We start from the raw sequence: 71,833 nt of genomic DNA on the forward strand, positions 1-71,833 counted from the left end.
GGCAAGTGGGCTGCAGAACAAAGGCATCTTCACATCAATCAAAAAGAGATGCTAGCTGTACAAAATGCCCTAATAGCTTTCAAGGACCTTCTGCATCCAGGACAACTATTACTAAAGACAGACAACACCACAGTTATGTGGTACATAAACAAGCAAGGGGGCACTCATTCATATCCCCTCTGCAGACAAGCCATGACCTTGTGGAACACAGCTCTAACCTATCAAGTTCATCTGCAAGCACAATTCCTGCCAGGAGAGAAAAATACTCTGGCAGACGACTTAAGCAGAAACATCATGGATCCGCACGAGTGGAAATTAAAGCCACAAATATTCAGCATGATTACACAAACATGGTGGAGCCCGGACATAGATCTGTTTGCCTCCCCAATGAATTGCCAGCTAAAGAAATTCTGCACAAGGACTTGCCACACACAAGCATGGAAAGTGGATCTGTTTGCCTCCCCAATGAATTGCCAGCTAAAGAAATTCTGCACAAGGACTTGCCACACACAAGCATGGAAAGTGGATGCTCTCTCATTCAGCTGGAAAAACCTACAAGTATATGCCTTCCCACCACTGCCTCTCATTTCAAAGGTACTCCCAAACGCCAAACAAGAAAAGCCAAAAATGATCCTGATTGCCCCAGACTGGTCACGCCAGCACTGGTACCCAATCTTAAAGAACGTAGCACAAGGCCCACCATGGATTTTACCTCAAATTCCGCACCTTCTGACTCAGCAAAACAGATACTTCACAGCCAGCTCAAATCTTTAAACCTGGCTGCATAGCAGATTCCTTAGTCAAGCAGACCACACCTCTCTCTAAAGCTGTTATGGATGTCATTTTGGAGGCCAGGAGGCCTAGCACCAGGAAATCCTACTCAGAAAAGTGGACGAGATTCTGTGCCTGGAACCAGGCTCTAAGCTTTGACCCTCTTGTCCCAAATATTCCTCAGATACTACAATATTTAACTGAGATGCTGGACAAAGGCCTATCTTTTTCATCCATTAAGATTCATGCCTCTGCCATGTCTGCTCATTACAACACAGATCCACCAATTTTCTCCCATCCTTTGCTAAAACAGTACCTCAGAGGGGCTAAAAACATAAGACCGCCCCGTAGAGCACTAACTCCAACTTGAGACCTCAACTTTGTCTTGGAGAAATTAACTTTACCTCCTTTTGAACCAGCCAATCCAGGAGAATTAAAATATGTCATGGAAAACTGCTCTGCTTCTGGCAATAACCTCAGCACGAAGAGTATCAGAGTTACAGGCACTGATGGCAGTGGAACCTTTCATCATTTTTCATCAAGACAGGGTGTCTTTAAGAACATACCCTACTTTTATGCCAAAGGTGGTATCAAGTGTGGCTCTAAACCAAACTATTCACTTGCCAACATTTTATCCAAATCCCCAGAATAAAGGGGAGAGACTTCTGCATTCCTTGGACATACACAAGACAGTTGCGCTTCTACTTGGACAAAAAAGCTTTCAGGAAAATTGAGCAATTGTTTGTAGCATATGCTGCAGGGTCACAGGGGAAATGCCATTTCAAAACAAACTATCTCAAAATGGATAGGGCATTGTATACATTTCTGCTACACACAACATGGAAAAGCTGTACCTAGCAACATTAGGTCTCATTCCACCAGGGCTACAGCCACTTCAACTGCCTACCTCAGAGTAGTACCTACCAAGGATATTTTGGAAGCTGCAACTTGGAGTTCAGTGCATAACTTTACCAAGCATTACCACCTGCTTCTTTACTCTAAATCCAGAGCTGGCTTTGCCACTGCAGTGCTGCAGGGTCTTAGAGCCACCCCTAATGCTTTATAGAACCAGCCACCCAACCTCAGCTTTGGGATTCAACCCAAGTGTAATGACTGCAGCAGTGAAACACGATGAACATAGTACAGTTTTATACCTACCATAAATGTTGTTGTTAGAGTGTATTCACTGCTGCAGTCCAGGTTACCCACCCTCCATCCCCACTTCCTTACCTGGGACTTATCTATCCCTCACTACCTATGCAACCTATGTGGTGTATTTGCTTATAACTGAAGGTATTGTTTATTTTTTATGTATGCTTTTTAGCAATGTGTTTTGCCTACTTTTTTGGGGGCACCTGACATCTGGGGCAAGAAAAACTGAAGAAAATGGTGTCGGCTGCTCCTAATATATCCCTGGCGCACTGACGTCAGGAAAGAAGCAACAGTAACTAATGCTGGACCAAGACTTTGGAACTCTAGCCGGCTGCGGGACCGCCTGACGGCAGGATAACCCAAGTGTAATGACTGCAGCAGTGATTACACTCTTAACATCTACATTTATGATAGGTACAAAACTGTACTTTATTTGTTTCATGTTCAGAAGTAAAGTTGGAGAAACCAGTTACCAAAGTAACTTTATCCAGAGAGTTGGCTGACTAATTCTTTTATTTATAACAAATTGGGCATGGTCTTATCAAAACCGTTGTGAGCTCATTCAACTAGATCCATAGCAACTTTTTCAGCTTTCCAATCTAAAGCACCCATGGATGACGTGCTGCAGCAACTTGAGCCACTTCCCCACCTTTGTTACTCATTACAAATTGGATCTGGTCTCAAGAGGCAGAGCATCATTTGGTGCTCAGGAATATCTTTCCTAGAGTCCATCTGCGATTTTTGGTAGTTGGGGACTCTGTCCCATAAGTTGAGGACAGAATGAAAACTGAGAACATCCGATAATGAAGTTATGTACTCACGATAAAGTTCCATTTGTGTTCATTTTCATTCTTCAACTCTCCACTCCAGCCCCCATCCTTTGAAAACTACTGGAAGAGTGAGTGGTTAGATATTGAACTCCAGATATAGTCTCTTCACTGTATGTCTGCGAATATTTCTTCCTGCTAAAGTCAGCAAACAAGATGCGAGGTACTTGGGGTTGTGCATTGTAAGGGAGAAGCTTGAGAATTCTTGGTTGCCATGAGCTTTAGCAACGACAGAGTAGGATCTGAGGGATCAGATCCTAACCCGGAAGAGTTGAAGAATGAAAATGGGCAACCCAGACGGAACATTATGGTGAGTGCATAATTTTTTTCCCAGCATGCATGGAGGAAGCTGGATGTAGCCGAGCCCCATAGAAAGAAAGCTAGACAAGGTTCTCAGAACTCCCGCGGACAGGTCCCACTGGAATAGGGACCACTTGCAGACAATGTTTTGACTGCCACAAAAAGACTGATCCTAGGGGATACTTTGGCAGTCCCCCCTCTTTGCATTGGGAATGGAATTGTGGATCCCCGAAGGATGCAAGTGCATGCCTTAAATAACGTATTTATCAGAGCCATATATTACTTGATGTGTATGATCAGATTTCATAAGAAGCTAGTTGGCAAATTCTTCACATGGAGTCCTTGAGAAAGTGGTCACCTAACGATGCCCTTAAATAGTTGGAGTCACATGAATGCCGTTGCCAGACTCTCCACATGATACTGCAGATGGAGCAGTGGGTAGCAGGGTCAGGAAATGACTAGCCTGGTTGAGGCTAGCAGGATATGCAAAACGCTTCAGAGTGACCTTTGTAATCCCCCCTGTGGTGATTTTACATTTAGACTGGCATACTGGTTGGAAGTAAGTGAGCACAAAGGAAGTAAGTGAGCACAAAGGGAATATGTTGGTGTAACGTTAAGTCATGCAGGCACTGTATTTCAGGAATTAAAAGAATGCAGAGAGTATCCATTATGAGTACATTGGCAGAGAGGACCCCATGGACATGGTGATTTGTCCATTGGCCAGTACCATATTGGCATGTGTCCACAGAGCCAGAGTTTGTGGCCTTTGCCTTGGAAGCCGGTAACAAAATTTCCTAATCGCAACCTGACTTTTCCCATACGGAGACAGTCAAATGCCAGTTTGTGTATCCTTAAGTGTGGCTGGTGTTAACACAAGACAGATCAAGGAAGTGTTATCTAGAGGCTACCAGTGCCATTGCTACCCTCTGAAACAAAAGAAGGTGGTAGTTCAAGTTTTTGATCTTGCTACCAAAAAAAAAATTCAGTCCAGAAAGGATCCAGATTTCACTCAAGGTTGTTCTTGGTTCCAGTTAAGACAAAAGGGCCTTGGGCCCATTCTGGACCTCATTTGATTAAATCACTTTGTTCAAAAAACTCCTTTGTGTAGTCAAGGAGCAGACAGTCCTCCCTTGCCTTCAAGAAGGTGATTGGATATACAGCTTTTGCATGTCCAGGATGTTTACCTTTTATGTAAAAGTGGATAAGACATCCCAGAAATTCCTGGGTTCACCACAACCTCAGGGGTGTTTTACCAAATGCATGGCTCCATTAGTGGCTTATCTTTCAGTTGCGAGTAAAAATATTTCCTCATTTGGATGAATGGCTCATAGCCACGATTTCAAGAAGCCACGTAGGTCTGTCCCTGGTAATCTCTGTAAAACTTCAAACATCTCAGCTGGATCCACTTCAGCAACTTTCATTGGATGCTACCTGGAAACTACATACAACAATGATAGCAAGTTTTTCTGTCAAAAACTTCCTGTCAAAATTCTAGCCTGTCAGAGTGCACCCACATCAGCTATGTTTTATGAGGGTTTTAAGATTAATGGCTGCCATAATCCTGATGGTACCTCTTACAATATATTGCATTAGAATTTTTTAATGGAATCTACAAGTTCACTGGTCATAAATGCAGGAAATAGATTTGACTGTCCACTTCACATATGAATCACCTTCATTGGTGGCTTCAACCAGTTTACCTGTTATGATGACGTTCTTCCTCCTTCCTATTCCAGTTGCCACAGACATCACGGATGCATATTAATTGTGGTGTGGATGTGGGGACATTGTCTGGAGTAAACAGCTTGGGAAGTGTGGATTCAGCAGGAGGCCCAACTGCACATTGTCCTGGAGAATGAGGGCTGTCCTGATGAATGCATTTTTAGGGTAGTTTTCCCCAGGGTGCAATAGTCATGCACTCCAGCATGGCTGTGATGAGTATATTAACAAGCAAGGAAGAACCTGGTCCTACTCCCTCTGCTGAGAAGCAGTGACTGCATGAAAATGGACTAGGAACACTTTCTAATTGCATACATACCAAGTCAAGTTAACTCTTTAGTAGACAAGTTGAGCAGATGTCTTTTAATGCCTCATGAGTGGTCTCCAAGAATATCTACATTAAGGTTGCTTTTACATTGCTGGGGGAAGCCTTGCTGTGATTTTTGACTCCCTTCAACACCAAATGTAGCAACTTTCCTCTAGTCCCTCCTCTTAGACTGCCAGAGTCTTTCTTGTCTACCCTTGGCCTTGGGTCTACTTTGTGTGTTCTCTGCTTTACCCCTTATAACGTTCATCTAGAGAGCCAGACTCTGCAGAGCCAGTGGCTTTCTTCCTGCCCCATTTTCTGGATCTGACAAGTTTGGTTTCACCTGCTACAGCTTTGATAGATTTCTCCTTCTAGACCATTATCTAAAGCAACTGTCCCACCTGTCTGGCAAGCTTCACTTGGACATATCCTCCTCCAGATTAAAAGCATAGTTTCTCCACTTCCAGTAATGGCCATGGACCCCACATTACCCTCATAGGGTGATTCAGTTATTGTTAGAATGGAAAGTCCTTCCACAAAAGTGTATAAAGACAATTGGTTTAAGTTTACAACATGGGCAACCAGACCAGGACTAGATCCATTTTCAGTTCTCTGTTTCTTTGATTTGTTTGATAAGGTCTCCAGTTTCTGTAAAATAAAAGTTGATCTTGTAGCCATTGCAGCATATCAGCAACCAGTCATCTGTGGCAAACCTGCCTGAATTTTGAAGAGAAGTATCCAAGCACCTAATCCATCTGTGGAACCCCTTGTTTTGCACCAGAGAGAGAACTTCAATCTCCTTACAACCTGCTGCTAAAGCTGATCTTAAGTACCTTCCCTAAAAGGTGTTATTTTTAGTTGCCGTTACCTCAGCTGAGAGTTTTCAAGCTATGTTCTGTTTTTCTCAGTCACCATACCTGGTTTTCCACAAAGACAGTGGTGCTTAGAACTGACCCAATATTCATGCTCAAAATAGCATCAGATCTAAAACTGGAGCAAACCGTTAAGTTCCAGTATTTTACCTATGTACCCTTAACAGGTGTGAGTTCAAACTGTGCATAGTGTTTAGTCATTTGAACAGCTTTCTGTCTAGACAGTTTAAAAGGTGAGAAAATGTAATCAATTTCTCTCGTTCTTAATAGACTAGGTAACAGGGGGACAAAGTAAACATTGTATGAGTGGCTGTTCCTGGTATATTACACTTTGCTTTTCTTTTAGGAGCAAAATGTTGTGGTTCAAATGAGAAACTTTTTCAAGGTTGGTATCAACTTCTAACAGCATTCTTAAAGAATCTGTGCGGATGACATTTGTACAGCAGCAACTTTGAGTTCTTTGCATACATTTTCCAAGACTTATAAGCTCAATGTCATCAAGATCTAGGGCAAACTGTGGTGACACCATCTTGCCGGAGAATTTTATTTTGAGGCCACCAGTCTTCTGCTGGAGAGTTGGTCCACCTATTGCAGTATAAGGACTGGCTCAACAGAGGTAAAGTTTTATATACTTGGTCTGTTGTCCATCTACTGTAGTACTGTCAACCACCTATCTGCCAGCTAAGTTGTCACCTATGCATCAACATGGTGATTATAGGTTCATAGGGAAGTACTAGGCTATCTGCCCAAGGACATATGTAAGCCTAGCCAGAATGTGTTGGCTTTAACTGCCCCCTTAGATTAGTTCCCTGTGCCTCTGTCCAGCGGAGCCACTGCAGTGATCCCCAGGGTAAATTTTCTGTTTCCCATCCACTCGTCAAGGTTTCTCGAGTGTTAGTGTGGGGTTCTGCCCAATGTAGATTGGAATCCTGTTCCAAAGCATGGGGAGTCTCTGGGACAGGAATCTATCCCTCCAGCAAGTCCTTTGTATCGTTATGGTGAGGTTTAGATCCCTAGAACGTGTGGCTCTCTGGGATTTTTTTTAGGTGGAGCATGTCCATCAATTCTGGGTTGGACATGGCCTTGTATGTCAGGCAGAGATCACTTCTGAATAGGCGGTAAGCAACAGAGTACAGCTGGAGTTTCTTCAGTCGGGTTGCATAGGGCATCTGTTTGAGGCCAGTAATCCTCTTGGGTGAGGTACTTCTGTGGTCTTTCCAGTTGTTGCAGGTGTTTTGTAAGGTACATCCCAAATGGGGCGTTTTACTTTGATGGGTCTGATGCGTTAGTAGAGGGGCACAATAACCTCTTGTTCTAGATGCAAAGCCTTTTGTGATTAGGTGGGCCACATAGAATGATAATCATATTGCCAAGGTGGTTAGAAAATCCTAGGAGAGATTACGATCTGCTTGGGTCCCCAGATCCCTTATTTCATTTTCTGTATTTAGGGGACTACCACATATGTGGTAGTTCGCGGGTACTTTGTTTTTTCCAGATGGGATGACTGTGCACATTTTGGCATTTAGCTTGAGGCCATGATTTTGACACCAGGTATCTGTCTCAGTGAGACCCTTTTGGAGGATGTCTGTATCAGCTGGAGAGTCAGTTATGGCCCCCAGTTTGCTGTCTGAGCTTGGTCAGCCATAGTCCTCCTGTGCTTGCCTGTACCTCTGAGAAGTATATACCGAACAGGAGGGGTCCCTGTACTGAGCCCTGGGGACCGCCACTTCTAATTGGTTTAGAGTTGGACCTATAGCCTACAACTCTCACCATGTGGGTTCTATCGTTGAGCCAGTTGGCAACCCATCTCATGATGTAGGGGTTTATGTTCAGGCTGGTGAGCTTGTCTATAATACCAGAATGGGGAATGGTGGCAAAAGTCTTTGCAAGGTCTAGGTAGGCTGTGTGGACCTCCTTTCCCTCGTCTAATGCCTTGGTAACTGTCTCAAAGAAGTCCACCAGGTTTAGGAGGCATGATCTGCCCTTAACAAAGCTAAACTGGGTAGGGTCCAGTGTTTGGAGGTTCCCAATGTCTCTGTTAATGAGTTCCATAATGATGCGCTCCATAGCCTTACAAACTGGGCTAGTCAGGCTTATAGGGTGATAGTTCCTGGGGTCCGTTGTGGCTCCACCTTTGTGGAGCGGGATAACTTGCTGTGTGCCACTCTGTGGGTACGTAGCCTGTAGAGAGGCTGAGTTTGAACAGTGTGTTTAGGTGAGGGGTTAGTTCATTTTGGAGTTAGCGTAAGACACAGCCTGGGACAAGGTCTGGTCCCATTGAAGCTGTGTTTTTGGCTTTGGATTGGGCTGTTTTAACCTGTGTCAGTGATTGCTGGGGCTCTACATTCTTCCGGTATGGTTATGGGCCCTTCAGGGGGTTGGGGGTGGGGTGAAGTTTGCACTAAACCTGTCTACCAGAATGTTGGCAATATCAGTTGGTTCAGTGTATTTTGTGCAATTCTGCACTAACTTAGAGCAGATCTGAGAGTTTCCACTTAGGTTCTTGACATAGCTAAAGAACGCTTTGTGGTTATCTTTGGAGTCCTTGACAATTTTTCTTTAGAAGCATGCCTTGGATAATTTTATGCGGGATCGTAGTTTCTTGCTAATACTGATCAGGGATGTTTTTCCTTCTTGGGATTTTACTCTTCTGTACTAATTTCCTCCTCCTGTTGTATAGCTTGTTTATGGCAGGGGTCCACCAGACTGGTTTCCTTTTCTTGGAGGGGAGTGAGTCTTTGTTTTCCTTGGTATAAGCATGATCCATGCATTCTTGCAGGTGTTCATAGAGTGCCTTTGTAACGGATTCAGCAGCTTGGACAGTGTTGTCCTTTAGCATGGGGGCTGTGAACCTTTCCACCTCTGTCTTAAGTAACGTGAAGTTTTTCACGGTGGTTTCCTTGATTGGGGGTTAGGGCGGAATGTGGATATCCTGAGTGATTCGTTTGTGGTCTGATCTAACCAGCGAGGGGTTGACCTCCAATGTAGAACACTGGTCGCCCACGGTGTTGACCAGGTCCAATATGTTGTCACTTCTGGTGGGGGTGTTGACCAGTTGATCCAAGGTGTTAGAGTTTATAAATTCTATGAAGTGTTGGACAAGGGAGTTAGTACTTGATTAGTTCTCCCAGTTAATGTTTGGGTAATTAAAATCACCCAATATTAGGGCATTTGATAGGACCTTCATATTTTCCAGTGTCTCCAGAAATGCAGAATGGGGGTCCTGGGTCATGGTGGGTGATCTGTAGCAAGTTACAATTTGAATTTCAGTTTTGCCTGTTAATTGCACATAGATGATCTCTGAGGCATTGTGCTGCGCCACTAACCTGGAGGTGCGGGTATCAGTGATGAACATGGATACACCCCGGCCTTTTGTGTTTCGGTCCGGGTTTTGTGGCTGAAAAGTATGGTATGAGTTATAGCCTGGTAGTGCTGGGGTGCTGTCTGGAGCCTTAAAACCAGGTTTCTGTTACCGCACAGATATCTGTCCTCCATACTGAGGAGTACCTCGAGTGCATGCATTTTGAGGTGGCGTTGAGTAGCATTACCCTTAGGTTTTGGTTATTTGTGCTGTTTACGGTGGTGGGTTTGTCTTTTGAGCCTTGCCTAAAAAAGGCGCTATTAGCCAGAGGTTGACCAGTACTACCTTCCTGAAAAAGAATTACTTCCTTTACTGTAACAGTACAGCAGCAGAACTTTCTATAGAAGGAAGCAGTGCATCCCAGGCGAATGGGAGACACTCAAGCGTGAAGATTGTAAAAGTTGCTGAGGAAAGCACTCGAGGTGACCAGTCCGAGCTATTACAATCTACAGATAACAGATTAGGTAGGTATGTAGATGTTCTTCATCTCACATTGCTGCAGTCCTAAAAATTGGGTAGTCCGCTGTCCTCGGTCGGCCCGAATATCAAAGTATAAGGCTGACGTCGGTCAGGGCGCATTTGACTGACGTCAGTACGTCAGGGTACAAATGCGCATGACCGGCGTCATATCCTCAGTCTTTTTTGCCGCATGGTCCGATGTAGAAGCAGTGTTGCAAGTGCCGGTTGGCGTTCTGAGATTTTTCGATTTAGAAGTTTCAGACCGAGTTCAAAGTTGGCTAAGTACCCCGTTGGGGAATATTTTAGTTTTTTCTTGCCTCAGTCATTTACCGGATGTCAGAAAAAGTTAATAATTGCATTTCTTGTGGGAAACAGATACCGCATAAAGATTATCATACTTTGTGTATTCCTTGCTTAGGGCCTGAGCACGACGTTGTTGGCTGTTGCTCTTGTGCTAGATTTAATAAACGCACTATAAAGAGAAGGTTGGATTGTGCGAGGTTAGTCTTTGGGAAGCGGTGTAACTATAAAATGCCGTCGGTTGCTCCGACGCCCGCTTCTTCAAAGAAGCGCAAGGACAAGGCAGTTAAGCCTCGGCTAGAAGAACCGTCTGTACCAGACGCCGGTTCTTTAGAGGTGTCGGTGGTGCCGGTGGCTCCACCGGAGGTTTCTTTGTGTTCCCAGGGGGAGACCTTGTTATTGCAAGATGTGGCCTCTCAGGAGACTAGTCAGGCTGAGGGGGCTTCTCATGTTACTATACTCCCTCCCTTCCTAAGGTGGCTAGGCCCTCTCCTTCTGTTTCCAAGGCTTCCCCCAGGGGCAGGCCAGGTTTAGCTTCAGTTAGTGTTACCCCTAGCTCTTCAGGTACGGGGCCCAAGAAACATATGCTTAAAATGGCAGAAGATTTGATTACTTTGATTAGGGGTTCTATGCCCCCTCCTGATAAGAGGCCTAGGGTGGAGCCTGAGCTGGGGGTTTTGAGCAGGCTTCAGATGTTTCAGAGTCTTCGGCTGAAGACTTGCAGGAGTACTCTCCTTATTCTGATGTGGATGATTCTACTCCTTCTGCTACTCCTCCTGAGGATTTTTCTTTTTCAGAAACTCTTCATTCCATGAGGGAGCATTTTAAGTGGGAAGGTCAGGACTTCTCTGATTCCAGAAAAAGGCTTAGGGAATTTCTGTTGTTACCCCAGCATAGGCCTTTGGCTATACCTCCTGTTTTGGCTGTAGTGGAAGATGTTTTATGGAAGCTTCTCTTAATCCTGATTCTTTGCCTCCTGCTCCTGTTAAGCGGATAGGTATTACAGGGTGCCTGAAGCTCATAAGTATCTTTTTAAGAGTCCTAGGGCAGACCCAGAAACTGTCAGCCATGGGCCTAAAGGTGTTAAGGCTTCTGTTGTTAAGAATCCGGTTCCTGCAGACAAGGAGGCTAGGGCCTTGGATAGATGGGGCAAGAAAGTCTATACTTCTTCCACTCTTGCTATGAGGGCTCTGAATTGCCAGTTTCACATGTTGAAATACCAAAATTATCTCCTTTCACAATTGAAATCTAAGGTTGATGCTCTGGCTGTAGGTATTGATTGTAAGGAGTTGCAAGATTTAGTGCATGTTTCTGAACAGGTGGGTAAGCATTCTTTGCAATGTGGTTTTGATGCTGTACAGGCCTCGTCTAGGGTGGCTGCCACTGGGTCAGTTCTTCGCAGGCACGCCTGGCTGAGGATCAGAATTTGTCTGAACATGTTAAAACAAGGATTTTAGATGCTCCTTTACAATCTGACGTGTTGTTTGGTCCTCCTGTTGAGACAGTTTTAAAGAAAATGGAAGACAAGGCTAAGTCTATGCAGACTGTTAAAGATTTTTTGCAAGTCCAGCCTCCAAAGTTTAGTAGAAATTGGCCTACTAAAGGGTGGACGTATCCTTCTTATGATTCACAGTCTAGGGGTAGATCTAGACGTGGTAAGGGCAGAGCTCAGGGCTCTTTCAGGCCTAGAACAGGGAGTTCTCCTGCACAGGCTTTGGGTGAGGGCAGGGGTCAGTCCTTTCGTAGCAGACCCAATGACCTACCTTTTCAGCTGCCAGAGCCTGCTCATCTGGCAGCACCTTTGGGAAGGTTGGCACTTTTCAAAGAAAATTGGAGTTTAATTACCCAGGACAGATGGGTATTGGATATCATACACCACGGCTACAGGTTTTATTTCCATACCTTGCCTCCTTTCAAAGGCATGCCAGACGTTCCTCCTCAACAAAGAATAGAGGCTCACAAGCAGGTTTCTCTGTTGCTCCGACTAGGGGCCATACAGCCGGTCCCTCTGCCAGAAGTGGGCCTAGGATTTTATTCTCGCCTGTTCCTAGTACCAAAGAAGGGGAACACGTGGAGACCAATTTTGGATTTATCTATCCTCAACACTTATCTGGACATTCCCAAGTTCAAGATGTTGACGTTGCAGCAGCTTTTACCTCTGCTGGGTAAAGATCATTGGATGGTAACTTTGGATCTCAAGGAGGCTTACCTTCATGTTTCTATCAGACTAAGTTGCAGAAAGTATCTGCGTTTTCGAGCTGGGACTTCTCACTATCAGTTATCTGCATTGCCCTTTGGCTTATCTACTGCGCCCAGAGTGTTCATGAAAGTTCTGGCTCCAGTGGTAGCTTTCTTCAGACTAAAAGGAATACAGATCTATCCTTATTTGGACGACTGCCTAATTCTGGCTCAAGGAAGAGAAGAGCTTCTTCATCATTTGGAATATGTGATAGCAGTGCTAAGATGCCTAGGGTATTCTGTGAACTAAATAGTCCAGTCTAGTACCCTCTCAAGACATGTGCTTTCTGGGTGTGAGACTGAATACAGCATCCCAGATGGCCTTTTTAACCCCGGACAAACAAAAGAGTCTATCCCTTTACTTCCATCAACTATCTCATCAGTCCGGGCTGACTGCAAGGACAGTCCTTCAAGCCTTAGGGTTCATGGCATCTTGTATTCTGGTACTTCCCAATGCCAAACTGCATATGAGGAAGCTACAATGGTATCTCAAAAATGTATGGACACAGCACTGCCAGGATCTGGACACTGTCATTCAAATAATACCTTGCATTCAAAAGGAATTTTTGTGGTGGGCTCAGGAATGTCACCTACACAAGGGACTCTCTGTGACCCGGCCAGAGGCGAGTCAGATTTTAACGACAGATGCCTCAGACAAAGCTTGGGGAGCTCATCTAAATGGAAAGTGGATACAAAACAAGTGGCCTGTCAGACTACAACATCTACATATCAACATGAAGGAGATGTTAGCAGTCCAGTTTGCATTACTTGCTTTCAAGGAATTACTTCTTCCAGGGCAGGTGTTGATTCTAACAGACAACACAACTGTCATGTGGTACATCAACAAGCAAGGGGGAACACATTCTTATCCTCTATGCAGGCAAGCAATGATTTTGTGGGAGACTGCTCTCAGTTTACAGCTCAATCTTCAGGCAAGGTTTCTGCCAGGAGCACAGAACTCCTTAGCAGATGTGTTGAGCAGACGAATTATGGATCCCCACGAGTGGAAATTGGATCCTCATGTATTTCAGAAATTGACAGTGTCATGGGGAACTCCAGACATAGATCTGTTCGCTTCTCCACTAAACCATCAGCTGCCAAGGTTTTGCACAAAAAGGTTTCATCCCATAGCTTGGAGAGTGGATGCTCTTTCTTTCAATTGGAGCAATCTTCATGTGTATGCCTTTCCACCTCTGCCTCTCCTCCTAAAGGTACTTCTAAAGGACAGACAGGACAAGCCGAGGATGATTTTAATAGCTCCAGATTGGCCTCGACAACACTGGTACCCGTTACTGAGGAGTCTGGTACGGAAGTCTCCTTGGCCTTTGCCTTCGATTCCACACCTGTTGTCGCAGGAGGACAGCCATTTGCTAAATGTCAAGCTTCACTCTCTGCACCTAACAGCCTGGCATATTCTGTTTTGAACCATGGTGGGTCTCCACTTCCTCAGCAAGTTTTAAATGTTATTTTTGAAGCTAGGAGGCCTAGTACAAGGAAAGTGTACGCTGACAAATGGAAGAGATTTTTGTTTTGGAGTGCAGCAAAAGATTTTGATGTTTCTGAGCCTAATTTGTGTGTGGCTCTTCAATATCTTACTGAGTTACTAGACAAAGGTTTGTCTTTCTCTTAAAGTTCATGCTGCAGCAATTTCAGCTCACTATGATTGCAACCCACCATTGATGTCCTTCATGGATGCATCTGCAGTCATAACAAGTGGGTTGTCCTGTCGTCAGGCAGCCCTTCAGTCGGCCGGATTCCAAAGTCCGGGTCCGGCTTCGGCTGATGTCGCACTCCACCCGACGTCATCTCTGTTGGTCTTCGGGTATAAAGGCATCAGCCGACGCCATTTTCCCCAGTCTTTCTTGCCACGTGGCCCGAAGCAGAAGCTGTTCGCAAGTGCCGGCCGGTCGGATCCAGAGATTACTTCTACCGAATACTACTTCGAAGACTTCTAAAGCTAAGTACGCCGTTGGGGACTCTTTCTTGCCTCAGCCGATGTCAGAAAAAGTTAACAATTGTTTAAACTGTGGGAAACAAATACCTCATAAAGATTTCCACTCTTACTGTCTGCCTTGTTTAGGCCCAGCCCACGACGTAGCAGCCTGTTCGGCCTGTGCTTCTTTCAACCGACTAACGCTTAGGCGTCGGTCGGAGTTTGCAGAACAGTTTTCGGTTCTGATTTTGCGTACATTATGCCGCCGGATCCTCCGACAACCCAATCTACCAAAACGCAAAGATAAAGACCGACACCGCGGTCCGCGGTTTCGGCGAAACCATGGTCAAGCAAATCAAGAGTGTCTCGGTTTCGCCGAAACCGAAAACTGAACAAAGTACAGCTGAACCTATTCCTACAACTGAGGCCCCTGCTACAACTCTTGAATCGACCTCAGAAAGTTTACCCACTACGGTGGTTGACTTATCAGACACCATCCCCTTGGATGTCTCTACCCCAGCACGTGGTGCTGCTAGGCCTCCAGCAGCCATGTCCATTAAGGCCTTTGCCAGGGCTAAAGCAGCCAAGACTACTAAAACAGTGCCTGTTAAACCCCCCTCATCCAGGCCCTCTTCTAGTTCTCAAATGCTTACTTTGGCAGAAGATTTAATTTCTTTAATTAGAGGATCTCAATCTCACCCAGACAGGGCCTCTCAGCCCCCAGAGAAGAGACCTAGGGCAGAGCCCCCCGAGCCAGTGTCCTCTGATGATTCTGCTGATGAATCAGACATAACTGACCAGCCAGAGGCTCCCTTCTCCAATTTTGAAGATTCTGATGCTGAAGAATCCATTCCAGCTGCTTCCCCACCAGAAGAATTCTCCTTTGGGGAAACCTTGCATGCCATGAGAGAACAGTTCCAATGGCAGCAACAGGATTTTTCAGACTCCAGAAAAAGACTTAGGACTTTTCTGCACCTCCCACAGCACAGGCCCTTAGCTATACCTCCTGTTCTCTCTGTGGTGGATGATGCTTTCAATGATGTTTGCTCCCAGATTCTTTACCCCAGCCCCTGCCAAACCAGACAGATTTTACAGGGTGCCAGATACTCATCACCACCTTTACAAGGCTCCACTTGCAGACCCAGAAACTATATCCCAGGGTCCCAAGGCAGTAGCAACCATAGCTAAAACCCTATTCCTTCTGAAAGGGAAGCAAGGTCATTAGACAGATGGGGTAAAAGGTCTACACTTCAGCTACTCTCTCAGCTAGAGCTTTAAACTGTCAGTTTCACATGATACAATACCAAGAGTTTATGCTTGATCAGTTAACTAAAAACTAACCACTGATGAATCTCTTGATAAGAAATATGTATTAGAGATGGTAAATAACATACAACAGGTTAGCAACCATTCCTTAAAATGTGGCTATGATGCACTGGAGGCTTCATTTAGATCAGCCATGACAGGCACAGTGATAAGAAGGCATGCATGGCTAAAGGAACAAGCTTTACCGGATCATGTTAAAGCTAAGTTGCTAGATGCACCTATGGACAAGACAAGTTTGTTTGGTACACCTGCCCAGCAGGTTATGAAGAAAATGGAAGAAAAGGCAAAATCTGTTCAAACTGTTAAAGATTTCTTGCAGGTTCAACCCCCAAGGTTTAGCAGGAACTGGCCTGCCAAAAATTGGTCCTTTCCTGACTCCACAAAATTTCAAAGGGGCAGGAATAGACGTTCCAGAGGCAGAAACCAATCCAGAGGAGGTGCCTACAGAGGAAGACAGTGGCAAGGTAACAACAGAGGCACTGCCACTACATCAACACAACCACAGTGACTTAACCCTAAATCCGCCTACCAGGGAACAAATAGCAGCTCCTCTAGGCGGAAAGTTAACCTTATTTTCAAAGAACTGGCACTACATAACAAAGGACAAGTGGATTTTACAAACCATAGATCAAGGTTACCGGTTTCACTTCCACACTTTACCAGTCAAAAGAGGAATGCCAAATCTACCTCCAAATCAAAAAACAGAGGCTCTACGCCAGATAATGGAGTTAGCAAACATGAGAGCTGTGGAAAGAGTGCCAACAGCAGAGCAAGGAAAGGAGTTCTACTCCAGACTATTCCTAGTTCCAAGAAAGGAAAAAAGTTGGAGACCAATTCTCTACCTGTCCACCTTAAATACATACATCATTGTCCCAAAATTCAAAATGCTGACCCTACAGCAACTTCTTCCCATGCTGGGCAAGGAGTCTTGGCTGGTAACTCTAGATCTCAAGGAGGCATACCTGCACGCCCCATTTGACCAATCTGCAGAAGATACCTCAGATTTCTTGCAGGATCAGAGCACTATCAATTCTCAGCATTGCCTTTGGCTTATCTACTGCCCAGAGTATTCACAAAATGCCTGGCATCAGTAATCGCCCATTGCAGACTTCAGGGAATTCAAATTTACCCATACCTGGACGACTGCCTGCTACAAGGGGACAACAAAAGCAAGCTGACAACAGATTTACAAAGGGTCATTTACTTGCTACAAGCACTGGGATACACAGTCAATTTACAAAAGTCAAGGCTGATACCTTCCCAAACAAGGACTTTCTTGGGCTGAATTGGACACAGTAAAACAAATGGCATTCCTGACTACAGAAAAACAAAAAGAACTTCCTCTTTACTTCTTGGCACTAACAAAACTGAACAAGTTAACAGCAAGAAAAGTACTGCAGGCCTTGGGCTTCATGGCATCATGCATAATCTTGGTTCCATTTGCCAGACTACATATGAGAAAACTACAGTGGTACCTAAAGAATTTATGGTCCCAACACAGACACAGTCTAGAAACAGAAATCCCACTAATTCCATGCTTAAAACAGGAGTTCCTATGGTGGGCTCAGGCATGCCAGTCAAACCCAGGCCTACCCTTTCGCAGATGTCAAGCAAGCCAGACCATCACAACAGACGCCTCAGACCTAGGATGGGGGGCCCACATGCTGGACAAATGCGTGCAAGGATTGTGGACACAGGATCAACTTCAACTGCACATCAACCTGAAAGAAATGCTGGCAGTAAAACTGGCTATCCAAAAGTTCAAACCATTTCTCAAAGAGGGCCAGTTGATGATAAGGACAGACAACACCACAGTCATGTGGTACATCAACAAACAGGGAGGCACTCATTCATACCCCCTATGCATAATGACCTTGGAGCTGTGGACCCTGGCACTCAGCTACAACATCCAGTTACAGGCAATATTTGTACCAGGGAAAGACAATACCCTAGCAGACATATTAAGCAGAACCACTTCGATGCCCACGAATGGAAGCTTCACCCGACATCTTCAAGACCATCTCAAAGAAATGGGGAATGCCACAGATAGACCTATTCACATCACCTCTCAATCACCAGCTCAAAAATTCTGCACAAGGACATTCCACCCATTAGCATGGAAAGTGGATTCGCTCCCTTCAACTGGAAAGGCCTAACAGCATATGCATTCCCGCCTCTTCCTTTGATACACAAGGTACTACTGAAAATCAAGGAAGAACGCCCAAGGATAATCCTGATAGCTCCAAACTGGCCAAGACAACACTGGTACCCACTACTGAGGAGCATGTCTCGAACAATATGTGGACAATTCCCTGATGCCTTTGATGTTAACGCAGAACAACTACAGCATCATACATCCAAACCTAAAACCTTGCAACTGACTGCATGGAACATCACATAACAGCGCTATTCCAGAACTTTCGCTAAGAGTTAAAGACATTATTCTTGAAGCACGCTGACCTTCAACAAGAAGGAACTATGCTGGAAAATGGAAAAGGTTTGTCATCTGGAGTAATGGAAGAGGAAAAGATGTGTCAAACATAGATATGCCTAACATTCTGGAGTATCTGGCGAACTTCTTCATTCAGGCCAGTCCTACTCCTCCATCAAGATACATGCATCAGCTTTTTCAGCAGAATACAGCTTTGATACACCTGTTTTTACACATCCTTTGCTCAGGCAGTTCCTCAGAGGAATCAAGAATGTAAAACCTCCAAGGAAACCACCATTACCAGCTTGGGATTTAAACTTTGTGCTAGAAAAAGTTGACACTATCACCCTTTGAACCAGCAGCAACAGCAGACCTACAACACCTGTCATGGAAAACTGCTTTCCTACTGGCAATTACTTCAGCAAGGAGGGTTTCAGAACTACAGGCCTTAATGGCAGTGCAACCCTTCCTAATCTTCCACCAAGATAGAGTGTCCATGAGGACTAATCCTACATTTATGCCCAAGGTGGTATCCAGAGTGTCTTTAAACCAGGCAATCCACCTACCTACCTTCTTTCCCAACCCACAAAACAGAGGGAAAGAATACTGCATACCTTGGATGTACATAGACAGCTACGCTACTACTTGGACAGAACAAAAATAGCAGAAAGACTGACCAACTTTTGTAGCCTATGCAACAGGAAGGAAGGAAAAGCTATTTCCAAACAGACAATCTCCAAATGGATAGGAAATTGCATACGATTCTGTTACTCCTTCCATGGAAAACCAATTCCACAGAACATAAGACCTCATTCTACAAGGGCAACAGCCACTACCACAGCCTTCTTACGAGGAGTGGCAACCAAAGACATTATTGAGGCGGCTACTTGGACCTCCGTGCATACATTTGCCAAGCATTATAATTTGCCTCTATATTCCAGATCCCGAGCAGGGTTTGCCACTGCTGTACTGCAAGGGATCCTAAACACACCATAATCTACTTTTATCCTCCTCCCTAGTTGGCTATGGTATTCTACCCACTTGTTATGACTGCAGATGCATCCATGAAGGACATAGTACAGTTTTGTACCTACCATAAATGTAGATGTCCGAACTGGATAGCATCTGCAGTCAGGATTACCTCCCTCCTTCCCCTCTGTGGTACTCCTAGGTGTTTACCCTTCTAATAGCTAGCTGTTGGGGAGTCTTTATGGTGTATTTGTTTGTGTATATGTACATACATGCTTATTGTTGTGTTTACCTCTATCTATTTGGAAACATTGGCATCTATCCAAATTTTAGCCTGCAAGAGGGCTACTGGCATCTGGGGCAAGAAACACTGAGGAAAATGGCGTCGGCTGATGCCTTTATACCCGAAGACCAACAGAGATGACGTCGGGTGGAGTGCGACATCAGCCGAAGCCGGACCCGGACTTTGGAATCCGGCCGACTGAAGGGCTGCCTGACGACAGGACAACCCACTTGTTATGACTGCAGATGCTATCCAGTTCGGACATCTACATTTATGGTAGGTACAAAACTGTACTTTTTCTCATCCTTTGTTCAAGCAATTTCTTAGAGGGGCAAAGAATATAAGACCCCCACGAAGAGCTCCTACTCCTGCTTGGGATCTCAATTTTGTGTTGGAGAAACTCACTCTACAACCTTTTGAGCCTGCAGCTACTGCCGAGTTGAAATATTTATCGTGGAAGACTGCTTTTTTGTTGGCCATTACCTCTGCAAGAAGGGTTTCTGAATTACAGGCCCTTATGGCGGTTGAGCCTTTCTTGATTTTCCATAAGGATAGGGTATCATTACGTACTAATCCTTCCTTTATGCCTAAGGTGGTTTCTAGTGTGGCTTTAAACCAAACTATTCATTTGCCTACTTTTTATGCAAATCCCCAAAATAAAGGGGAAAAGATTTTGCACACTTTAGATGTCCACAGGCAGTTGCGTTATTATTTGGACAGAACTAAAGGTTTCAGGCAGTCTCAGCAGTTGTTTGTTTCTTTTGCTTTGAGTTCTCAGGGCAAGCCTGTATCAAAACAGACTATTTCTAAGTGGATTGGGTTTTGCATTGCTTTCTGTTATTCCCATCATGGCAAGGAGATTCCAGCTGGGATTAGGCCTCATTCCACTAGGGCTACTGCCACTTTAACAGCTTTTTTGAGGGGAGTGGCAACCAAGGATATTTTGGAGGCAGCTACTTGGAGTTCTGTGCATACTTTCTCTAAGCATTATCACCTGCCACTTTACTCTAAGTCCAGGGCTGGTTTTGCCACTGCTGTTTTGCAGGGCATTTTGGCAGCTCCTGCTTCCTTGTAGTTAGCCATCCTCCCTTATCTCTGCTTTGGGATTCTACCCAATTGTTAGGACTGCAGCAATGTGAGATGAAGAACATAGTACAGTTTTGTACCTACCATAAATGTAGATGTTCGAAGATCCACATTGCTGCAGTCCAATTTACTCCCTCCTTCCCTCTGTTGTTAGAGGTGGTTGTGTGGGTTGGGTTGTACATTTTGTGTATATTGTATATATTGTACATATAGTTAGTGCACGGGTGGTTGGTTGGTTGTTTGCTGTCTTTTGGTTTTGACCTTTCTTTAGGGTCTTCTGACATCTGGGGCAAGAAAAGACTGAGGATATGACGCCGGTCATGCATTTGTACCCTGGCGCTGGCGCCAGTCAAATGCCCTGACCGACGCCAGCCTTATACTTTGATATTCGGCACCGAGGACAGCGGACTACCCAATTGTTAGGACTGCAGCAATGTGGATCTTCGAACATCTACATTTATGGTAGGTACAAAACTGTACTTTATGGTGGATGCAGAGCTTTACTTTCTAAACCTGATTGTTACAGTTGCCTTTTATATGAATTGTAATGAATGTTTTATTTATGGTCTGATTTATATCTAGTTGCATTAGTTTGGCATCTTGCTTTTTAAGGCAGAAGGTATAGATTTAAATTTGCAATGTTTTTAATCTTTTGGCAGCTGTTTTCAATCTGTGGATTCCATTCTGGTTTTACAGTAAAGCAGTCTCACTTGGATTAAGAGTTGGCTGGATGAGAACAGATAATGTTATTGCAGTCTGTCTTTTCTGTTCATGTTTTAGTTTGATATGTTCTTTGAAGAAACTAGAATTTATTGCAAGACTAATTACTTGCAGTATTTACCCATTATCCCACAGTTGTACTTTTTTATTAATTGTTTACTTTCTCTCAGTCAGGCTGTTGTGAAAGACTCAAGGTGTAGATTTAAATTTGCACTGTTTGTAATCTTTAGACAGCTGTTTACTGTCTTTGGGTATCATTCCAGTGTACAGTAAAACAGCCTCACTTAGATTAAGAACTGGTTTTACTAGTTATTTTCTTTGTGAGAGCAGATTGTATTGTCTTTTGTGAAGAAACTAATTTATTGAAAAACTGACTAATCATTTCCAGTATGTTGCCCATTCTATTGGTTTGTAATGAGTGCATTTTTATCCATGGCTTTTCTGGCTAGTTATGTCATTTGATATTCTGTGAAAGACAATGTGGGATGATTTGAAATTTGCACTGTTTGTAGTCTGTTGAAAACTGTTTTCTGTCTTTAGGTTCCATTCCAGTGCAAAAGTAAATAATGTCACTTAGATTAAGAGCTGCCTTTAATGGTCAGTTGTTTTCTTTGTGCGAGAACACATCAACTAGAGTTCACTGTTAAACTGACTAATCATTTCCAATAGGTTCCCCATTCAGCTGGATTGTAATGAGTGCATTTTTATTCATGACTTTTCTGGCTAGTTAGATACTGCAGTGGTGGTGCTGCGGTAGCATTGTTGCCTCACAGATAGATGTTGCCCGTTCGGTTCTCAGTTTGAGCTTCTTCTGTGTAGCGACATGCGTGAACGGGCTTCCTTCGTTGAAGGTTGTGCGTTAGGCCTGGTAAGCCAGTACGTAAAAATCTACTGCCAGTCATTAGCAGACCGGAGTTCCGCTGTGGCGACCCCTAACCAGGAAAAGCCGAAAGACACAAATAAACTTTTCTGGCTAGTTACTTCGTTCAGCATTGTGCTGTATAATGCAATGCGCAATGATTTAAGTTTGCACTGTTCGTAATCAGTTGACAGCTGTTTTTGTCTTTGGGTTCCATTCCAGCGCTATAGTAAAGCAAGCTTGCTTAGATTAAGAGCTGTCTTTAATAGTCAGCTGTTTCCTTTATGTGAGAACAGATGTTTTCTTCTGTGAAGAAGCTAAAATTAATTGAAAAACTGATTGATTTTCCAGTACATTGCCCATTCTACTGGTTTGTAATGAGTGCATTTTTATGCATGAATTGTTTGGCTAGTTAGTTTGTCCAGCATTGTGCTGTATAATCCAATGTGAGATTTAATTTTGCACTGTTCATAATCTGTTGACAGCTGTTTTCTATCTTTGGGTTCCATTCCGGTGCTACAGTAAAGCAATCTCGCTTAGATTAAGAGCTGGCTTTAATTGTCAGTTTTCTTTGTGAGAACACATCAACTAGAATTCATTGAAAAACTGACTAATCATTTTCAATATGTTGCCCATTCTGCTGGTTTGTAATGAGTGCATTTTTATGCATGACTTTTCTGGCTAGTTACTTCGTCCAGCATTGTGCTGTATAATCCAATGCGAGATTTAAATTTGCACTGTTCGTAATCTGTTGACAGCTGTTTTCTGTCTTTGGGTTCCATTCCAGTGCTATAGTAAAGCAATCTCTCTTGGATTAAAAACTGGCTTTAATAGTCAGTTGTTTCCTTTATGTGAAAACAGATAATGTTTTCTTCTGTGAAGAAGCTGGAATTCACTGAAAAAACTGACTAATTTTCAATAACGTAGCCCATTCTGCTGGTTATCAATGAGTGCATTTTTATTCATGACTTTTCTGCCTTGCTACTTAGTCCAGCATTGTGCTGCATAACACAGTGTGGGATGATTTAAATTTGCACCGTTTGTAATCTTTGACAATTGTTTTCTCTTCAGGTTCCATTCCAGTGCAAAAGTAAAGCAGTCTCACTTAGATTAAGAGCTGCCTTTAATAGTCAGTTGTTTTCTTTGTGTGAGAACACATCAACTAGAATTCATTGAAAAACTGACTAATCTTTTCCAATATGTTGCCCATTCTGCTGGTTTGTAATGAGTGCATTTTTATGCATGACTTTTCTGGCTAGTTACTTCGTCCAGCATTGTGCTGTATAATCCAATGCGAGATTTAAATTTGCACTGTTCGTAATCTGTTGACAGCTGTTTTCTGTCTTTGGGTTCCATTCCAGTGCTATAGTAAAGCAATCTCTCTTGGATTAAAAACTGGCTTTAATAGTCAGTTGTTTCCTTTATGTGAAAACAGATAATGTTTTCTTCTGTGAAGAAGCTAGAATTCACTGAAAAAACGGACTAATTATTTCCAATACGTAGTCCATTCTACTGGTTAGTAATGAGTGCATTTTTCGCCGTGGCTTTTCTGGCTAGTTATGTCTGACACTGTGCTGTATAAGACAATGTGGAATGATTCATATTTGCACTGTTCGTAATCTATTGACAGCTATTTTCTGTCTTTGGGTTCCATTCCGGTGCTACAGTAAAGCAATCTCGCTTTAAGAGCTGGCTTTGTCAGTTTTCTTTGTGAGAACACATCAACTAGAATTCATTGAAAAACTGACTGATCATTTTCAATGTTGCCCATTCTGCTGGTTTGTAATGAGTGCATTTTTATGCATGACTTTTCTGGCTAGTTACTTCATCCGGCATTGTGCTGTATAATCCAATGCGAGATTTAAATTTGCACTGTTCGTAATCTGTTGACAATTGTTTTCTGTCTTTAGGTTCCATTCCAGTGCAAAAGTAAAGCAGTCTCACTTAGATTGAGCTTCCTTTAATAGTTGGTTGTTTTCTTTGTGTGAGAACACATCAACTAGAATTCATTGAAAAACTGACTAATCTTTTCCAATATGTTGCCCATTCTGCTGGTTTGTAATGAGTGCATTTTTATACATGACTTTTCTGGCTAGTTACTTCATCCAGCATTGTGCTGTATAATCCAATGCGAGATTTAAATTTGCACTGTTCGTAATCTGTTGACAGCTGTTTTCTGTCTTTGGGTTCCATTCCAGTGCTACAGTAAAGCAATCTCACTTGGATTAAAAACTGCTTTAATAGTCAGTTGTTTCCTTTATGTGAGAACAGATAATGTTTTCTTCTCTGAAGAAGCTAGAATTCACTGAGAAAATGTACTAATTTTCAATACGTAGCCCATTCTGCTGGTTAGTTATGGGTGAATTTTTATTCATGACTTTTCTGCCTAGCTACTTAGTCCAGCATTGTGCTGCATAACACAGTGTGGGATGATTTAAATTTGCACTGTTCGTAATCTGTTGACAGCTGTTTTCTGTCTTTGGGTTCCATTCCAGTGCCACAGTAAAGCAATCTCACTTGGATTAAAAACTGGCTTTAATAGTCAGTTGTTTCCTTTATGTGAGAACAGATCATGTTTTCTTCTGTGAAGAAGCTAGAATTCACTGAAAAAACGGACTAATCATTTCCAATACGTAGTCCATTCTGCTGGTTAATAATGAGTGCATTTTTCGCCGTGGCTTTTCTGGCTAGTTATGTCTGACACTGTGCTGTATAAGACAATGTGGAATGATTCACATTTGCACTGTTCGTAATCTGTTGACAGCTGTTTTCTGTCTTTGGGTTCCATTCCGGTGCTACAGTAAAGCAATCTCGCTTAGATTAAGAGCTGGCTTTAATTGTCAGTTTTCTTTGCGAGAAACACATCAACTAGAATTCATTGAAAAACTGACTAATCATTTTCAGTATGTTGCCCATTCCGCTGGTTTGTAATGAGTATATTTTTATGCATGACTTTTCTGGTTAGTTACTTCGTCCAGCATTGTGCTGTATAATCCAATGTGAGATTTAAATTTGCACTGTTCGTAATCTGTTGACAGCTGTTTTCTGTCTTTGGGTTCAATTTCGGTGCTACAGTAAAGCAGTCTCACTTAGATTGAGCTGCCTTAAATAGTCAGTTGTTTTCTTTGTGTGAGAACACATCAACTAGAATTCATTGAAAAACTGACTAATCTTTTCCAATATGTTGCCCATTCTGCTGGTTTGTAATGAGTGCATTTTTATGCATGACTATTTTGGCTAGTTACTTCGTCCAGCATTGTGCTGTATAATCCAATGCGAGATTTAAATTTGCACTGTTCGTAATCTGTTGACAGCTGTTTTCTGTCTTTGGGTTCCATTCCAGTGCCACAGTAAAGCAATCTCACTTGGATTAAAAACTGGCTTTAATAGTCAGTTGTTTCCTTTATGTGAGAACAGATCATGTTTTCTTCTGTGAAGAAGCTAGAATTCACTGAAAAAACAGACTAATCATTTCCAATACGTAGTCCATTCTGCTGGTTAATAATGAGTGCATTTTTCGCCGTGGCTTTTCTGGCTAGTTATGTCTGACACTGTGTTGTATAAGACAATGTGGAATGATTCACATTTGCACTGTTCGTAATCTGTTGACAGCTGTTTTCTATCTTTGGGTTCCATTCCGGTGCTACAGTAAAGCAATCTCGCTTAGATTAAGAGCTGGCTTTGTCAGTTTTCTTTGTGAGAACACATCAACTAGAATTCATTGAAAAACTGGCTAATCTTTTCCAATATGTTGCCCATTCTGCTGGTTTGTAATAAGTGCATTTTTATGCATGACTTTTCTGCTTGGCTACATAGTCCAGCATTGTGCTGCATAACACAGTGTGGGATGATTTAAATTTGAACCGTTTGTAATCTGTTGACAATGTTTTTTTTCTTCCGGTTCCATTCCAGTGCAAAAGTAAAGCAGTCTCAGTTAGATTAAGAGCTGCCTTTAATAGTCAGTTGTTTCCATTATGTGAGAACAGATCGTTTTTTTCTGTGAAGAAGCTAGAATTCACTGAAAAAACTGGCTATTTCCAATACGTAGCCCATTCTGCTGGTTAGTAATGAGTGCATTTTTAGCCGTGGCTTTTCTGGCTAGTTATGTCTGACACTGTGCTGTATAAGACAATGGTGAATGCTTCAAATTTGCACTGTTCGTAATCTGTTGACAGCTGTTTTCTGTCTTTGGGTTCCATTCCAGTGCTACAGTAAAGCAATCTCGCTTAGGTTAAGAGCTGGCTTAATTGTCAGTTTACTTTGTGAGAACACATCAACTAGAATTCATTGAAAAACTGACTAATCATTTTCAATATGTTGCCCTTTCTGCTGGTTTGTAATGAGTGCATTTTTATGCATGACTTTTCTGGCTAGTTACTTCGTCCAGCGTTGTGTTCTATAATCCAATGCAAGATTTAAATTTGCACTGTTCATAATCTGTTGACAGCTGTTTTCTGTCTTTGGGTTCCATTCCGGTGCTACAGTAAAGCAATGTTGCTTAGATTAAGAGCTGGTTTTAATAGTCAGTTGTTTCCTTTATGTGAGAACCGATCATGTTTTCTTCTGTGAAGAAGCCAGAATTCACTGAAAAAAACAGACTAATTTCCAATACGTAGCCCATTCTGCTGGTTAGTAATGAATGCATTTTTATTTATGACTTTTCTGCCTAGCTACTTAGTCCAGCATTGTGCTGCACAACACACTGCGGGATTATGTAAATTTGCACTGTTCGTAATCTGTTGACAATTGATGTGAAGTTGTTAAATCTCGCCGTTTATTCTCACTGATGGGTTCGGAGCCGATCCTCGGCTCCGACATGGCCGATAGTAAAGCTCAAGGTTTGCCAGTAGCTGGAGACCAAGCCCCTTATCCCACAATGCACTGCTGGAATTACCTCAGATCTAGTTTGCTGCGGCAAGAGAGATCTCTGTGATCCAGCTAGCTCGGACCATTTTTTGAAAAAACAGCAAGTTTATATAAAAAGTTTTCCTTTTTGTTTAAAAAATACTGTTAGTATTCGGTGTTTTCATAATGTAATCTATAGTTTCAAGAGTTATAAATAGTTTAAAAGTTAGTGCCTTGTTGGCTTCTTCGTTTGTGTGGGCCTTTAGCCCTATTTACTCTTATTAATCTTTCTAATAGGCTTTTTTTCTGTGGGCTCTTTAGCTATATATGTGTAATCTATAATTACATTGTTATAGATTGTGTCCGTATTGGGCTTAGTTGTTTGTGGATCTTTACAAGTGAGTAAGGACTTGACTGTTTTACCTGTTGCAGTTTACTGTTTGTTTTATTTAACTATGTCGGATGAAAAGGAGAAATCCCATCCTAAATCGGGATTCAAAAAATGCCCAGATTGTGGGCAGAAAATGTCCATCACTGACTGACACATTCAATGTGTCTACTGTCTGGGGGCTAAACACCTCCAAGACACCTGCAGCATTTGCCACTCTTTTTCGAGTTCTCTTGGAGAGAAGGAGGAAACTTATAGACAGGGGATTGTTACAGCAATCTTTTTCTAAGGTGTTGAGTAGCCATGAGGGTACTAGTACGTCCTCCAGATCCTCAAAATCCAAGACTTCAAAGTGATAAAAAAGGCAAAAATTTCAGGAGGGTCATCGGTTCCACAGACATCGGAACAGAGTGTACCTTTGATTCGGAGCCAGCTCTTGGTATTGGAGCCAGTCTCTGAAGTTCCTTCTTCCCCCTCTGCTTCAGTCAGCACCTTCGGTGCATTCAGCTATGTCCCTCAGTCAGCCTTTCAGATTTGGACATGGATCAGCTAGTGCCGAAGCTTTTACAGGTACCAGGACTTGCCAAATTGTTGTTGGCCCCGATCAGCTTGTCTGTGCCGAAGACCATGGAACCGGATTTGTCTACTCCTCCTCTGAGCCGAAGGAAATTGAACCGGTGGTTGTCGAACCCTTGGAGCCGATACCAGCACTGGTGTTAATGGCTCCGTCAACTCGGATGTCCTTGGCGCCGACCGAGGACTCTAGGAGCCGATGCTCTCCCGTCGGGTCCGGGGAAGATAGTTAAACCAATTTGTTGGTGCCGACTCTTCCTCTCAGGGCTTCGTCTCCTACCTCTGGCTCGAAGCCCAGGGTTTCAGTGCGGTAGGATCGGAAGCTACTCTCAGGTCCGTCCACTCCTCGTCGGAGCCATGGTGTCTTCGATGCTATGAGGAGAGTTTTGTCTCCAAAGATAACGTCTGCATCAGTTCAGCTTTCCCTCTCCCCTCAAGTTCCTGTCTGCTTCTTCATCTACCGGTCCCTCTAAGCGTAGAGACCCCGAGTCTCAAGTATCCCCACAGGGTGTCCCCTGCTCTTCTGAGACCTCCCCAGATCCCCCCACTGAGGAGGTGCCCAGGAAGAGACTGTGCAAGAGGAGGCACTTGGACTCCCCACAGGAGTATTTGACATCTGACACTGACTTTGAGTCAGAAGGGTCCCCTCGATCCTCCTCTGAGGATATGTGTTTTGCAGAGATACTAGAGTTACTTGGTCAGAGGGGCGATTGGCAGTCCAAGAACCCTACTGAGGGTGAGTCCGTGCTCTTGAAGGCTTTTGGGTCTCAACTTTCCACTTCTTGACGCAGCTCATGGAACGGATCTCTTGTAAGGCGTGAGGGTCACCGGAGGCCATGGAATCTGTTCCTCGTAAGCCCAATAAATTCATGTCTGCCCCAGTGGACAAGCCTTTTCTGACAAAGGGAGTGCCTGTTGATGCCATGGTGGTAGCTGCAGCTACCAGAAAGTTAGTGTCTGAGACGTCCACTTTTATCTATCCCCCTAACAGAGATTCATAGGTTCATACTAGGCTATCTGCCCTAGGGCATTTATAAGTCTAGCCAGAGTGTGTGGGGCTTACACCACCCCTTAGGATGAGAATGCTACACCCATTTAGGGTTTAGTGTGCCTCTGTCTAGTAGTGACACAGAGATGACCCCCGGGGTAAACCTACGATCTCCCATCCACTCGTCAAGATTTCTCTTGAATAGAGTTAGTGAGGGGCTCTGCCTAACATGGACTGGGATTCTGTTCCAGAGTGTAGGGAGCCTCTGGGTTATGAATCTGTCCCTCCAGCACGTCCTATTTATTTCTCTGTTGAGGTTCAAGTCTCTTGCTCTCGTGGCTCTGATGGATTTGGATTTTCTGAGGTGGAGCATGTCCATTAATTCCGGATTGGACATGGCCTTGTACGTCAGGCACAAATCACCTCTGAGTAGGTGGTATGCGACTGAATAGAGCTGGAGTTTCTTCAGCCGGGCAGCATATGACATATGTTTGAGACCCTTTATCCTCTTGGTGAGACACTTTTGGGGTCTTTCCAACTGCTGCAGGTGTCTGGTAAGATGCATCCCAAATGGGGCATTGTACTCAATCATTGGCCTGATAAGAGTACAGGGGCACAATGACCTCTCCTGATCTAGATGTGAATCCCTTCATGATAATGTGGGCAATATAGAAGGTCTTCCTAACCACTTTGGCAATGTGAGTGTCAAATGAGAGGTTACTGTCAACTTGGTTCCCTAGGTCCCTGATTACCTCTTCCGTACTTAATGGATTACCACCTATGTGGTAATTTGTGGGTACCTTATTTTTCCCAAAGGGTATGGCTATACATTTTTTGGCTTTCATCTTGAGGCCATGGCTCTGGCACCAATTATCCATTTCTATGAGGCCTCTCTGTAGGATGCTAGTGTCCGCTGGAGTATCAATAATGGCGCCCAGTTTGCAGTCATCTGCGAACTTTGTCAGCCACAATCCTCCTATGTTTGCTTGCACCTCGGAAAAATAAATGCCGAACAAGAGGGGTCCCAGGACTGAGCCCTGTGGGACACCGCTTGTGACTGGCTTAGTCTGACATGGCTCCAGCAACTCTGACCCTGTGGGTTCTGTCCTTGAGCCAGTTTGCAACCCATCTTGTGACATATGGGTTTACATTTAAGCTGGCGAGTTTGTCTATGATGCCCGAGTGGGGTATTGTCGAAAGCTTTTGCAAGGTCAAGGTAGGCTGTGTGAACTGCCTTACCCTCATCAATGGCCTTAGTGACTGTTTCAAAAAAGTCGACTAAGTTCAAAAGGCAGGATCTGCCCTTGACAAAGCCAAATTGGGTAGGATCCAATGTCTGCAGGTCCCCAATGTCTTTGTTTATGAGTTCCATAATGATCCTCTCCATAGCTTTGCAGACCAGGCTCGTCAAGCTTATGGGGCGGTAATTTCTAGGGTCCGTAGAAGCACCACCTTTGTGGAGTGGGACCACTGTTGCCGTTCACCACTCTTTGGGTACGTATCCTGTAGTAAGGCTAAGATTGAACAGCAGCCTTATGTGTGGGTTTAGTTCCTCTTGGAGTTCATGTAGCACACAGCCCGGGACACTGTCCGGTCCCATTGATGCTGTGTTTTTAGCTTTACAGAGGGCGGCCCTCACCTGGGCATCTGAGATGTTAGGGAGGCGGCACTCTGCTGGGATAGATATTTCTCCTTTTGGGGGGGAGGGGGAGAAGAAATTTGCACTGAACCGGTCTGCCAGAATGTCGGCAATGTCTGTGGGTTCAGTGTATTTTGTCATTTTGGACTAACTCTGAGCATATCTGGGAGTTTCCACCCAGGTTACTAACATAGCTAAAGAAGGCCTTGTGATTGTCTTTTGTGTCTTTTGCAATTTTTCTCTCAAAGTTGGCCTTGGATGATTTTATGAGTGATAGTAGTTTTTTGCTAGTACTGATCAGAGATGACTTCCCTTTTAGGGATTTTGCTCTGTCATGTAGTAGCTTCCTCCTGTTGTAAAGTTTGTTTATGGCTGGGGTCCACCAGACCGGGTGCCTGCCTTTGGGGGGAATGGGTCTTGGTTTTATTTGGGATTGCATGATCCATGTATTCTTGAAGGTGCTCGTAGAAGGCATTTGTAAAGGATTCAGCATTGTGGGTTGTGGTTTCCACTGGCCCAGGAGACTTGAAGGATACCACTTCAGTCTTGTGAAGTTGGCGTTTGAGAAGTTCTTCACTGTGGTCTTTTGTGCAGGGGGTGGGGGCGGGATGTGGATTTCCAGTGAGATTAATTTATGGTCTGATCTCACCAATGAGGGATGTACTTCAGGTGTGGAGCATTTTGTCCCCATGTTTGTGATGATCAGGTCAAGTATATTATCTCCTCTTGTGGGAATGGTGACTAGTTGTTCCATCGCATTTGAGTTTATGAATTCTAGGAACCTTTGGGCTAGGGTGTTGGGGCTTGAGTAATGTTCCCAGTCTGTTTGGGTAGTTGAAGTCTCCCAATATGATGGTATTTGGGGAGACATTCATACTCTCCAGTGTCTTCAGGAAGGCTGTGTGGGTTTCCTGAGTTTGAGAGGGTGGTCTGTAGCATGCTACAAACTGAAGGGCAGTTTTGCCTATGGGTAGTTGCACCTGGATGGTCTCCGATGCTTCGTGCGTTGCCACTAATCTGGAGGTGTGGGTATCTTTGAATATGGATACTCCCCCCTCCTTTTGTGGTTCGGTCCAAGTTTTGGGGCCGGAAAGCATGATATGAGGTAAAACCTGGTAGTGCTGGGGTGCTCTCAGGTACCTTGAACCAGGTTTCAGTCACTGCACAGACATTTATGTTCTCTAGATTCTAGGGTTATGGATAGATATGGGAAGCGCATGTTTAGTTCAGCTACTTTTTCTCTGCGATCACTGAACTACTTAACCCACTTTACCAGTCTACAAAGAGATCTCCTGAAAGAGCTAGGAGATGCTCTCCAGGGTACAGTAGCTGCAGGGGTGGCCAACAAAGTCAGTGCCCAGCTCGCTACCCAAAACTCTGTGGTAAACTTGTCCATGCATCTCATATCCTGTGCAGCTGATGGTTCGAGTAGAGCCGCTAGTTCGGGCATTGCTCTTCAAAGACCAGCCTGGATGCTACTCTGTTCCTTTGTGGAACCCTTTAAGTCTTTATACCCCATTCGATGGCTCATCACTGTTTGGGCCCAAAGTAAAGGAAACCTCAACATGATGTGAACAGGAGGGCAAGACCTTATCTGCCGTTGGAGTCCGTTTTTCTACCCTTACCCGGCCCTACCCCAAGGGCCCTAGGGGAGGAAAAATGTGGTTCCGAAATGCACAGGGAGTCTTTCAGGACACACGTGGAGAAAAACCCCTCTAGAGGCAGAGGAGGGGGTTATAACAGAAGACGCCACCCCTGCGGCAGAGGGGGTCCACAGCAACAGGGTGACAAGGGTCAGTTCCTGGTCAACCCTACCAGCGCCCCTGAAAAGGGGCCCAACTGTTCGGCTCTGGAGGCAGTCGGGGGTTGCTTGTCTTTGTACCCAGAAGCCTGGCTAAACATAACATCAGATACTTGGGTACAAAGTATCATTTCCAGAGGATTTTTCATACCGTTCTCTTCCCCTCCCATTCCTGTAAACAGAATCCCAGATGTTCCACCCAATCTCAGGGAACAAGCAACCGCAGAGGTCCACAGACTGCTAGAAAAAAGTCATCCAACCAGTCCCAGCAGGCCAAGTTGGATTCGGAACTTACTCAAGATTCTTTTTGGTACCAAAGAAAACAGGGGAGTGGAGACTTATCTTGGACCTCAGCAGACTCGACCAGTTCGTAAAGAAAGAGTAGTTCTGAATGGTCACGCTTCAGGACATTCTTTCCTTCCTAGGGAAAGGCGATTGGATGTGCTCTATAGATCTCAAGGATGCATACTATCACATAAAGATGAACAGACGCTCCTGAGATCATTTACGTTTCTGGCTGGGAGCCAATCATTACCAGTTTCGAGCCCTGCCCTTTGGTCTCACTACAGCCCCCAGTGTTCACCAAATGCATGGCAGTGGTCACAGCTCACATGAGACGTCTAGAATTCCAGGTGTTTCCATACCTAGACGATTGGCTCCTCACCGCTACCACCAGGCATCAATTGACTCGGCAACACAATACACTCTGACACTCTGCCATCAATTAGGCATTTGTCAACTTTGAAAAGTCTGCCTTATCGCCATCGCGGCATACCGTTTTTAAAGGAGCAGAGTTAGATACCTCAACTACCACTCTACGTCTTCCTATCGAAAGAGTCTCACTTCTCCACCAACACATTGCCTCACTGGCATCAAAGAACAAAGCTACAGCAGTAGACGTATTGAAGGTGCTAGGTTTGATAGCGGAAACAATCCTGGCTATACCACTTGCAAGGATGCATATGCGAATTCTTCAATGGCTCCTCTTTGCTCAGTGGTCGTAACAGAAACTACCGATGCACCACATGATTCTCATCACAGATTCTTGCAAGCGAGACCTTCGGTGGTGGTTGACGTCCCTTCATGTCACAATCGGAAGACCCTTTGTCCCCCCCCCAGTAGCCACTGTGACCACAGACGCTTCACTGATAGGGTGGGGGGGCATTTTCAGGGAAAGACTGCCCAAGTCACATGGACAGATCGAGTCACATCTGCACATCAATGTTCTAGAGCTGAGAGCGGTACTTCTGGCATTGCAGTACTTTCAGGACTCTCTCCCTCTAGGAACTACTGCAATTCAGACGGACAACATGTCAGTAGTCTGGTACTTGAACAAGCAAGGTGGAACCAAGTCTTACCCCCTTTGTCGAGAAGCCCTCAGGGTCTCGCAATGGGCTGTGTCGTCCCAGTGTTTTCTGTTAGCAATGCACATCCCGGGGAAATCCATTGTGATAGCGGACAAGCTAAGCAGGGCGATACTGCTCCCTCACGAGTGGTCTCTCAAACAGTTTGCGGAGTTGATTTTACGCAAATGGGGCCAGCCTTGCTGCGACCTTTTTGCCAGCCACATCAATTCAAAATGCAGAAGCTACTTTGCCCTAATACCACCTCCCGGTCATCCCCCGAGAGATGCACTTTTACACGATTGGCCCCCGGGTCTCCTTTATGCATTTCCTCCCTTCCCATTGATAACCAGATTTTTACAGAAAGCAAAATCGCTGGGAACTACTTTTATCCTCATAGCCCCCTACTGGCCTCGACAGATTTGGTTTCCGTTTCTCCACCATCATCTGTTGGAAGATCCATGGATCCTGGACCCAGTTCCGGACCTTCTGACGCACCTATCAGGGGACCTCCATCCTTCACTGCAGGCCTTGAAACTGACTGCTTGCCTAATCCACTTCCCCTAATTGCCAGGCTTCATTTAATTTCAGAAAATACAAGACAAATTCTCTTGTCTTCTCACAAGCCATCTACCAGGAAATTTTTACGGCAGTAAATGGAAAAGGTTCTCAATTTGGGCCAAGACTCAGAATATTGACCCTTTCCGAGTTTTGCTATCATCTATTTTAGAATTCTTGACAAAGATTTTCAAGGAAGGGGCAGCAGCTGCTACAGTTGGAGTCCAGTTAGCTGCCATCTCAAATTTTCACCTTGGGTTTGGTGGCTCAAATGTTATGGGCCATAATTTACCTAGGACTTTTCTTAAAGGCTTTCTTCACATGAGACCTATCAATATTCCCTATTCTCCCTGGAATTTAAATTTTATGCTGTCACATATTATTCTTCCCCCTTTTGAACCAGCATCTTCTTGCGATCTCAGATATTTATCCTGGAAATCTATTTTTCTTGTGGCCATTACTTCTGTCTGCTGAGTGTCAGTACCTTCAAGCATTATATCTATCAGACCACCTTACATGATTTTCCATGCTGATAGAGTATCTCTCAGAACTAACCCCTCATTTTTACCTAAACTCTGTTCTGAATCAAATATCAGTCAGGTCATTGAGCTGAGAGTCTTTTTTTTTCCCAACCACTCTAGCAAATTGGAATACATGCTGCACAAACTTGATGTACACAGCTCAGATTTTATCTTGACAGAACTAAGGATATTAGAAAATCAGATCAACTTTTTGTATCCTTCTCAGAAGCCAGAAAAGGCAATCCATTGGCTAAAACAACCTTATCTAAATGGTTATCCGATTGTATAGCCTTTGTTTATGAGAATGCGAGCATGCCATTAACACACAAACCTAAGGCTCATTCTACCAGAGCCGACTCTGTCTTCTGCTTTTCAAGCTGAATTGCCCCTTGACCATATTTGTGCTGCAGCCACTTGGTCTAAGCCTCATACCTTTATCACAGATTACAAAGTAGATAAGGCTTCAAGGGACAGGTCTTCCTTTGGTTTCACGGTACTGAAGAACATACTTCCATGAGCCACCCAAGATTGAGGGTGCTAGGGGACACTACCTATCAGTGAGAATAAACGGCGAGATTTAACAACTTCACATAAAGAAGTTATGTACTTACCATAACGTTCCATGCGAGTTGTTTATCTCTCTTTTATTCTCGTGTCCTTCCCCCTCCTGGCTGATTGTTGACTTGGAGGCTAGTACCATCCTGGTTATTCAATATTTCTTCCCCTTTGGGAGGTATATATACTGTTACTCGCAGCAAACAAGATCTGAGGTAATTCCAGCAGTGCAATGTGGGATTAAGGGGTTTGGTCTCTAGCTACTGGCAAACCTTGAGCTTTGCTATCGGCCGTGTCAGAGCCGAGGATTGGCTCCAAACCCATCAGTGAGAATAAAGGCGATATAAACAACTCACATGGAAAGTTATGGTAAGTACATAACTTCTTTTTTTCTGTCTTTAGGTTCCATTCCAGTGCAAAAGTAAAGCAGTCTCACTTAGATTAAGAGCTGTCTTTAATAGTAGTTTTCTGTGTGTGAACACACCAACTAGAATTCATTGAAAAATTGACTAATCTTTTCCAATATGTTGCCCATTCTGCTGGTTTGTAATGAGTGCATTTTTATGCATGACTTTTCTGGCTAGTTACTTCATCCAGCATTGTGCAGTATAATCCAATGCGAGATTTAAATTTGCACTGTTCGTAATCTGTTGACAGCTGTTTTCTGTCTTTGGGTTCCATTCCAGTGCTGCAGTAAAGCAATCTCACTTGGATTAAAAACTGGCTTTAATAGTCAGTTGTTTCCTTTATGTGAAAACAGATCATGTTTTCTTCTGTGAAGAAGCTAGAATTCATTAAAAAACTTACTGATTTTCAGTACATTGCCCATTCTACTGGTTTATAATGAGAGCATTTTTAGCTGTGGCTTTTCTGACAGTTTATGTCCGACACTATGCTATGTAAGACAATGTGGAATGATTCACAACTGCACTATTCGTAATCTGTTGACAGCGGTTTTCTGTCTTTGGGTTCCATTCCGGTGCTACAATAAAGCAATCTCACTTAGATTAAGTGCTGGCTGTAATAGTGGATGTTTTCTATTGTGAAGTAGCTAGAATTCATTGAAAAACGGACTAATTTCCAGTACATTGCCCATTCTACTGGTTTGTAATGAGTACATTTTTATCCTTTGCTTTTCTGGCTAGTTATGTCTGACACTGTGCTGTATAAGACAATGTGGAATGATTCAGATTTGTAATCTGTTGACAGCTGTTTTCAGTCTTTTGGTTCCATTCCGGTGCTACAGTAAAGCAATCTCGCTTAGATTAAGAGCTGGCTTTAATAGTCTGTTTTCTTAGTGAGAACACATAAGCTAGAATTCATTGAAAAACTGACTAATCATTTCCAGTATGTTGCCCATTCTGCTGGTTTGTAATTGGTGCATTTTTATTCATGACTTTTCTGGCTAGTTACTTCATCCAGCATTGTGCTGTATAATGCAATGCGAGATTTAAATTTGCACTCCTCGTAATTTGTTGACAGCTGATTTTCTGTTTTTTGGCTCCATTCCAGTGCTACAGTAAAGCAATCTTGTCTAGATTAAGTGCTGGCTTTAGTAGTCAGTTGTGTCCTTTATGTGAGAACAGATCGTGTTTTCTTCTGTGAAGAAGCTAGAATTCATTGAAAAACTGATTTCCAGTACATTTCCCATTCTGCTGGTTTGTAAATGTGTGTTTTTATCCGTGGCTTTTTTGGCTAGTTATGTCAGACACTGTTCTGTATAAGACTATGTGGGATGATTCAAAATTGCACTGTTCGTAATCTGTTGACAGCTGTTTTCTGTCTTTGGGTTCCATTCCAGTGCTACAGTAAAGCAATCTCACTTGGATTAAAAACTGGCTTTAATAGTCAGTTGTTTTCTTTATGTGAGAACAGATTGTTTTCTATGAAGAAGCTAGAATTCATAAAAAAAACTGATTTCCAGTACATTGCCCATTCTACTGGTTTATGAGAGCATTTTTAGCCGTGGCTTTTCTGGCAATTTATGTCCGACACTGTGCTGTGTAAGACAATGTGGAATGATTCACAATTGCATTGTTTGTAATCTGACAACAGTTGTTTTCTGTGTTTGGGTTCCGTTCCGGTGCTACAGTAAAGCAATCTCACTTAGAGCTGGGTTTAATAGTCAGTTTTCTTTGTGAGAACATACCAACTAGAATTCATTGAAAAACTGATTAAGCATTTCCAGTCCGTTCCCCATTCTGTTGGTTTGTAATGGGTGCATTTTTATTTATGACTTTTCTGGCTAGTTAGTTCATCCAGCATTGTGCTGTATAATGCAATGCGAGATTTAAATTTGCACTCCTCGTAATTTGTTGACAGCTGTTTTTTCTGTCTTTTGGCTCCATTCCCAGTGCTACAGTAAAGTAATCTTGTCTAGATTAAGTGCTGGTTTTAGTAGTCAGTTGTGTCCTTTATGTGAGAACAGATCGTGTTTTCTTCTGTGAAGAAGCTAGAATTCATTGAAAAACTGATTTCCAGTACATTTCCCATTCTGCTGGTTTGTAAATGTGTGTTTTTATCCGTGGCTTTTTTGTCTAGTTATGTCAGACACTGTGCTGTATAAGACAATGTGGGATGATTCAAAATTGCACTGTTCGTAATCTGTTGACAGCTGTTTTCTGTCTTTGGGTTCCATTCCCGTGCTACAGTAATGCAATCTCACTTAGATTGAGCTGGCTTTAATAGTCAGTTTCCTTTATTTGAGAATAGATCAAGTTTTCTTCTGTGAAGTGCTTCTAGTCTTACTCATTAGGTTGACACTCCCTCACGTTTATCCATCCAGTTACACGCACTTCCTGTTATCCTGGTTCCTCCTCTTAGACCTGTAACATGCTCATTCTTCACCTATCACATACACTCATATTATTCTCACCTCACTACTTATCACCACAACACATTCCAGACACCCACTTTTCATCGCACCTCTAACTCGCTTTACCATACTAAGTACATATCTCGCCATATCTCCTACACTCGTCAATATTACTAGCCTCCAGTATTTTCCACTTAAGATAATAGCTACTAAAGATGACTGTAACCCTCAGATCTGAAGTAGACTTCATTTGGTCATCAACCTGTGGGTTGCGGATCCATATCGGATCCGACAAGGATGAATATCCAGCATCTGATCTGAGATCCAAGCTCCTCCCCTTACCTATAATGACCCCTGTCTCCTTCCTCCCCCTGATCTCATTTCCTTCTGGAAAAGCAAACATTGTGGTCTGAGTTCTAGGCTGTCTTTGTGTTTTGTGAGTATATTTTTGGTGTTTTTGCAATCTTTCTTAACCTTTTCTCACTTTTCTATTGTTCCTCCTCCCCGCGCAGTAGGTTAAAAAAAACTTTTTCCCTTTACTGTTTTTCTTGGCATGAGTGAGTGTTTATCTGGTATGGCTGAAGCCCCTAAGTCAGGTTTCAGAAAGTGCTCAGAGTGTGGCCATAAGCTGTCCCCAGCCGATGGCTGCGCTCTGTGCGTGGTTTGCCTGGGTGTGGCTCACCTGCAGATCTCCTGTCCTTTCTGTGCTGGGTTTAATCCCAGAGCACTGAAGGACAGGGGGGATAAACTTATCCTGAAGGGACTAATTCCCTTCTTGGGGGGGACTGTAGCCCCTACACCCCCCTCGTTAGGAACAGCAGCTGCAACTTCTTCGTTTTCCCCGGTCTCAGGGATTCAAACTCCCGCCAAAAGGTCTGGGGAAGGGGAAAAGTCTAGGAAAGACAAGCTGAGGAAGTGGTGTCTGTGTCCTCGTCCTTCCACTCCAGTCAGAGCCTTAATGAAGCGGAGATGGATAAGATGATGCGGAGGTTTATCTGCACCCAAATTCAGATGGGGGTCTTTCCTGCCCCTTCTTCCTCTTGAGGGGGGAGCGGGCAGCCTTTTTTCATGCAGTTCACTCCTCATCCAACCTGCGGTTTCGGAGCTCCTGGATCAGTGTACCTTCTGGGTCGAGGGGATGGTGCCGACGGTACCTTGTACCTCGATGCCAGCTATTGCCTTGAGCATTTTGGATCTGAGCTCTCGGAGCTGTAGTCTTGGAGTTGGATCCGAGGGGTTGCTGTTGGCTCAGTGTGTCGGAGTGCAGTATTCCCTTCAGCAGCTCTGTTCCTGGAGTCTAAGCCCCGACTCCCCTGTCAGGTCAGATGGGAAAGGCTACCGTTAATACTTCTCAGGGCGTCAATTCTCCTTCAGCCTTTGATGTGGTGGAGATGGTTCTTTCAGTGTTGTTGAGACCTTTGACCATCTCATCCTCTGACTCTGTCGTGACTCCCTCTTCTTTGGGTACGGTCCTGACCATCTTATCTTCTCAGTGACGGCCAGTGCCCATTTTGCCTCAGGAAGCTCCCCTGCTCAAGCCGCAGGATGTTGGCGAGTCCTCCCCCAGAGTCCCACTGAGGAGGTTCCTCGCAATTGGACATGTAAAAGGAGGCACCTGGACTCCCCACCGGAGTCCCTCATCGAAGACACTGATTTGGAGGAAGGAAAGGTCCCCCCTTCCCCTGAGGATGTCTCCTTTGGAGACATCATGGAACTGCTTCGCCAGAGCAGGGGTGATCTGCCCAAAAAAACAACCTCGGATTAGTCTGTGTTCATCGAGGCATTCAGCAAAGGCCTAGCTACTTCCAGGGTGTCCTCTCCCGTGGACTTTTATCTCAAGGGTGGAAGGAATGCTGAACTATATGGCACATCATTTGGCTTCAGTGAGACTTGGTCAAGGAAATCGCTGACTCTACCCCGGAGTCCATGTCGGCGGAGGGCAAGACGTTCTCTGCTCGAATGGCCACTCTTAAGGCAGTAGCTAATACGTTCATGCATCTTCTCTACCATGTCACGGAGGGAGCCGTCAGGGCAGCCGGTTCTGGCGTTGCTATGAGGCGCCATGCCTGGCTCCGGCTTCCAGCTCTTGGAATCCTTTAAGGTGTCATTTGCAAATGCACCATACGACTATTCTTGCATGTTTGCGAAGTCAGTTTGAGACACCTTGGTCCCGAGGGAGAAAGACAGGAAGACACTGTCTGCTGTTGGGATCCGCTTCTCCGCTCCTCAAAGATCCTTTTCTAGGAATCCGCGAGGAACGAAGAAGATGATGTTCCGGAAGTCTTGGGCGTTTTTCCAAGACACTCAGGACTCGTCTTCCCCCAGATGCAAAGGTGGTTATGATAGATGTCATCCTAGAGGCAAAGCAGGTTGGAGAAACTTTGGGTCTGGAGAACCGTTCTCTGACAGACCTGCTCATCTCTGGAGGCAGTCTGAGGTCGCCTATTGCTACACCCAGCAGCATGGTAGTCCGTAACAGATCGTTGGGTGCTGCAAATTGTATCCAGAGGTTATTCCATCCTGTTCATAGAACCACCTGTCCCACCGAATCACCTCCCAGATATTCCATCCACACCAAGGGAGGAAGCAGCTTTGGAGGTAGACAAGCTGCTAAGAAAATGAGTCCTCCAGCTCATCTCCCTAGGCCAGTCTAGATCAGGCATTTATTCTAGGTTCTTTAGTGCCAGAGAAAATGGGGGACATAAGACCTATTCTGGATCTATCCACTTAACCTGTCAGTAGCGAAGACAAAATTCCGGATGCTCACTTTTCAGTCCTTCCTGCACTACCTACAGGCGAATGATTGGATGTGCTCAATCGACCTCCAGGAAGCGTACTATCCTATCAAGATGGACAGGGGCTCTCTGAGGTTTCTTCGCTTCTAGCTGGGAGCCAATCATTATCAGTTCAGAGCCCTTCCCTTTGGTCTCACCACAGCCCCCAGTGTGTTCACCAAGGTGATGGCAGTAGTAGCAGCTCATCTGCGGCTTCAGGGTATTCAGGTCTAAAGTTACCTGGACGATTGGCTTTTTGCTGCCCTTTCTAAGCATATACTTTGCCGAGCCAGGGATTATTTTTTCTTACTAGCAAAAAGACTGGACATCACCATCAATCTCAAGTAGTCACTGGCCCCTGTTCGGATCCTAGACTTCACTGGGGCTCAGTTGGACGCCATCCAAATGAAAGTTTACCTCACCCCAGACAGGCTACATAGTCTGAAGTTTAAATGTTTTGCACGTCCTTCAAGCCCAAGTTCTGACAGCAGAAACGGTACTGAGTGCAGTGGGGTATGTGGCAGCCACAATCAACCTATTATCCTTGGCATGATTTCACATGCGGATTCTTCAGTGGACTCATACAGTTCAGTGGTCTCTATTAGCTCTACCATTGTCTCATCCAGTCAAAATCTACCGAGTATGCAGGGACTCTTCGGTGGTGGATTCATTCCACAGACTCTAGTCAAGGGACATTCCTTTCTTCTGTCCTTTCCCAAAACCACGGTGACCACTGACACCTCACAGCTAGGGTAGGGGGGGGCATTTCTTGGGAAGGACAGTCCAAGGCAATTGGTCCCCATCTGAGACCAATTTGCATATCAACATCCTGGAGATGAGGGTCTTGCGTTGCAGGCCCTTAATGCCCATCTTCCTCTAGGGACTATTGCGATTTAGACAGACATATGTTGGTAGTCTGGTACATAAACAAGGCGGAACCAGATCTTATCCCCTTTGTCGCAAAGCCATGAGAGTGTGGGAATGGATGATCTCCACTGGCCATTTTCTGGTGGCAACTCGCATCCCAGGATGGTCCAACATTCTAGTGGACAGGCTCAGCGGATCTGCCCTGATGTCTTACGAGTGGTCTCTGAATCCTTCAGTGGTGGAGCAGATCTTTCTAAAGTGGAGTCGTCCTTGTTGCAATGTATTCGCATCTCCTTCCAGTGTGAAATGCAGTGAGATCTTCGCTCTGAACCCCCCTCAGAGGGAAGCCCCCAGAGATGCACTGATTCACACTTGACTTCCCAGTCTTCTTTATGCCTGCCCCTTATCTCAAAGTTTCTTCAGAAAGCTCACAGGATGGGGGAACACTGATCCTCATCACCCTCATTCTGGCCTCACCAAGTCTGGTTTCTCTCCCTTCGGTCTCGCCTAGTAGTTCCAGCATGGACGTTTGAGTCTGTTCTGGATCTTATTTCTCATCCCTCGGGGATTCCTCACCTAGACCTGGACAGTCTGAAACTTGCTGCTTGGCTGTTGCGGTTCCCCTGATTATTAGGACTCCAGGTTTATCATCTCCTGTTAAAACCATTTTGGTGGCAGCTCACAAATCTTCCACCGGAAGGGTATACCGTAGCAAGTGAAAACTGTTTTCAGTACGAGCTTCGCAGTGGGCATTGGATCCCTTTACGGGCTCCTGTGTCCAAAGTATTAAAGTTTTTGGTGGGGATTTTTCAACAAGGTGCCAGTTCCTCCACTGTCCAAGTCCATCTGGCTGTAATTTCCAATTTTCATGTGGAGGGGGGACATGACATCTGAAGTTGTTAATCTTCTTCCTATTCATCACTGGTTCGGTTCCAAGTCCTCAGAACCAAGTCTGCCTAATACCAAGCTTGCGTACACCAAAAACTCTTGAGCTAAGCTGCTATCCACAATACCCTTCTTTCAGTTACCTCAGATCTCATTTGCCCCGCAGCCATATAGCAGCGTTTCACTGAGCTCTCCAGCCAAGTGTTGTATTTTTTCAAACTTTTCAGTATTTTATAAGTTTTCGTCTCTTAAAAACACTTCTACACCTACTTATCTTACTAGTTCTACCCACGGGTATCTTCTTTTTACTATTGTTGGTAACACCTTTCTTTACCCTTGTGGTATTCTCGGTACCATTGTTGGTATTTATAAACTCCCAAACAGCAACCTGCATAAGGAATGTGTATATTGTCTGGGGGTTCCACACTTATCTGTGAAACCTCCCTGTCAGATTTGTGTGCGTTTGTCAGCGGACGCTGAATGAATAAAGAAATTTATTTTGAAAGGCCTGCTTTTTATCCTTTTTCTAACGCTTTCTGCTTCGGAGGTCTCAATCCCTCCATCTAAGGACAAAAAATGTCCTTATTCTGACCCTTCACCGGCTGGTGATAAGGGCACGCCTCATAAGCACAAGGCACATAAGTCTTCCATGGAGCACATGATTGCCTTCTCGGCTCAGAGTTCTGCTCCATTGGTCTCTACAGACATTGCGATGACTTCCATATTGGCGCCACCCTTTGCAGTGACTGTTACAGTTCCAACTGTGATTTCGGCTCCAGTCTTCTTGCCTGCCATTACCTCAGCACCGTTTCCCTTCTCAGTTCCGAGATGGTACTGGCGACTTCTTTGGAGCCGATAATGACTTCCACTCCAGCTATTCCTTCGGCTCCGAGCCCTTTCTCGGCACCGATAGTCCCCCTTTTGCCTGTTTCGAAACTGGAATCCTCAGTGCTGACTTTTACTGCACCATGGACCCAGTACCCCCAGTCTTTGGATCCGTTTTCAAGACTAGCCTTTAGCCCCTTTTTAGACCGACCTGACTCCCCCTCAGGAGTATCGGTAAGGTCCACCAGGAGTCTATCTGAATTGGATGTGGTGCACCTGTTCGATCAGCTGCTAACAGCTAGAGGGATTGCAAATTTTCCTAAAACCCATCCCACTCTGGGTTTTGTGTCAATTGCCCCTGTGACTGCCATGTATTCTCCTCCCTTGGACCTTTTGGTTCCGAGGCCCCCATAGCTCCAGTGTCTGCGGGAGGACTCCTCTCCTCGGCGTCTATCTCCAACTCGTCCATGAGGTTGCTGTCACACGCAACCGAAGGGTTGGCTGGAGCTGCGGGTGCAGATGTAGCGGAGACATCATGCCTGAATGTGCATTTGTGACCTCGTGGACTCCAGGTCTTCCTTTAACGCCCCTTTAGAGCCGTCCACTCTGTTCATTTCTAAAGTGAAGGACACATTAGCCAGGTGCGAGCATAACGGAAAAACCTTGTCTGCCGTTGGCCTACATTTTTCCAAACCTCAGCACTCTTTCTCCAGAAACCAGAGGAGTGGAAAGATATGGCACAAAAAAATCTCAAGGTCCTTTCCATAGTGCACGTGGTGAGGATTCCCCCAGAGGTAGAGGGGGTTCCAATAATGTAAGATGCCCCTTTCGGGGCAGAGGGGGGTTCCCAAAATCAGAACTCCAGGGATTCTTTCTCTGGATGATATCAGCTCTCCTGAAGCGCTGCCCGATTTCTTTCCTCTGGAAGATGTCAGGACTCGTTTTTCTCTGTACCAAGCTGCCTGGCACTCTATTACAAATGATCAGTGGGTGCAGAGAATAATTTCCAGAGGTTATTGCATCCCTCTAATCTCTTATTCAAGACCTCCAGAATGCCTTCCCAATGTTCCACCCAGTCAAAGGCAAGAGGCAGCTTCAGAAATAAGAAAGCTGCGTCTAAAATGTGTCATCCAACAAGTCCCTCCCCCAGACCAGCGGATCTGGTTTTTACTCTATTATTTTTGGTGCCAAAAAAGACCGGAGACCCATTTTGGATCTCAGCCAGCTAAATAGATCAGTAGTTCAGACCACATTCCGCATGGTCACGATAGAATCCATTCTCCCATTTCTTCGGGAGGGTGTGTGGATGTGCTTGATAGATCTCCGGGATGTGTATTACCACATCAAAATGGACAAGCACTCCAGGAGTCTCCTTTGCTTCCGGCTGGGAGCCAACCATTACCATTTCAGAGCCCTGCCATTTGGTCTCTCGATGGCCCCCAGATTGTTCTCGAAATGCCTAGCAGTGGTGAAAGCTCATCTGAAACTTCAGGGATTCCAGGTGTTTCCATATATAGACGATTGGCTCCTCTCTGCCCCCACCAAGCGCCTACTGGTCGGGGCCCTCCACTACACTCTAGCACTGGCGGAGCTCCTACGCTTCACAATGCACTGGGAAAAATCCAACCCTCATCCCACCCAACAATTGGAATTTATAGGAGCAGGATTCAATACTCAAGCCAAGTCTCTCTCCCTCCTCACAGACTTCACAGATTAAGGTTACAAGTACAAGTGATATTCTGTTGAAGGAAGGTGTCTGCAAGGGAAGTTCTACAGGCTCTGGGGTCTATGGCGGCAGCCATCCCAATTGCCCTCTAGCAAGATTGCATGTGAGACTACTACAATGGCTCCTTTTGTCTCAGTGCATATCCAATCTCCATCCTCTGAACTCGCAGATCCTCATCACCAGTGCCTGCAAACAAGATCTCTGGTGGATGAGAACAGACAAACTTTTTGGTGCTGCCCCTTCCAGACTCCCCAACCCAACACTATGGTGACCACGGATGCTTAAGTGATGGGGTGGGGGGGCCACTTTCTGGGAAAGACAGTCCAAGGCACGTGGTCCAGCTTAGAGGTCAACTTGCATATTTGTGTCTTGGAGTTAAGAACGACGCTGTTAGCATTGCAGTCACTTCATCTGCTCCTTCCGTCAGGAACAATTGCAATCCATTCAGACAATATGTCCGTTGTCTGGTGCATAAACAGGGAGGGACCATATCCTACCCCCTATGTCACGAGGCCATGAAAAGTTGCCATTAGGTGATAGTTTACAACCGAAACGCATATCTCGGGGAGCTCCAACGTGATTGTGGACAGGCTGAGCAGATGCATCCTCCATCCACATGAGTGGTCTCAACCCGAACGTGACGGCAGAAGTCTTCATTCCTTAGTCAGCCTTGCTAAGATCTTTTCGCTTCCCCTGTAAACAAAAATGCAGCAGCTGCTTTGCCTTCTTTCCACCAGACCAGGGAGTCACCGAGAGATGCTTTGACTCACGATTGGCCCGTGGGTGGTCTCTATGTTTATCCTCTGATACCTTTGATACCCCCTGTTTCTAAGGAAAGCAATTTGGTTGAGATGCAAAGTAATCCTCATTGCCCCCTTCTGGCCTCAACAAGTGTGGTTTCCCTTCCTCCGGCCTCACCTGTTACAACCTCCTTGGATCCTGGGCACTTGTCAGGACCTAATATCTCACCCACAAGGTCTGACTCCCCCAAATATATCCACTTTCAAGCTGACAGCTTGGTTTCTCCACTTCCATTAGTCGCCAGGCAGGAAAACCCTCTCCTCACCTGTCTGCGATATTATTCTGGCCTCCCATAAACCCTCCACCAGAAAACTCTACAGAGAGAAATGGAAAAGATTCACTGTCTGGTCTAATAATCAGATGCTAGATCCTTTTTCAGCTCCTACAGCTGCTATACTTCAGTGTGTTTCTGAGTTTGACAATGGGGCATCAGCTTCTACTATTAGAGTCCATTTAGCAGCCATTTCCTATTTCCATAACGGCTCTGATGGTGTTCCTCTCAACTCCACCCGCCTTTGCAAGACCTTTTTCAAGGAAGTTTCCATAGCAAACCTATCAGGCAACCTGTGGAGACATGGAATGTCTCTCTGGTTCTACAGACTCTCTCTCTACCCCCCTTTGAGCCTGCTGCGACATGATCTTAAATTCCTGTCATGGAAATTGTTTTTTCTGGTAGCAGTAACATCAGCCAGATGGATATCTGAGTTACAAGCCTTATGCATCAAGAGCCCGTATCTAATCTTCCCTAAGGACAGAGTATTCCTTCGTACTAACCCATTCTTTCTCCCCAAAGTGGTGTCTGACTACTGTTAACCAGTCCATTGAGCTCCCTGTGTTCTTTCCAAATTATTTTAACAAGGGAGAATACTGTCTACATTCATTGGACGTGTACATAGTCTTTTCCAGGTAGAAGCGTAGTTGTCCAAGTCCTTCCGCAAGTTGGACCAACTTCATTTCCTTTTCTGGTCCAAGAATGGGATGTGCTGTATCAAAAGTTACATTATCAAAATGGCGTGGAGATTGCATTACCTTTACATATACTCCCTAGCGAATGAATCTAAACCTGTTCAAATCAAAGCTTATTCAACTGGGGCCATTGCAACTTCGGTTGCCTTTCACTCCAGGGCTTCCATGGTTGATATTTGTGCAGCAGCCAATTGGGCTAAACCCCATACTTTCATCAAGCATTAGAAATTGGATTTGATCTCCAAGGGAAGAGCGGCCTTCGGCTCTGTGGTTCTCAGGAATGTTCTTCCATAGGTGCCACCAGGTTCTCCAAATAGCTTGAGATTCTGTCCCATCAGTGATGAATAGGAAGAAGATTAACAACTTCAGATAAAGAAGTTATGTCTTACCATAACGTTAATTCTGAATTGTTTATCTTCTTCCAGTCATCGCACCCTCCCACCATTCCCCATCAATGGCTCCTGGTGGATCTTCTGGGTCCTTGTGTTGTGTCAGGGTGTCTGTGCAAAAATGGCCTCTGTTTTCTGTTTCTTCTGTATGTTGCATGCAAACCTCTATCTGAAGTAACTTGGAGAAGTGTATTGTGGGTAGTAGCTTAGCTTGAGAGTTTTAGGTGTACGTGAGCTTTGGTATTAGGCCGACTCAGTTCCATGATCTCTGAACCAAACCCATCAGTGATGACTGGAAGATGATCAGCTCAGATGGAATGTTATGATAAGACATAACTTTTTTATTGACCTCTGCTAAACTTTGCATGACCTTATTTAAAGGTGCCTTTCTTCTAAGACCCCCAGTGAAGGATCCTATGCCCCCATGAGACCTTACTTTCATGCTTCAGGCTTTAGTCTCCTCTCTTTCTGAACCTGCAGCTTTGGTAGATTTGCAGTATCTATCTTGGAAGACTGCTTTTTTGGTTGCCATTACTTCTGCCAGGTTAGTGTAGGAACTTCAAGCACTAGCCATCAAAGTTCCTTACTTGTTTTTTTTTCATAAGATTAGCGTTCTCTGCGTACTAACCCATCTTTTCTTCCTAAAGTAGTGTTAGAAGCCACTATTAATCAGACTATCAATCTTTCCTGTCTTTTTCCCTAATTTTCAGAATAGGGGTAAATATAAATTACATCAGCCGGATGGGCACTGGCAATTACGGTTCTACTTGCACAGAACAAAAGCTTTTCGTAAATCTGATCAGTTCTTTTCTTACTTAAAGCCCTTTTTTGGGAAACCAATTTCTAAGGTGACAATGGCTCGTTGGATTTCCCAATGCATTATTTGAGCATATTTTGTCAAGGGAATTTCCCCTCTGGGTCAGGTGAAAGCACATTCCACCAGATCTATGGCTACTTCAGCGGCCTTCTGGTCCAGGGTGTCACTGGATGATGTTTGTTCTGCAGCTATTTGGTTCTCATCTCATACCTTCATTTCACATTACAAATTGGACAGCGTATCCAGGAACACGGCATCCTTTGGCTCCGCCGTGTTCTGGAATATCCTTCCATGGGAGCCACCCAGGTGATAGTAGCTGTGGACTCTGTCCCACAGGTTTTAGACCAAATGAAGTAGTCTACTTCAGATAAAGAAATTATGTACTCACCATAACATTCCATCTGAGTAGTTGTACTTAATTTGTCTTCAGCCATCTCCCCCACCCTTCCCCTGACCTTGTCACTATTGTCCTGGCCATGTATATGGAATATGAACATCCAGGGGTGTCCATTATTATAATTTGGCTCAGTTTTTTTTTGGGCTGCTAGTAGTGGTAAGGTCTTGTTGGGTCGAGTGTGTTATAGGTTGAGCAGCAAACTCTATCTAAAGGGGGGGATGGACAACGGGGGGCATTATGGATAAGGAGCTCTGTGCTTGGATCAGATGCTGGAAATGTGGCCGTGTCAGATCTGTAACCCACAGGTTGAAGACAAATTAAGTACAACTACTCAGATGGAACGTTATGCTTAGTAAAACATTTTTTTATTCCAACAATGAGTTTATCAAATGACTGAAATTACTTACCAACATTGCCTCTAGGCTATTGCTTAGTGGTGACATCCACCCAAACCCTGGACCACTCGGATAACTCCAACCCTCTTAGTCATTCTAGTCTCAGCACCCCTACACGTCCAATCCTAAATAGAAAAAAATCCGACCTTTTGCTAATTAACATTAGAAGTATAGCCAACAAATTAGACATTCTCCACGCCACTATAGGCACATACTCCACAGACATGGTAATAATCACTGAAACATGGCTAAAACCAGGTACAAAAAATGAAGTACTTACCCCTAAGCTATTCCACACTACTGGTGGATAGACACGAAAGAGGAGGTGGAGTTGCTATCCTCTTTAAAGACCATCTCACTTTAACTTTCCTTGGCTGCAAAACCCCACAATTCGACAGTATAGAAGTCATCTTTACCACACTAGCTATAAATTCAAGAAAAACACAATGTAATTGGCTGCTATCCCACCTGGAAGTAATGCCCCAACTATAGAACATCTGTTGCACTGGGCAAGTAGTACCTTTAGGAGACATTCAATTCATACTGGCTGAGTTTAATTTAGACTGGCTTGCATGTGATAACAGCTCACCCCATCTATCACAAACTTGCATGGTTTGACACAAACTATTCTAGAACCTACCCGAAGAGATAAAGTTAGGAAAAAAACAGTCAACCTTGGACTGGATATTACTAAACAACAATTTTCACTCATTCCAGTCAGGTTCCCTTCCTGACAGTCTGACCACCTACCTACTTTCTGGTACGACATCACATTCCCACCAAAACCTGCTATGTTTAAACAACTTAGAAAAAAACATAACTTTAATCTTGACAATGTCCTAGCTGACCTACAAAGGTGCAGTTGGACTCCACGCAAATACCTTGACCTAGATGACAGTGAACCACTTAAATCATTTTTAGATATATTAATTGCCCATGCCCCTGTTAGAACCATCAGAGTAAAATCAAACTATTAACATCCAACACCACTTTGCGAGGAAATGGAAAACTTTAATACAAATAAAAACAGTTAAAAACAGAGGTAAGCGCTTTCGCAACAGAGTTGCTTCTTCAAACCATTCAAGGAGTACATCAAATATGCAGTCATTTTATAATTGAAATAGAATATCCAATCAAAAACAGGGAACAATAAAACCATCAAATAATCCACTGTGCATAATTAGATTCCACTAGTCTTCCTAACCATCTTAACCCATCAATTTTGGTGCAAAAACCTGACTTACTGTCAAAGTGCTTTACAAACTGTTGTAATTGCTAGAAACAAACAGTACTGTGCAATGATTCAAACAATCAAAGAATGGCTTACCCTATCGTATAACATTCATTGCAAGAGGCCATGTAATATTTGCAAAAGAATTACAGACACTGATAAAAATTCTAATATGCTGCAGTGTGCATAACCCATTGCATAAGACTGTTTTACAGAATAAAATCAAAACTATCCAGAACAAGCGTCACTGTGTACAGACATAAACAGAAAGCTTAAACGATACTAGAAACAACATAAACCTAACTTTGTTGCTAAAAATCATTAATGAAACTTCATAAAACTTATCACAAATAGTTTACAAATCATGTAACAAATTGCTGATAATATCAGTGCAAACAGTAGTAGTGAATAAAACTCATAAACCATTATTGCCCAATCAGGACCCCCCTCAATGATTGGTCATAATCCACAACAAAGCACTACTATTGGGTAAAAAAAAATCATCCAGTCCCCTATCAGATCAAAACTGACCTGACCAATGGCAATCTAAGTTAAATTCAACCCATCAGCTCAAAAACAAAGCCAATCCATGTAAACTGCTCCTTGGCCTTATAATTAATAATAAATATCTCCATACACTTTAAAGTTGTATAGCAATATAAAACCCTTTTGAGGGGTTGCCTGAATCTATTAATATTTGACTCAGCAATAACTGTATACAAATGAGTTACATTCTGGCAGTAACAAATCACAATCTAGAACAACCAATGCTAACCAAAGGCAACATCATTGATTGGTTAAAAAAAAGCTACTAAAAAAACAGCTGTTAGTGCTTTACATTGCCACAGACCAAAGTAAGCTAACAAAGGATTAGCAGATCTAAAAATGAACCTATTCATCGACTTCCAAAGATCAGCTCCTCAACTAGAGACCGATCCAAGTAACTAATTACTTCAGACCATTAAGGAGTGTAAAATAAATCCTCTGAAAAACAAAGAACATAGAATAAACAGTTAAACCACATCTAATGGCTTACAACTGGGTAATTGGAGCAGCAGTTCATATAACCAATAAAAATTTGCAATTTCTAATCTTAACCAATTAATTAATACCTAACCAATTGGTTAAGGATTGCTATTCTGAATTGTTATTGGTTGATGAGTGTTGTCCAATACAGCATGACCTTTAAGAAGATAAGCCAGTCAGGCCACTCTAATACAACTGTATAATGATGAAATACAACACTTAAGCATGGAAAACATGAAACACGAGCACCCGAAAAGGTTGATGGTCATTACAGTCTGAAGGAACAATCGCCGCATCTAAGAGAAAAAATAAAAGGTATACTATAAAAGACTCAAGTAACAAGGCAACCAGTAAACCAAGGAACTACCAACAGACGCAAACGACATTACCCGAAAGATCAGTCGATCAAAGCATCCACTGCAGAAGTACTATACCAGTACTGCACATCTTTAGTCAGATGAACAGTCCTATTAACAGATGTAAGGGAGAAAATTATCGGGCAGACATTATCAACAATATTCAACAAAAACTGAATAGTAACTCAGCAAAAGATATACAACACTGTACTGACAGTCAATCAAGTAAAATTAACCAAACTTAAAATTCTAATGATACCAACTCTAATCAGGATATACGTACACACCATAAAACTATTAACGACCATGGACATGGCTCAACATTTAATACAGTTAACACTCTAGGTCATTGTTACAAAGAGGGAATCTGACAGTAAATGGCCATATTACAGGGCACTTTCAGGTGTCCAAAGCAATACATAACATGAGCTTAACTAAATGCAACTTTAAAACAAAACCATCTCTTGGCAGAAGTCATTGGTATGTTCAGTTTTTGTTGAAAATGATTGATGTTAAGTTGTCAATCTCGCCTTCATTCTTGCTTGATGGGTTCGGAGCCGATCCTCGGCTCCGACTCGGCACTTTGCTAAGCTCGAGAGTCACTTTTACCAGCTCGAGGCAGCCCCATATCCCATGATGCAAGGCGGTAAGTACCCAGATCTCGTTTGCCGCTTCGCTGATGAGGTCCTCCTTTTACCAGCTCCTGGTAAGTGTTTATATTTAAACTGCTTTTAGCCCCTTTTCACTTTTAAACTATTTTTTCTGAGAAATCTTTCATTTTTAGTTAATTGTAAGCCCCTTTTTGACTAAAATTATCCTTCCTCCTTAATTTTTTTAGTCAGGCCTTCCTTCCCACCCATCCCCCCCCCTTTCAGGGTGTGTGTGTGTGAGGTTTTTACTGCTTATACTTTGTTTGGGACTGTGTGTTCTGTTTTTGTGTCCACTATGTCCAAAGAGCAGAGGGTCTCAGGCTTTAAGAAGTGTGACTCGTGCTGTCAGAAGATGTCTCTGACAGACGGTCACACTTCTTGCTTATACTGCCTGGGACCTCTCCACCTGCAGGACTCCTGTGCAATATGTCATTCTTTTAGCCAGAGAGTTCTGCAGGAAAGGAGAAACAAACTTATTTTAAGGGGACTCCTTAAACCGGAGGGCTCCCTGGCCAAATCGGCTCCGGGAAAGCCTTCAAAGTCTAAGGCCCAGGCTTCTGTACCAAAGCCTTCAGCCTTGGCTCCGACTGTCGGAGTCGAGATCGGCTCCGGTTGGAGCCGATCCGACCTTGGCTAAATCTTCGGCACCGATGGCCATCGGTGCCGATACTTCTATGGTTACTTTGGTGTCGGTTCTGAGTACTGGCTCCGACCACCATGTGGCCCAGGTTTCGGTGTCGGTGCCGACCGGCTCCGACACCGCTATTTCGATGCCTGCATCGGCTCCGGCTGGAGCCGATGCATCTAGATCTTCTCGGGCGAAAAGTTATCGGCTCCGACTGGATCAGTGGGTTTGTCGGCTCCGATGGTTCCTTCGAGGAAGAGGTCCAGGTCCCCCTCTTTGGAACCGATTCTGTCGGCTACGGCCTCACCTCTTCTTCGAACGGAGCCATCGGAGCCGATCATCTAGGTCGTCCAGGTTATCTGACCATGATTTAGAGAGGGTGGTAAGCAGATTATTAAAATCACAGGCACTGGCCCAGATGCTTCATAGTCCGTCTCAACAGACGACTATTAGTCCACACCCCCTTCAAGTTCCTCCTTCGACTCTACCTCAGAGTTTGGAGCTGGAGTCTACGGGAATAGTTACGGCTATGGCTGAGGGGCAGATACCCCCTCCTTCTGCACCTTCAGCATCTACTCTTATCTCCTCCTCGAGACCTTCCTCGGAGGGATTCGGTGTTCGGGCTTCCCTGGTCTCCTCAGAGGGGGTGAGTGGCATCGGACCCTTGTCCGACCCCAATCTTCCCTTGGAGCTCGGCCTTGGTGAGCTCGGCTCCGACATCTGCCTCGAGCCTTCCTTTTGGTGGGCCAGGAGTCCCAGTTTCTTGAACGGGTTCTCTCGGATCTCCTGGGAGGGGCCTTCGAGGTGATGAAGAGTGTGCTGGCCACTGGTCTCAGTCAGCAGTCTATTCCCTTAGCTCCTCCCTCTACAGTGCCTGTCGATATCTCTTCCATCTCTCTTGCTCCCGGACCTAGAGATCCACCGCCTCAGGTTTCCCCACTGGGAAGAACCCCCTCTTCCGAGGATTCTGCTGACCAGTCAGGAGATCCTCCACGCAAGAGGACTTGTAAGAGGAAACACCTGGACTCCCCTGAGTCTACCACTTCAGATACCGACTTAGATGAGTCTGAGGGATCCCCAAGATCCCCCTCTGAGGATGTCTCCTTTTCAGACATCCTAGAACTCCTAAAACAGAGGGGAAACTAGCCCTCCATAAATCCCTCCGAGGATGAGTCTGTATACCTAGAGGCGTTTGGATCTCGACTCTCCACCTCCTGGGTGTCTCCACCTTTCGACCCCCTTATGGAGGTTATTGCTCGAAAGGCTTGGGCTGCTCCTGATTCTGTAGAGCCAGTTCCTAGGAGGCCGTCTAAATTTATTACAGCCCCTTCTGAAAAGCAATTCCTTACAAAAGGTGTCCCTGTTGATGCCATGGTGGTGGCGGACGCCACCAAGAAGGAACTTGCAGATCCTTCCGTACCAGTCCATCCTCCTAATAAGGATTCTAGGACCATGGATAGGTATGGTAAGCGGATGTTCTCCTCAGCGACCTTTGCCATGCGTTCGCTGAACTATTTATGTCACTTCACCAGACTTCAAAGGGACATCCTTAAGGAACTAGGTGAAGTAGTGCAGGATCCTACGGCTGCAGGGGCTCAAGAAAAAATTGCTTCTCAGCTAGGAATTCTTAATTCTATAGCTAACTCCTCCATGCGACTGATCTCGTATGCAGCAGATGGAGCGAGTAGAGCCACGGGTACAGGAGTGGCTCTTACACGTCAATCCTGGATGCGGCTCTGTAATTTTGCAGATCCCTGTAAGGCGTCCTTCACGAATTCTCCCTTTGATGGATCAGCATTGTTTGGCCCTCAAGTGAAGGATACATTGACCAGGTGTGAGCAGGACGGCAAGACTCTTTTTGCCGTAGGGGTCCGTTTTTCTACCCCCTCTAGACCTTACCCCAAAGGTCAGAAGGGCGGAAAAATGTGGTTCCGTAAATCCCAGGGAGTCACGCCAGATGCACATGGTCAGTTTACCCCTAGAGGCAGAGGAGGTAATAATGAGACGCCGCTCAAGAGGCAGAGGGGGCCCACAAAACCAGGGAAGCAGAGAGCCTCTCTCTGACAAGCCCTTCCAGCATCCCTGAGATGTTGCCCGACTGTCCATCCTTGGAGGCAGTCGGGGGAAGACTATCGCTGTACCCAGAAGCCTGGCATTCCCTATCTCAAGACAGATGGGTACAGTCGATCATATCCGAGGGTTACAAGATTCCTTTCGAGGAAAGTCCTTTCTCTCACAAAAATTCCCTTCCAGATGTGCCACCCGGTCTAAGGGAAATTGCAAAGTTAGAAGTATCAAAGCTTCTACAAAAAAGGGCCTTTCAGCCAGTTACAACAGACCATTCAGAGCCCGGAATCTACTCAAGATTCTTTTTGGTCCCCAAAAAGACGGGAGACTGGAGACCAATATTGGATCTCAGCAGACTCAACTAGTCTGTGAGAAAGAAGATTTAGAATGGTCACACTTCAATCAATTTTGCCCTTCCTACAAAAGGACAACTGGATGTGCTCAATAGACCTTCAGGACGCGTACTATCACATAAAAATTCACAGACGCTACAGAAGGTTTCTCTGCTTTCGGCTGGGGTCCAGTCATTTTCAATTCAGAGCCCTGCCCTTTGGTCTCACTACAGCCCCCAGAGTGTTCACCAAATGTATGGCAGTGGTCACAGCTCACCTGAGACGTCAAGGATTCCAGGTGTTTCTGTATCTCGACGACTGGCTCCTTTCAGCCACCACCAGGCATCAACTTCTTCAAGCCAAGGATTACACCTTAAATCTCTGCACTCAATTAGGAATTTCGATCAACTACAAAAAATCCTCCTTATTGCCCTGCCAGTCTATTACTTTCATAGGCGCAAACTTAAACACTGTTCGGATGTCAGCAACCCTCACAGACCAAAGAATCTCAGATATCCAAAGTCAAGTGAGGATCATCCTTGCCTGCAAAAAGGTGCAAGCCAGAATGGTTCTGAAGGTGTTGGGCCTCATGGCTGCGGCCATTACCCTTCTTCCCCTGGCCCGCTTCTACATGCGTCTTCTTCAATGGATGTTGTTCATCCAGTGGTCTTACCAACAACTTCCCATGCGTCACCAAATCCTGGTGACACAAATTTCCAAGAATCATCTATCATGGTGGATTTCTTCTCCCCAGATTCATCAAGGCAAGACCCTTTGTATCCCCGGCCCCGGTAGCCACAGTCACTACAGACGCCTCCCTGATCGGGTGGGGTGGGGGTCATTATCAGGGCAGTATGGTTCATGGGACGTGGCAACCGTTCGAATACCACCTGCACATAAATGTCCTAGAGATGAGAGCAGTGCTTTTAACGTTGCAAGCCCTCAACAACTTTCTTCCCTTGGGAACAATTGCAGTTCACACAGAACATGTCTGTAGTATGGTATATCAACAAACAGGGCGGAACCAAGTCCTACCCCTTGTGTCGAGAAGCTCTCAGACTTTAGCAATGGGCGATCTCCTCTAATCGGTTTCTGGTAGCAACGCATATCCCTGGGAAAACCAACATTCTAGCGGACAGATTGAGCAGAGCTATTCTCATGCCTCACGAGTGGTCTCTCAAACAATCTATAGTGGAGGAGATTTTTCTAGAATGGGGCCACCCGTGTTGCGATCTTTTTGCTACTCCCCAAAACAGCAAATGCCCAGACTTCTTTTCTCTCTTCCCACTGCCAGGCCATCCCCCCAGAGACACTCTAACCCAGGAATGGCCCCAGGGACTTCTTTATGCCTTTCCTCCTTTTCCGTTGATTCCACAAGTACTCCAGAAAGCCACCATTTTGAGAGCCAAATTGATCCTCATTGCTCCCTATTGGCCTCGACAAATTTGGTTTCCGTTCCTCCATAGTCACCTATTGGTGCAGCCGTGGCATCTGGACCCAGTGCCAGACCTTCTGATTCACCAATCGGGTCAGCTGCATCGGTCTGTTCCTTCTCTCAACCTCACAGCTTTGTTGCTCCACTTCCTTCCTTAGCCAGGCTTCCTATGATCTCTAATCCTGTTGGGGATATCATAGTGGCTTCCCTTAAATCCTCTACTAGAAGGATTTGTACCAGCAAGTGGAAACGCTTCTCTTGTTGGGCAAAAGCTAAAAATATAGATCGCTTTACTGCCCCTGTTCAAGCAGTTTTTAATTTCTTAGCGGAAATCATTCACTCGGGCTCTTCATCTTTCACGGTCAAAGTTCAGTTGGCTGCTATCTCGAACTTTCATGTCGGGTTTGCAGATCACAACATTATGTCCCACAGGCTTTGTAGAGCTTTTCTAAAAGGAATTTTTCTCCTGAAACCTCCAGTCAGGAGTCCTCCTCCTCAATGGGACATAAATCTAGTGCTGACATCCTTAATTCTGCCTCCCTTCGAGCCAGCGGTTTCATGTTCCCTGAAATTTCTTTCATGGAAAACACTCTTCCTTGTTGCTATTACCTCGGCAAGGAGAGTGTCAGAACTTCATGCTCTCTGTTCGTCCCCCTTATTTGGTCTTCCACAAAGACAGGGTATCCTTGAGAACTAATCCAACCTTTTTGCCTAAGGTGGCCTCGAAAAATAATTTGAACCAATCTATTGACTTCCCTGTATTTTTCCCTAATTACTCAAACAGATTGGAACAAAAATTACATTATCTTGATGTTCACCGCCAACTCGGATATTTGGACAGAACAAAACAATTCAGGAAATCCGATCAGCTCTTTCTTATGCTGAAAACAAGAAAGGCCTTCCTGTCTCCGAAGTGACCTTATCTAGATGGCTTTCTTCCACCATCTCCGAAATCTATCAGCTCAGGGGAAAACAGCTGTGCTCAAAACCTAAAGCACATTCAACCAGAAGCTTAGCCACTTACACAGCTTTTCAGGCTAGACTTCCATTAGACACTATTTGTGCAGCAGCCACTTGGGCCACTCCTCATACCTTTGTTTCTCATTACGAATTGGATTTGGCCTCCAGGGATAGAGCCAGTTTTGGCTCTACAGTTCTCAAGAGTCTGTTCCATTGAGCCACCCAGGATAGAGGTGCTAGGACGGTCCCATCAAGCAAGAATGAAGGCGAGATTGACAACTTAACATTGAGAAGTTATGTACCTACCATAGCGTTCCATGTTAGTTGTCTTCTCTCGCCTTCTTTCTTGCAACCCTTCCTCCTGCCCCCTGGCCTGGACAGACCTTTTTCTCCCTATATGGAAGAGTGCTTCTTAAGGCCAGCTAGTTCTGGTCTACCCTATAGCCATCCTTTAGGCTTTTTGCCTTTCTTTCCTTCTGGGAAGTTTTTTGTGCTAGGTGTTATTACGTATAGGTACCAAACGAGATCTGGGTACTTACCGCCTTGCATCATGGGATATGGGGCTGCCTCGAGCTGGTAAAAATGACTCTCGAGCTTAGCAAAGTGCCGAGTCTGAGCCGAGGGTCGGCTCCGAACCCATCAAGCAAGAAAGAAGGCGAGAGAAGAAAACTAACATGGAACGTTATGGTAGGTACATAACTTCTCAATAACGCCTGCCCAGTAATTTTCTCCCTTAAATCTGTTAATAAGACTGTTCAACTGACTAACGCTGATGTGAAGTACTGGTGTGGTATTTCTACAGTGGATGCTTTTATCAATGTATCTTTAGGGTAATACTGTTTGTCTGTTGGTAGTTCCTTGGTATAATGGCTGCCTTGTTACTTGGGTCTTTTTAGGGTATTTTTATTTTTTTCTCCTAGATGCTGCGATTGTTCCTTCAGACTGTAATGACAGTCTCCTATTCAGGCACTCGTTTTTTGTTTTACACGCTGACGTGTTGTATTTTTGTATTATGTAGTATGTTATATTTGTATGATTGGTTTATCTTCATAAAAGTCGTGCTGTATTGGAGAGCACTCCTCAACCAATAGCAGTTCAGAACAGCAATTCTTAACTAATTGATTAGGTAGTGATCGATTTGGTTAAGATTAGAAAATGAGAATTTTTATTGGTTATATGTCCTGTTGCTCCAATTACACAGTTGTAAGCCGCTAGTTGCAGTTTAACTGTTTATTCCATGCTCTTTGTTTTTCTGAGGATTTATTTTACACTCCTTAATGGTCTGAAGTAGTTGGTTTACTTGGATCGGTCACTAGTTGAGGAGCCAATATTTGGAAGCCGATGAATAGGCTCATTTTTAGGTCTGCTAATCCTTTATTGGCTTGCTTTGGTGTGTGGTAATGTAAAGCACCAATAGCAGTTTTTTTAGTAGCGGTTTATAATCAATCATTGACATTGCCATTGATTGGTTAGTACTGGTTGTTCCAGATTGTGATTCGTGTTTATTGCAGATATTGCCAGAATGTAATGCATTGGTATGCTGTTATTATTGAGTCAAATATTAATAGCTTAAGGCAACCCCTCAAAAGGGTTTTATATTGATAAACAACTTTAAAGTGTATGGAGTTATTTAATAAGTTTTGTTGCTTATAAGGCCAAGGAGCAGTTAATTACATTGATTGGCTTTGTTTTTGAGCTAATAGGCAGAATTTATGTAACTTTGATCACCATTTATCAGGCCACTTTTGATCTCATAAGAAATAAAATAATTTTTTTCCCAATATTACTGCTTTGTTTTGTATTATGACCAATCCTTGAGGCGGTTCTTGATTGGGCAATAATGCTGTTTTTTTTTTATTTTTCTATTTGCTACTATTGTTTGCATTGATATTAGCAATTTATGCGATCATTTGTTAACTATTGATCAGTTTTATGAAGTTTCATCAATGTTTTTTAGCAACACAGTGCGGTTTATATTGTTTCTAGTATCGTTTAAGCACAGCCTATTTACGTTTGTACATTGTGATGCTTGTTTTTGTCATTTTTGATTTTATTCTGTAAAACAGTCTTGTGCAATGTGTTATGTACAGCAAATTGCAGCATTTTAGAATTTTTAGTGTAATTTTCTTTTGCAAATGATATTAATTACATGGCTTCTTGTAATGAATGATCTGAAGTAGGATGTTCATTTGTCAGCAACCTGTGGGTTACGGATCCGATATCGGATCCGAGCTGGCAACTTGTTTCAAGCTAATGGATCCGAGCTCCTAGCTCCTCCCTTCACCCATAATCCCCTGCTAACCCCCCATGACCTCAGATCTAGTTTGCCGCGCTTGTGGATGGCTGGATCCTCTTGAGCTCGTCAGCTAAGTGGAATTTTACTGCTTTTATCTGTACTTTTCCTGTCAGAATTTTTCTTTATTAGTTACATTAAATAAGAAAAAGTGTATAAGTGTTAGGCTCCCTTATTATTTTTTCTTTAATTAGTTCCCCCTCCCTTCGCAGGTCGTTAGGGTGTGCGTGTGTGTTGTGTTTCTTTTGGGGCCTGTGTGTGTGTAGTTTTTTTTCTTTAAAAAAATGGCCGAGGTCCCAAAAGCCATATTTTCCAAATGTACCGAGTGTGGCCATATGCTCTCCCCGGCTGATGGCCACACTCGGTGCGTTCGGTGCCTTGGGGTTGAACACCTTACCTCAGGCTGTACCATCTGTGCAGCGTTCAACCCCAGGGCACTGAAAGAGCGGAGGTCGAAACTGGTCCTTGCGGGACTTTTACCCCGGACTCGGCTTCGGCCTCCGCTACCTCTGCTTCTCCTGTGGCTCCACCACAGTCTGTGGTCGCTGCCACTCCTGCCCCCCTGCCTCCGTCCGGGACTCAAACTCCCGCTGAAGTGTCGGAGGACAGGGAGGCCAGGAGGGAGAAACTGAGGGAGAAGCACCACAAGCGGCGGGCCGAGACCTCAGTTTCGGCCCCGCCAGCTAAGCGGACTTCTCCCTCCACTGCTTCTAGGTCTCCTGCTCCTCGGCTCCAATCCCCTTGTTTCTCCCCGGGGGCCGAGGAGGAGGAGACCCGATCTCCGTCGAGGTCATCGAGCCAGCATTCCAGGCCTGCCTCGGTGGCCTCTTAGAGATCTACTTTTAGTTTATCCGATGCAGACTTGGACCGGATGATGCGAAGATTCATCCAGGCCCAGCTGCAGATGGGAGTGCTCTTGCCCCCCCCCCCCCAGGGGGGGAGCTCGACACCTTTTTTCCACCCGATTGCTCCTTCTCCGACCCGCTATCTGGGTTCGGAGCATTCTGAGCCGAGCAGCATTGGAGCCGGGGGTGGGTCGGCACCGACAGTACTTGGTACTTCGGATCCGACCCTGCCCTCGAGCCTGTCAGATCCGACCTCTCTGAGCCGTGGTCCGAGCTTCGGATCCGAGGGATTCAGTGTGCCTTCGGCTCCGTCCAGGTCGGAGCCCAATGGTCCCTCGGATCCGACTGTCTCTGCGTCGGTTCCGATCCTTTCATCAGATCCGAGTGGGAGCAGACTTTCGGATCCATTAGAGAGTGGCTCTCCCTCGGCTTTCGATGTTGTGGAGAGGGCTCTGTTGAGAGCATCCGGACCCCCAATCCTTGCATCGGCTCCTCCCTGCACTCCCTCTTTGCTGGGCCAGGCTTCCATCACCCGGCCAAAGGGACAGCCTGCTTTGATGTCACAGATGGTTGCATTGGAACAAGATGTTGCTGGCGAGGCCTCCTCGGGCAGTCCCCCCAAGGAAGTTCCCCGTAAGCATAAGTGCAAAAGGAAGCACGTGGACTCCCCTGAGTCCTTAACAGAGGACACTGACTTTGAGGAAGGGGAAGAGGCTCCTCAAGATCGCCCCCTGAGGATGTCTCCTTTGGAGACATCATGGAGATGCTGAGTATCAGAGGTGGGTGGTCTGCCCCCAAGTCTTCCTCTGACGAGTCTGTGTTTCTGGAGCTATTCGAGGCAGGCCCGTCTACCTCTTGGGTGTCCCTTCCGGCCGACCCCCTGGTGGACCTCATTACCACCAGGGCGTGGAAGGATCCGGACACCGTGGAGCCAATACCGAAACGCCCGGATAGAATTCTTAGCCCCCCCCCCTCAGACCGATCACATTGGAGTAAGGGGCCCCCCGTAGATGCCATGTTGACGGTGGCAGCCATGAAGAGGGAATTGGCTCAGGAGAGCCCCTCAGTCCATCCACCGAGCAGAGTCCCGTTTGATGGACCGCTTAGGGAAGCAAGTCTTTAGTTCAGCGACCTTCTCTGTAAGGTCTCTGAACTATATGGCACATGTCCTCAGGATGCAGCGGGATCTTATCAAAGAATACGCTGCATCCCCCCCCCCAAGTCCATGTCTGAGGATGACAAACAATTGTACTCCACCCGAATGGCCACTCTGAGATCTATTTCAAACACCTCTGTGTGTCTATTGTCCCACGCCACAGAGGGAGCCACTAGGGCTAGCGGAGCAGGCCTAGTCATGAGACGTCAGGCCTGGCTCCGTCATTGCGATTTTGCAGAGCCCTTTAAAGTGTCCTTCGCGAACGCCCCTTTCGATGGTTCTGACCTATTTGGCAAAACAGTTCGCGAGACACTTGTCCAGAGCGAGAAGGACGGGAAGATGTCTGCCGTCTGAGTCCGTTTTTCTGCTCCCCAGTGGTCCTTTTCGAGGAACCAAAAGGGTCAGAAGATGGGGTTCCGAAAATCACAACATTCCCAACCAGCTCCGGACAACCAGTCCTACCGTGGCAGAGGTGGACAGGGAGGACGCCGCCCCAGGGGCAGAGGGGCTCCGAGAAACTTTGGGTCCAGAGAACCTTTCTCTGAGCGGCCCGCGCAGCAGCCCTGAGGGGTTGCCCAGCTGCTCCACTCTGGAGGCAGTTGGGGGGCGCTTCTCGGAACACCTAGCGGCATGGAGGTCCATCAAAACAGACCGCTGGGTGCTTAGCAATATATCCAGAGGGCACAAAATACCACTACTCCATGTCCCCAAATCCAAGAACCTCCCCGATGTACCACCCGATGAGAGGGAGGCCGCAGCTGCAGAAATTCAGCAGCTGCTAAGAAAAAGAGCCATCCAGCCCGTCCCCCAAGACCAGCTCGGATTAGGGTTCTAGTCCAGGTTCTTTTTGGTGCCAAAAAAGACGGGGGACTTGAGACCGATCCTAGACCTTTCCCGCTTGAACCTGTCAGTAACAAAGGAAAAATTCCGGATGGTCACTCTTCAATCTACTCTCCCCCTTTTGAGGGAGAACGATTGGATGTGCTCTATAGACCTCAAGTATGCGTACTACCACATTTTAATGGACAAACGATCCAGGAGGTTCCTTTGCTTCCGGCTGGGGGCCAGTCACTTCCAGTTCATGGTCCTTCCCTTTGGCCTCACCACAGCCCCCAGAGTGTTCACCAAGGTATTAGCAGTGATTGCGGTCCACCTGAGACTCCAGGGAATACAGGTCTTTCCGTACCTGGACGACTGGCTCCTGACCGCACCAACAAGTCATCTACTTTGCTCAGCAAGAGACTTCTTTCTCCGTCTAGCCCCACATTTAGGCATTACTATCAAGGTCTGCAAATCTCTACTGGCTCCAACGCCGGTCATAGAATTCATAGGTGCCAGAATATACACAATAGAGTTGCGAGCCTTCGTAACTTCCGAGAGAATCCGGAACTTACAACTTCATGTGCGGGCTATCCTCCAATCAGAGGCTTCATCAGCGGAATTGGTTCTGAGGGCACTAGGCTCCATGGCAGCGATTACGCTCCTTCCATACGCCCGTTTGAACATGCGGGTACTGCAGTGGACTCTTCTAGTGCAATGGCCCTTTCTATCCCTTCCTCTCCACCATCCCATTGCTATCAGCAAGGCTTGCAGGAGGGCGCTACTATGGTGGCTCCAAGCCTCGAACTTCCATACAGGCCGTCCCTTCTGTACCTCTCCCCCTCTCGCCACGGTGACAACAGACGTGTCCCGCCTCGGGTGGGGGGGGGCATTATTCAGGCAGGACAGTCCAAGGCACGTGGAACGATACAGAGACCTCCCTGCATATCAACGTTCTGGAGATGAGAGTGGTGCTGTTGGCGTTGCAAGCACTTCAGGGCCTCCTCCCCATAGGAACGATTGCATTTCAGTCGGGCAACATGTCAGTGGTCTGGTACATCAACAAACAGGGGGGAACCAGATCTTACCCTCTATGCTGCGAAGCCATGAGAGTGTGGGAATGGGCGATCTACTCCAACCGCTTTCTGATTGCAACGCACATTCCAGGGAGGACCAACATCCTAGCGGACAAGCTCAGTCGCACCCTTCTTACCCCGTACGAGTGGTCTCTCAATCTACTAGTAGCGAAGCAGATATTCGCAACATGGGGGCAACCCTGCTGCGATCTTTTTGCATCTCCATCAAACACCAAATGCGGCAATTTCTTCGCTCTAATCCCCCCTCCAGGGGAAACTCCAAGAGACGCTCTGGTGCATGCTTGGCCACCCGGTCTACTCTATGCCTATCCTCCTCTACCACTAATGATACAACTCTTACAGAAAGCCTCACGGTTGGGGAGCAAGATGATCCTCATTGCCCCATTCTGGCCTCGGCAAATTTGGTTCCCTTACCTGTGGTCTCACCTTGTGAATCACCCTTGGATTCTAGATCCCACTCCGGATCTCATCTCCCATCCGTCGAACTTACCAACTCCAAACCTGGACAGTCTGAAACTGACAGCTTGGTTGCTCCAGTTCCACTCCTAGTTAGGACTCCCGGTATCTCTTCACCAGTCAAAGCCATCCTCGTGGCAGCGCATAAGCCCTCCACCAGGAAAGTGTACCACAGTAAATGGAAACGCTTTTCCATCTGGGCGGAGCATTACGATTTAGATCCCTTTACGGCTCCTCTTCCATCCATATTAGACTTCCTAAATGAACTCTTTCAGGAAGGCGCTAGTTGTTCAACTGTCAAAGTGCAATCACATTACCATGTGGGACGTGATACAGGTCCTTTGATGTCGGCCAAGTTGTGTAAAACCTTTCTCAAGGGCACCTTTTTACTTAGAGCCCTTGTAATGGAAGCCGTGCCCCCCTGGGATCCTACATTAGTTCTTCAAGCCTTGACTGCTCCACCCTTTGAACCCGCTGCTTCAGTAGATCTCAAATTCTTGTCATGGACAACAGATTTCCTTGTAGCCATCACTTCAGCAAAAAGAGTGTCGGAGCTTCAAGCTCTCGTTGTGAAGCCTCCTTACCTGATCTTTCACCCAGATAGTGTACCTCAGGATCAATCCCTCCTTTCTTCCCAAGATAGCATCAGAAACCAACATAAATCAATCCATAAATTTACCGGTTTTCTACCCTAAGTATCAGAATAAGGGAGAGTACAAGCTGCACTCATTAGATGTTCATAGGCAGCTTTGCTTTTATACTCATAGGACAGCTGGCCATAGACAATCCGACCAGCTGTTCGTTTCCTTTGCCAAATTTAACTTGGGGAAAGCTATCTCTAAAGAATCGTTATCTCGCTGGATTTCTCAATGTATCCTATTGGCGTATCAAGCCTCGGGTAGACCCGCACCAGAAGGAGTTCGTGCTCATTCCACCCGCTCCATTTCTACCTCTGCGGCCTTCAAGTCTAGAGTTCCATTGGATGATATTTGTTCTGCAGCCACTTGGGCTTCATCTCATACCTTTATTAACCACTACAAACTAGACGTGCTTTCTAGAGGGAGAGCATCCTTTGGCTCTGCGGTGCTTCGTAATATCCTTCCATGATGGCCACCCAAGGTGCAGGTAGCTGGGGACTCTGTCCCACAGGTTGCTGACAAATTAACATCCTACTTCAGATTAAGAAGTTATGTACTCACCATAACGTTCCATCTGAGTAGGTAGTTCATATGTCTGCAACCATCCACCCCTCCTTCCCCCTGGCCTCCTTCGGATCTACTAATAGTTAGATATCCTTTTGTTGGATATATATTGAGGGGCAACCTCGATCTGAGGTCATGGAGGGTTAGCGGGGGATTATGGGTGAAGGGAGGAGCTAGGAGCTCGGATCCATTAGCTTGAAACAAGTTGCCGGCTCTGATCCGATATCGGATCCGTAACCCACAGGTTGCAGACAAATGAACTACCTACTCAGATGGAACGTTATGGTGAGTACATAACTTATTTTATGATAGGGTAAACAATTGTTTGTTCGAATCATTGCACAATATTGTTTTCTACCAATTACAACATAGTTTTAAAGCACTTTGATAAGAAGTCAGGTTTTTGCACCAAATTTGATAGGTTAAGATGCAATAGTGTCTTATGATTGGTTAGGAAGGCTAGTGGAGTCTATTAATTATGCATAGTGAATTCTTTGGTTTTGTTGTATTTGATTGGACATTTCCTAATTATTTCAATTATAAAGTGACTGCTTATTTGATGTACTCCTTGAATGGTCTGAAAAAAGCAACTCTGTGTTGCGAAAGTGCTTACCTCTGTTTTTAATCTTTTTGTTTGAATTAAAGGTTTCTGTTTCCTTGCAAAGTGGTGGTGGATGTTATTGGTTTCTACAATTTTTGCTTTATACCACTGGGTTGCTGTCGTGTTTTTTTTTTTGGATAAAATAAACTATTCCCCCTGGCTAACCAGAGACGCTAGGGATGAAGCTTGGGAGCTATGGCGCAAGACTAACACAGTAGTTTCTAAACAGTATCAGGAACTTGGAAATAAGTTAAAAAAAAAAAAAAGGGGGGGGGGTTAAAATAAATTTGTATCATTACATTCAAAACACATACCAAAAAAAAACCTCAAAAACTCTGGCCTGCTCTAAACTCAGTCTTTCACCCAGAAAAATCTACTACATCAACCCCAAACATCCACAACAATTCCAATAGCATAGTTAACATTTTAACAAACATTTTACAAAAATATAATTGCCCTTTCCAAGCAGCAAACCCCCTACTCCTGATACCAAACCAGCCAAGTCTACAAGAAGCAATGCCTCATTCTTTCTCCCCAGTTCCTACAGCCACTATAAAAAAAAAAAAAAAAAACACTTCTGAAACTATACTACTATACCTACTATACTTGCCATACATAGCGTACGCAGTGACCTCAAAATCGCAGCTGAATCTATAGAATTCCCAGTATCGATCCTTAAAAATAGATCTATTCTCGAAAACAAGGTTCCTCAACTCTGGGGAAAATCTCCCATGTAATCCCACTTCATAAAAGGGAATCTTCTACAGAACTGATAAACTGCCATCCAATTGCTATTCTTTCACCTCTTTCTAAGCTACTCAAGAGGTGTATTCATCTCCAGGACATGAAATTCTTGCTAACAAATAACCTTTTCTCAACCACTCAGCATGGGTTTTACCTATCGTATAGTACCACTACTGCTGTCTTATCCACACTAATACCATAAATCATCACAGGAATAACAAGTTTGTATCTGCCATCTTTCTAGACCTATAAAAAGCTTTTGATATGGTCTGTCATTCCAAACTAATAGATGTACTAACTGAACTATCCTCGCCATCTGCCACAGCTTGGTTTAATAACCATTTATCTGGCCGTCAGCAATCTGTTCTATGGCAAGGTGACCTATTTCCACACCTGCCTTTATCCATTGGTATTCCCTAAGGATCTGTCTTACGGCCGCCTCCTTTTCTCCCTCTTTACTAATAATCTACACACAGGTACTCCACATGGTTGTATAATACAGTATGCAGATGATTCAACACGCATCTGTACTGCCAGTTCTCTATCAGCTGTTGATTCTGAAACACTGGAATCTTTCACTACACTGTTAACCAGTGCCCATCTAATCCTGAACCCAAACTAAATTACTCCTCCAAACTAACAAGATGTGTATCTCCTGGCCACCAGTTAACATAATAGCCAAAGACAATACTGTCATCTCCGCGACAACCCATACAAAGCTTCTTGGAGTGGAAATAGACAATAACCTTAAAATTTGACTTGCATGTTTCCCTAACTATAAAAAAAGTCCATAAGAAACTTGGAAGTATATCTAGGCGCAAAAGGTTCCTGACCAAAATGACCAAAATTACATTAGTACAAACCCATCTGCTCTCCACTCTATTATATGCCTCTCCAATTTTAACTAATATTAGGAAAACTGACTTATCTAAGCTAAAAGCATGTTATAATAAAATTGCTAAGTTTGCGTCCGACTGCCCATATAGAAGGCATCATTGTACAGCTTTAAGGATACTAAACTGGCTTGAACTTCCCACCGTTATTCTTTACAACCATTTTTCTCTAACTCACAAAATTGTAACTCAACCAGCCAGAATCTCTGCACTACAAAATCTAATTTATCCTTACAGTTCCAGCACTCCACTTCACTCTGACAGTAAGAACTTACTCTGTCACCAAGGCCAACAACACTGCAGGAAGAATCTTTATTTTCCAGCTGTATATCTCGTATATAGAACTCCCTTCCTAACTCCATTGTCTCAATGTTGGCCACTAACCACTTTAAACCCTCACTTAAAGCTTATCTAAAAAACAAGTGGCTATGTTTCTGTATTAACCCCTCGTGAATGCTCTGATGCATCACAGTATACCCTAACCATATCCAACTTCTTCCCGATGTTTAATCTTTTATTCCTCCTGGCCTGTCTTGACCTTATCTTGACATAAGTCATACTTTACTAATAGTACTAGGTATGTTCAAAGCCTAGGTTTTGTTGTCATGATGTAACAGATTTGCATTTTCTTATGTATACAATTTGTTTACTTTATACTTCATTGATTATTGTAATTTGTGCATTAAAATTTACTGTTACTCATGGGGCTTTTCTCCCTGGGCCTCAGTGGAAAAAGGACCTGTGTCCATTCGGACTTTCCTGATAAAAACAAATGTTAAATAAAATAAAAATGCTAGAATTCATTGAAAAACTAATTTCCAGTACATTGCTCATTCTACTTGTTTGCAATGAGTGTATTTTTATCCATGGCTTTCCTGGCTTGTCACATCTCATGTTGTGCTGTATAAGACAATGTGGGATGATTTACATTTGCACTGTTCGTAATCTGTTGACAGCGGTTTTCTGTCTTTGGGTTCCATTCCAGTGCTACAGTAAAGCAATCTCACTTAGATTAAGAGCTGGCTTTAATAGTCAGTTGTTTAATGTATCTGAGAACAGATCGTGTTTTCTTCTGTGACGGAGCTATAATTCATTGAAAAACTAATTGATTAATCATTTTCAATATGCAGATTGTTTTCCTGATTTGTAATGAGTGCTTTTACTCATGGGGGTTACTGTTTAGTTATGCAAGTCTGATGTCCTGCTGTATAAGCGAACCGGTACAGTTTTAAAATTTGAACTCTTTGTAATCTGTTCTGTTCATATAGATGTTCTTCGTTCCCCATTGCTGCAGTCCTTACTATTGGGTGTAGTCCGCTGTCCAGTCGGCCCGAATACCAGAGTATATGGCTGACGTCGGTCAGGGGGGCGTATTAGACTGACGCCAGGGTACTCAGTCTTTTGCCGCATGGTCCGATGCAGAAGCAGTTTTTCGAGTGCAGGTTGGCGTTCTGAAATATTTCCAACCCGGAGTTTCACGAATCAGAGTTGGGGAACATTTTGGTTTTCTTGCCTCAGTATTTAACCGGATGTCAGAAAAAGTGAATAACTGTATTTGAAACAGATACCTCATAGGGATTACCATACATGTGTATACCCTTGTTTAACTATTAAGAGACGGTTAGACTGTGCCAGGTTAGTGTTTGGGAAGCGTTGCAATTATAAAAATGCGTGGATGGGAGCCAGAGGTTTGAGTTTCTTTGGAGTCTCAGGCAGAGACTTTACTGTTACAGGATGTGCCTTCTCAGGAGGTAGGCCAGGCTGAGGGGCTTCTCAGGTAACTGTTCTTCAACTTCTTTGAGAGGTAGGCCAAGTTCGTTCTGTACCTAAGAAACATATGCTTAAAATGGCAGAAGATTTGATTACTATGATTAGAGGTTCTATGCCCTCCACTGATAAGAGGCCCAGGGTGGAACCGCAGTTTCATAGTTTTGAACAGTGTTCAGAGGAGTCTTCTGTGGAAGACTTCTCTTTATTCTGATTCTGATGTGGATGATTCTACTTTCAGAGACTCTACATTCCATGAGGGAGCACTTTAAATGGGAAGGCCAGGATTACTCTGATTGGAATTCTTGTTTTACCCCAGCATAGGCCCTTAGCTATACCTCCTGTGTTGAATGTGGTGGAAGACTGAACCCTGACTCTTTGCCTCCTGCTCCTGTTAAACCCGATAGGTACTATAGGGTGCCTGAAGCTCATAAGTATTTGTTTAAGAGTCAGAAACTGTTTCTCAGGGGCCTAAAGGTGTTAAGGCCTCTGTGGTTCTGTTCCCACTGATAAAGAGGCAAGGGCTTTGGATAGGTGGGGAAAGAAAGTGTATACTTCTTCCACTCTAGCCATGAGAGCTTGAATTGTCAGTTTCACATGCTAAAATATCAAAATTATCTCCTTTCACAATTGAAATCTAAGGTGGATGGGTATTGAGTGTAAAGAGTTGTTGGATTTGGTTCATGTGTCTGAACAAGTGGGTAAGCATTCTTTGCAATGTGGTTTTGATGCTGTACAGGGGTGGCTGCCACTAGTTCTGTTCTTCAGGCATGCCTGGTTGAGGGATCAGAATTTAGCTGAGCATGTTAAGACAAGGATTTTGGATGCTCCTTTACAGTCTGATGTGTTGTTTGGTTCGCCTGTGGAAGCAGTTTTAAAGAAAATGGAGGACAAAGCTAAGTCTATGCAAACTGTTAAAGATTTTTGCAGGTGCAGCCAGGTGGACATATCCTGCTTATGATTCCCAGTCTAGGGGTAGGTCTAGACGTGGTAGGGCAGAGCTCGGAGTTCACCTGCTCAGACTTCTGGTGAGGGTCAGGGTTTCATTAGAACAGACCCAATGACCTGCCCTTTCAGCTGCCAGTAGATTCTCGTCTGGTAGCCCTTTGGAGTGGAAGACTGTCTCTTTTCAAAGTTTAATTACTCAAGACAGATGGGTGTTGGATATCATTCACCACTCCTCCACAAAGAAAAGAGGCTCACAAGCAAATTTCAGTTACTCCAGATGGGGCCATTCAGCCAGTTCCTGTATCAGAAATTTATTCTCGCCTGTTCCTAGTACCAAAGAAGGGGAACACGGGAGACCAGTTTTTTTTATCTCTCTCCAACACTTATCTGGACATTCCCAAGTTCAAGATGTTGACGTTACAACAGCTTTTACCTCTGCTGGGCAAAGATCACTGGATGGTAACCCTTTGGCTTATCTACTGCGCCCAGAGAGTATTCAAGGTTCTGGCTCCAGTGATAGCTTACTTCAGGCTGCAAGGAATTCAAATCTATCCGCCTGATTCTGGCTCAAGAAAAGGAAGACCTTCTACAGCATCTGGAATATGTTATAGCAGTGCTAAGATGCCTAGGGTATTCTGTGAGCGAAATAAAGTCCAGTCTAGTACCCTCTCAAGACATGTGCTTTCTGGGTGTGAGAATCAACTATCTCATCAGTCCGTGCTGACTGCAAGGACAGTCCTTCAACATTTAGGGTTCATGGCATCGGTATCTCAAAATGTATGGACACAGCACTGCCAGGATTTGGACACTGTCATTCAAATAATACCTTGCCTTCTGTCACCTAAACAAGCTCATCTAAATGGAAAGTGGATACAAGACAAGTGGCCTGCCAGACTACAGCATCTACATATCAACATGAAGGAGATGTGTGTTGATTCTAACAGACAACTACATCAACAAGCAAGGGGAACACATTCTTATCCTCTATGCAGGCAAGCAATGATTTTATGGGAGACTAACTCTTCAGGCAAGGTTTCGCAGATGTGTTAAGCAGACAAATCATGGATCCCGAAACTGGATCTTCATGTATTTCAGAAATTGACAGTGTCATGGGGAACTCCAGACATAGATCTGTTCGCTTCTCCACTAAACCACCAGCTGCCAAAGTATTGCACAAAGGGGTTTCATAAACCTTCATGTGTATGCCTTTCCACCTCTGCCTCTTCTTCCAAAGGTACTATTAAAGGTCAGACAAGACAGGCCAAGGATGATTTTGATAGCTCCAGATTGGCCCGCAACACTGGTACCCACTACTCACGAGTCTGGTAAAGCCTCCATGGCCTTTACCTCTGATTCCTCATCTGTTATCTCAGAAGGACGGTCATCTGCTCAATGTCAAGCTTCACTCTCTTCATCTAACAGCCTGGCATATTCTGTGTTGAAGTCTCAACTTCCTCAACAAGTTTTAAATGTGATTATGGAAGCTAGAAAAATGGAAGAGATTTTTATTTTGGAGCACAGCAAAGAATTTGGAGATTTCTGAGCCTAA

At 44.6% G+C, this 71,833-nt stretch overlaps 8 non-coding genes across 8 annotated transcripts; all 8 read left to right on the forward strand.

The window, feature by feature from the left end:
- The first annotated feature begins 23,780 nt into the window (after nucleotides 1-23,780).
- LOC122791870 lies at nucleotides 23,781-23,909 on the forward strand. The gene has a single exon (XR_006363226.1). It is a non-coding gene; the product is annotated as a small nucleolar RNA SNORA54 (small nucleolar RNA).
- Nucleotides 23,910-24,056: 147 nt separating this feature from the next.
- On the forward strand, nucleotides 24,057-24,186 carry LOC122791866. Its single transcript, XR_006363222.1, has one exon. It is a non-coding gene; the product is annotated as a small nucleolar RNA SNORA54 (small nucleolar RNA).
- A 167-nt stretch (nucleotides 24,187-24,353) lies between these two features.
- Nucleotides 24,354-24,484, forward strand: LOC122791867. Its single transcript, XR_006363223.1, has one exon. It is a non-coding gene; the product is annotated as a small nucleolar RNA SNORA54 (small nucleolar RNA).
- Nucleotides 24,485-24,651: 167 nt separating this feature from the next.
- Nucleotides 24,652-24,778, forward strand: LOC122791864. Its single transcript, XR_006363220.1, has one exon. It is a non-coding gene; the product is annotated as a small nucleolar RNA SNORA54 (small nucleolar RNA).
- A 423-nt stretch (nucleotides 24,779-25,201) lies between these two features.
- Nucleotides 25,202-25,332, forward strand: LOC122791868. The gene has a single exon (XR_006363224.1). It is a non-coding gene; the product is annotated as a small nucleolar RNA SNORA54 (small nucleolar RNA).
- Nucleotides 25,333-26,062: 730 nt separating this feature from the next.
- On the forward strand, nucleotides 26,063-26,187 carry LOC122791871. Its single transcript, XR_006363227.1, has one exon. It is a non-coding gene; the product is annotated as a small nucleolar RNA SNORA54 (small nucleolar RNA).
- Nucleotides 26,188-36,870: 10,683 nt separating this feature from the next.
- Nucleotides 36,871-37,001, forward strand: LOC122791865. Its single transcript, XR_006363221.1, has one exon. It is a non-coding gene; the product is annotated as a small nucleolar RNA SNORA54 (small nucleolar RNA).
- A 711-nt stretch (nucleotides 37,002-37,712) lies between these two features.
- Nucleotides 37,713-37,838, forward strand: LOC122791869. Its single transcript, XR_006363225.1, has one exon. It is a non-coding gene; the product is annotated as a small nucleolar RNA SNORA54 (small nucleolar RNA).
- The last annotated feature ends 33,995 nt before the right edge of the window (nucleotides 37,839-71,833 follow it).

This window comes from Protopterus annectens, chromosome 17.part0, assembly GCF_019279795.1.
Source record: "Protopterus annectens isolate FY-2018-M chromosome 17.part0, PAN1.0, whole genome shotgun sequence".
NCBI classification, from domain to species: Eukaryota; Metazoa; Chordata; order Ceratodontiformes; family Protopteridae; genus Protopterus; species Protopterus annectens.